Genomic DNA, 72,089 nt, shown 5'->3' with positions numbered 1-72,089 from the left:
TGTGTATTTATGGATTTGTTGATTGCATATCTATGCATGTTGTTCTAAATTGTGGATTTCCTTCCGCAGATCAGTAAAGTACAATTGTGTCTCTTGATTTTAGATCAAATTCCTTGAGCATTTGCAATTTTACCAAAATTCTACAACAAGAATAGTATTGTTGTCACAAGAATAACAGTGGTGTAATAAGAACTTTCTCAACACTATGCCTTAATCATTTCTTAAGCCATTTACAATCATATCATGATAAGAGAAATGTAAAATGTCTTCAAACGGCAGTACATGTTACCCCAAAATAATTCTACCCACAAACAAAAACAAGCGTATATCGAGACATGTAACGTAATTTTGTCTGAGCCATTAATAGATCATTATGAAAACCATCCCTACATTCATGAAAGTTATACTCAATTCTGCATACAATCTATGAGCTCAACAACAAAGCACACATCAAGTTCACAAGAAACTTTATATAAAATCCTCTACCCTGGGTGAGAAATACTTTGTTGTATACCACGCACATTTACAAACATACATCTTTCTACCATATCTCCATCAGATCAAGCACATCGGCCTCAAAACAATATATAGGAACTATATGGGATGTGCATACAATTTATTCTCTCTGTGTGTGCAAACCTGATCGAAAAACAAAAACCCCAAGGCACTAATCTCTATGCATATTTCTACCTTTTACAATGACTATGTAATCAAGTCAATCTATTACTTTAGAAAATAAATCACGAGTGCGCATATTCATCAAAAGACTTACATCTAGTAGAAAAATAGACCATCGCACTTAGAGGAAACTGGCATTTAAAGAAAATCCAATCGTACATTTAGATCTGGGCTCTTGAATTTACTCTCCTCATAGCTACGCATATCAAATCTCATGTCTACGCTCTTGAAAATATCATTACACGCCTCATATTTTCTTCCTTAGAGATTTAGCGTGTCGAGACACTCCAAATGCTCGAGCTTCCTTTTCAACCTGTATCTAAACCCACAGAAAATAATAAAAGATAAGAGTGTTGATTACCCAAATTTACCAACATAAAATATGCACATTAATATGCGTAGTCTCCTCCTGCATAAACACTTTAAACGATTTCTGCAGAATACTTTGTCATATTACCCAAATTCCAATCAATAAATAGAATGTTGATTTTATATTACATGAGAAAAGCTCTGCGTACAAATCAGTGAGCAGCCAAAATATATTTCTTTATTATTAGATGTGCACAAAGAGAGGAACAGGAAGAACACACAAATGACTAAATATACATACATAATTAGATCACCCTCCAGTCCTTACGCATACCCATCAATTCTTAAAAGTATGTTATACACCAGCGTAGATTACCATTGTTGAAACTTGTTGGTGCCAAGTCAAAAACAATTGCATAGAACGATTATTCCAGTGCACTCTACTGCAAATCAGATCGCATCATATCTTCATCCTGTACTAGACCATAAAGAAAACAAAATACCAAAGAACAAGATGGTCCAGATCGATCTCACACGTGCATGAATAATGCCCCTTAATATTACGAATTTATATATATGGAGGGTTGTCTCAAGCTAAAAAAGCTACAGGCTCAAACTATTGATGTGATTGATAGTATTTGACCTTTGGACCAAAGTCCCAATGTTAAATATTTTATTTGGTCCAAAAAGAATTTTCCTCCAACTGCCAATGACCCATTCCTTTGGAACGTAACCAACTCCAAGGAATTTTTTTTTATTTTTGATATTATTATTTACGAATCATAGCTTCAATGTTCATGTAATTTTGTTTTTATTTTACTTCAAATGTCGATGGCCAAACTAACTCTACAACCGCAACCTCATAATAAAGTATTCTTTTATGAAAGAGAATTGGTCCAATAGTGAATAATTTTAACCTCCATGATCATAACCACCATAAATAAAATATTATTTATGTGAGTGGATTGAACCACTTCACATTGAATTGTAATCTCCATAATCAATGACCAATCAGAATTAACGAAATGTGTAATAGTGAGTAATTGTAGTGCCACAATCTATAGAGATCTACACCTATATTGTTCTTGTGAATTTTGTAGTGTTATTGTGAAATCATTAGTGTCAAGATAATTATGTAGGTTGAGATCAAGGACAACATATAGCCATAATGCCAACATCCCTAATTAAAAAGAATTAATATTAATTCTTTATCATTATCACCCCTAACCATAATACAACTAACATGTAGCCTTATCACCACTATGCCCTAAGTCCTAACCAACATAATCCTTATATTGAAACCCTTATAACCCATCACTCTTATAATATTTGGTTCATTTTAACCTAAATCCATTACCTTGTATCACACCTTGACCGCTATAACTCCCTAAACATATAATTCTTGACCCTTAATTATAGCACCAAATTCATGGTGTCATTATCCCAATAATTGAATCTTTGACCATTGCCTTACCAACTATAAACTCTAATTTATGTTACTATTAACCATTATAACCCCCCAACCCCTATAAACCAAACCACCATATCCCCTACAACTCCTAAATCCTAACACCTACTGACTAAATCCCCAAATCCCTAGTACTTATATCCCATACTCCTATTACCTAACCCATTAAACCTAAACAACCTAAACCCTAGTCAATAACACTAAACCCCTAACTATTGTAGATTTTATAGCCCCTAATCTAATATTTATAAATCATGATCCATATCAAACTTAGTCACTTAGCCTAAAATATTAACCCTTATTTCTTCTATAGATCCTCATCACAATAATCCATTAACCGCATATTCTTAAAACCTCTAACCAATGTAGAGCCTAACCTATATAACCCATGTAACTTTGATCACTAACCACTATATGGCATAATTAATATACTCAAACAGTCATAATGTATAGCCTTTTGTACCCTTAAGTCATGTAACTCATAAATAACTATAACCCACATAACCTATAACACATAACCCATAACTTGCTAAAACAAAAAATTAGTGAATCCTATAGCTTGTAACCCTTAGGATAATTGACCCTTATAACTCTTAATCCTTAACCATTATTGCTCCTAAACATTAGTCCATATACCCATACCACTATAACAACTATAGATTTTAGCATTTAGTGCATATGATTACAACGTTCTTATGTATTAACCTATTGCAGCGGTTACAACCACCCTCCAAAAATTTTCCTTCGCTTCATTTTGGAGCCTCCCACCTAAACTCTTAGCAACTTGTCTTACATTTCAGGTACTTGTGTTTTCATTTTCATTTATCTTTCGATTTGCAGCTTCTGTTCACTTACTTTCTTTTCTATCTAACCACAAGTTAACCTAGCGTGACTTGGTTGATCCGGTTCTTGCAATGCCTTGGCAAATTGCGTAGTCCTAGAGGATAGCTAGCCCTGCTCTTAGGAATTGCGCAGAGAAACGCAATAGTGATCTTCGGCTCTAGAACTACGTAGACCTAGTTGATAGCTTGTCTTCAACCGGGAAATTGTGCGGAGCATGAGAGGCAGCCAGAGCCACTTAGTCAAGGAATTGCGTAGAAGCATTCCCTCAGTGGCTGCCCGATGCATGTGTCGGCAGGCTACCCGGTTCCCCCAGAACTATGCAATTTCTCCATGCATGCATGGCAGCCTTTCTCAAAAAATAGAAAATAAAAAATAATCCCTAAGAAATAGGGATCTATTTTTAGTAGTAGGAGTTACACTTGAGCTAATTGTATAAATTTTCCACCACTTGTCGCTTTTTCTTAGATTATTGGCATGTGTGTCATAAACCCTAAATCAATCAAATCTATTTAATGGACGTCGACAGAACTCATTTGCACATTTTATCTTTGAGCTCTGGCATTCCTGAAGCATCTAGGAACCTTTGGCACGATTGACACAACTTTTCCGGGTAAGTTTTTATTTCAAGACTTTTGCTGCCTTTTCTATCACTTTTGTTTCTTTGGATTGTGTGAGTGTTGTTTTGCATGTTTTATTGAATGAACATTGATGTTTTAGTTTGTTTTAACTTGTAGAAGTGATATTTCAAGTTTTTCATTGTCTTTCTTGAGTGTCACATGCATGGCCTCATTTTTTCTCTAACAGTCGTCATTGCGTTGACTCTCCCCACCAGCTTCGTTGTTCATCCATTTGCCTAATTTCTACACTTTCTTTGATTGCATGCATGACCATTCACTCAGATCTGCATCATCCTTTACTCATGAATTCATATATACTCATTCTCGAGTTTCCCTTGGGCAGATATAGGTTTCCTTGGCTCAGGTCTAGCTTCTCCCAGCATGTACTGTGCATTTCTTGAACCCAAGGCTCTGCCTGGGCTCCAGGAATTGCGCAAAGGCTACCAATGACTGGCTCCAGCTATGCTCTGTGTAGTTCTAAGAGACGCTCCCTAGTCTTTCCCGCTAGGATTGGGTAATGCGCAGTTCTAGCCAGCATCAAGCCAGACTGAACTTTGCATTGTGCAGTTCTAGTCCACAGCAAGCCATACTGGACTACGCTCTGCACAGTTTGAGTCATCGATACCTCTCACTGGGAGCTAGGACTATGCAATGCATAGATCCAGCAGACAACCCTTGACCTCTGAGAGTCACAACTGTGCAACATTTCCCAACAGTTTCCCAATTTATTGCATGATCAATGCTTGAAGTTCTCTATGTTTTTAAGCTAACATTTGATTGTCATGAGTGTCTGCTCTGTCTCTAGGAACGTCAAAAGTAGCACCAGCTTCTCAGCAGTACAGGCATCATGCTTTCCAAGGGAGTTGGATCAAAGGATATTGTAGAGAGAAGCACTGAAGACGTGGTCAAATAGGTGCCAATGAACTTTTCTATCTATGGAGACACACAGTTGTTCATAGAGAAGGACATGAAGATCACATGGCAAGAAATAAAGGACATATTTGCAGGTAGTTTGAAGGAAGATCTGGAAGATCGATAGGTTTATGCCAACATTCACAAGTCAGGCTTGTATAGGGTTTCATATAGGTACCCCACCTTCTGTGCATGGATATCATTCACTGGATTGTCTCACATACCGATCTCGAAACAATGACACCGAGTAGTACTAGTGGAACATAGCTTGCTGCCTTAGGACAGAAACCTACCATCATATATATCACTTGTCGCAATTGGTGAACCACATGGATGCATTGTTCTTCACTCCCAACAACAATGTGAACACTAAATACATCATGAAGCATTGGGTAAAAGAGCCATCAATGTTCAGAGTGACACCTAACTAGGTCTATAAGACGAAGTCACTCAGGAAGACTTACCAACTCTTGGTCATCTTTTCATGTCGCTTGTATGGCTAAGAGAGCATGGATACCTTCCTGCAGAGTTGGGTGGTTACGTTGGAGTAGTTGGGAAATGAAGGAAGGTCATTCAACTGGTCTAACATGTTGTCTCTTAAGCTGAAAGTGCATGTTTCTAATGCCCAAAGTCCACCTAAGGATGGGAAAGCAAGATTCTTTATGTCCGCATACCTTCTTGATGCCATATGTGCCCAACAATAGTTCCCTAACATGGGTTGGACATGGATACCATCAGAGGATATTGCAAACATCTATTGCAGCTACCAAGGATTCATGGCGAGGTTTTTTGACCACTTCATCACCCCGCTATATAGGATGATATTCAAGCTGGATCCACCTTGTATGTCCCGCGAAGTGATGCAATCATTGCTTAACATTGCATATTGGTATGCCTCACCCGTTGGCACCTTCATCAAGATGTTTGGCACAAATAAGCCTCTGCATGAGCTACTGAGGTTTTCCACGGATAAGCTGGTCATGCAAAAGACTGTATACCACATCTCCACAACATTATCAGTAGGATTGCATAGGAGGAATGTTGGGATAGGGTCCCAGGGTCAGTATTGGGGTTAGTTAACCCAAATTTTGTAAAAGTTTTGTAAAAAGATGTAAAGTCTCTTTGAAATGTGGATGCGAAGCGCACAACTAGATAGGAGTCAAAGGGGTTTAGCCCCTTGTTTTGATAAGTAAATAGGTTGGTTTTGAGACTCACACATGGTCCACGGACCATGGTATTGTAATGAAGAATGCTATATATTTGAGTCATAGCGAGACTAGAAGGGTAACTAATGGAGAAAAGGGCAAGTAAGTCAAGATAGAGATTGTTTTGGGTGAGTGCTTAGGCAGGAAGGCTCTACTTCTTGTACTTAGGCGAAAGGGGAAGGCTCTTGCAACTGAGTGTGCAGGAGGCATTGGTAAATCCATAGCTAAGTGCGTGGACACTTGCAGCTGAGTGCGCAGGGTGAGAGTGCCTATAATATTGAAGATGAATAAAGACTGATTTTGAAGAATTATCTTGTAATCTAAGCATTATTGTTGATTCTGTTTATGTTATGATCTATTGCTTTATAATATGTTTTCTATGGAATAATGAATAAATGTTGCGTGAAACTACTGAATCTATCTTATTTATGCATGACTTAAGTAATTAACTATTTCTGCGAAGATAAGGGTTATTTCTGTTATGATTTCTGATGAATTAGGTAGATTTGCGTGAAGGAAGATCTAGGGTTATTTATTAATGCAAGAAAGTGGATGACTTACCTATTTAGGGTTCGCAAGCACTGATCATAGACCTTCAGAAGGTCTAGAAGCTATCCTCTTATAATTGCAGTAGTGAGCCATAGAAGACTACCGATCTGCGTGAAGGAAGATCTGAGCTATGAAAGATTTAGACCACTTATCACACTATCTCTAGGTGCAGAAACTTGGTTCTAGCATCCCCCAATACTGCTTCGGGTGAGACTGTAGCCTGCGCTATGCAGGTCGTTGCCAAAAGGGCCAGTAGTTATGGTTTCATTGGTTGGTGCGAACAACTCTTGATCCGGACTTAAACAGGAACACAAAAAATTATAGAGATAACCATAAACACATATATGCAATGGAAATAATACTTCATTTCATTACTGTAAAATACTGAAATATGGTTACAACCAGAAATGGAAATAAACTAGCTAGGGCGATGGTAGCTTATCTCTAAGAAGAGATGTGGCAGCTACATGCCTCTGAACTGTGTTACAATGAGGCTCGAAGGCCTATTTATTGTTGAGAAACAATGGAAAACCCTTCACATTCCAAAACCTAACCCTAGAAGATGAAACGCCAAACTATGGGCCCGGTTTGGGTAAATTGGTACACCAACTTCCTGGGGTCGTAACTTTGGCATACAATCTCCGTTTGACGCGTACAATAGCTCTTTAGAAAGATCTATCCGAGCACTACCACTTTGGGAGGAAACATCGGTCTATGGACCCATGTTGCCCCAGATTTCCCAAAAAATGTCGTTTAGGGCCTCAAAACGGCTCCGGAGGTTCAAGACCCGAAAAAACTGCTAAAAATAATAAGTTTTGCTACAATTAAGGAAACTGAAAATGCTGAGAGAAACAATGGTGGGCGTCCAGGTGGACTTGGAAGGTGGCCACCAATATCCACCTGGATTATCTACCTGGACTATTCCTCCCCACTTAGGAAGCAATGGTCCCCATTACGTTGAGTTCCTCCATGAGATGAGGAAACTTTTGCTGAACTTGTTCCCTAGTGAGCCACTTGCCCTGGTGAAGGAGTTGGCCTGCTTTGACAACTCAATACAGTTGGATATTCTGTTGGCAAGTGTTCTTGATCTATGTGTCCATGATCTGATCAGTTGCAGCTTGTTCCATGCAATCTGGATTTAATTCTGTGGGTGTGAGCTGTTCTGCAATGTCGGATGTGTCTAGCAATGGTGGAAAGTATGGCCGAAGGCGGTCCACATGGAACACTAGGTGTAGGCCAAGGAATGGGGGAATGCTGAGCTCAAATGCATTGTCTCCCATAGCCTTAGTAATGGTGTAAGGACCATATCGGAGTGGTCTCGGTTTCCGATAGGCTCCAGTAAGGCGTTCCTTTTGAAAATGCAACTAGACTTTGTCGCCCACCTGAAACTTGTGTTGCACCTGATGTTGATCATGTCGTTGCTTGTACTTGGCATTTGATTTCTCCAGAATTTCATGGACCTGCTGGCGAATATGTTGGATGCGCTCAATGAAGCTGGTGGCCTTATCTGTTTCGGACTGGACATGAGCTGAATTTATGTGAGTAGTTGCAAGTGGCATGGCCACATCAATGGGGCATAGTGGCTGGAATCCCAAACCCACCTGAAAAGGGCTATGGCTAGTGGAGCTGTGAAGAGCTCAGTTGTAGCTATGCTGAACATAGGGGAGGCTCTCGTCCCATGTGCGTGGATGCTTTGAGTTATACATGTGCAGAATGTGCACAATCATCCTATTGACAACCTCTGTCTGGCCATCAGTTTGAGGATGGAAGGCTGTGGAATTCTTGAGTTTGGTGTCCAGCATTGACCAGAGACTGGACCAAAATGTGCTGAGGAACCGACTGTCCCGATCTAAGATGATAGACTGTGGGATCCCAAAGTGCACCCACACTCGTTCAAAGAAGATTTTAGCAGTGGCTTCTACTGTGATATTCCTCTTGCAGGCCGCCATAATGGCCATCTTCGAGAACCTGTCGACGACCACAAAAACACAGTCATTTGCATGCTTAGTGGAAGGAAGGCCTGACATGTAATCCATGGAGATGGATTCCCAAGGTCGACTAGGGGTAGGCAACGGGGTATAGAGGCCGTGCTTCTTGATGGTCGGTTTGGCAATGGCACAGGCAGTACATGATCTAATGTACTTCCCAACATCTTGTCGAAGATTCGGCCAATAGAAATAATTTTGCAGTACTGCCACTGTTTTCTCGACCTCGAAATGTCCAGCAGCCCGAATATAGTGTGCTTCCCAAATCATCTTGGCACGCTCGCTTGAAGGAACACAAAGGTGACCCAGGTGGCATAACAGGGCATCCTAGAGGTGAAAATCTGGAACATGCCGACCCTCCAAGAGTGTATGGTATGTTATGGCTGAATTCTAGGTCACTTTTGTAGAGAAGTGGCCAATCAGAAGTCTCGTGCCCACAAGAGTTGAGAATGGTGGTTAACACCATGATCGGTGGTCGACTGAGGCAATATGCAACATTATTGGCGCTGCCCTTCTTATACTTGATATTCAAGTGGAACTGTTGCAGGTATGTAGACCACTTCTGATGGCGATCATTTTGCAATTTCCCTTGGGTCTGTATGAACTACAGGGGTCGGTGGTTTGTGTGGATGACCATTTCCTTCCCCAAAATGTAATGCTTCCATTGTCGGCATGCCTGTACAATGGAATACATCTCTTTATCATAAGTGGGGTACTTCCAGACTGTGTCTGAAAGTGTTTCACTATGATATGCCACTGGATGTCCATGTTGAGTAAGGACTGCCCCAATAGCATAGTCAGAGGCATCTGTCTCGACCTCAAATGGTTGTTGTAAATCTGATAACGTGAGCACTGGTGCCATGCAGAGTTGATCGTTCAACTCTATGAATGCCTTCTGTTGAGATTCAGACCAAAAGAATTTTGCTTTCGCCCCTCCCTTGGTGACTTGACTCAAGGGCCAAGTAATATGAGAAAACCCCAACACGAACCTGCAGTAGAAGTTGGCAAGACCTAGAAAGCTGTGGAGCTCTGTTAGAGTGGTTGGAGATGGCCAATCCCGAATGACTTGGATCTTGGCTGGATCCACATGCACCCCCTATTCATCAATGATGTATCCTAGATACTGAACCTGGGTCATGCCAAAAGTGCATTTCTCTAAATTGGCACATAGCTTCTGTTGCCGCAGTGTTTGGAGAACCTGTCGGATGTGGTGGAGGTGCTCTTCCCAACTCTGGCTGAAGATCAGAATGTCATCCAAGTATACTACTACAAATGAGTTGGTGAATGGCTGCAAGATATCATCCATTAGCCTCATGAAGGTTGCAGGAGCATTCGTCAATCCAAAAGGCATAACCAACCATTCAAAAAGGCCCTCCTTGGATTTGAAGGCAGTCTTCCACACATCGGAGGGTTCGATTGGTACCTGGTGATATCCTGACTTTAGATCGATCTTGCTGAAATATTTCGCCCCCTTTAGTTGGTCCAGGAGGTCATCAATCCACGGGATCGGGTACCTATTATGGAAAGTGATCTTGTTTAGCGCCCGATAGTCAATACAGAGTCTCCACGTCCCATCCTTCTTCTGTACCAACACGATCGAGCTCCCACAAGGCGATGAACTCGAACGGATGTGACCTTTCTGCAGGAGCTCCTGAATCTGCCTCTTGATTTCATCGTTCTCCAGAACGGAGCGCCGATAAATTGGTCCATTGGGTAGCGGTGCACCTAGGGTCAGATCGATGGAGTGCTTGACCTGACAGTCCAGACGAACCCCTGCGGGGGAGGTGAAGATGTCCTCGTACTCCTCCACGACCTTGTCCATCTGTAGTTGTCGTGCAAAGGGGCCCTGTCTGGAGGCCGCGACCACCGTCTTCTTCTTTCCTTGAGGGTGTATCATCAGGAAAACAAATTTCCTAGTTTTGGAAATGAGCTTACTGCATTATTTTGCAGTAATCAAAGAGATGGCGGTAGGTGGTGCTACCTCTGGTATCCTGTACAACTTATTTCCCAATGTAATAATAACAGCACGGCCGTGATTCATACATAGCATGTCGCTTCCACAAGTATGGCTGTCCTAATAATACATCACAAACTTCAAGGGGAGCAATGTCAGACAATACCTCACCCGTGAAGGGCTTGATGTTGTATGGAAGGCGACACTGTTGGCTGACGCGAAGATCTCGTCCTTGTTGAAGCCACCCAATGGTGTACGGTTGTGGATGTGTTGTGGTCGGTAAGCCCAACTGCTTCACGACCTCTGCTGAAATGAGGTTCTTTTGACTCCCGCTATCAACAATGAACTATATCGGGGAACCCTTTACCCACATCTGGGAGTGGAAGAGACGCTCCTCCTCCTCTGGATCTTCGGGTTCATTTTTTTGGATCTTGGTGGTAGTAATAGTGGCGTTGGGATCCGCATCAATGATCTGCATCCCTTTGTCATTCCCCTTATCAGGTTTAGACTCAGAGTCGGAACATGCACCTGATTCTTAAACCTTTAGCTCAGCCACCAGTGACTGCTTGGCCCGACAATCACTTGTATTGTGAGTGGAGCTCTTATGGAACTCACACCATTTTCCCGTGTCCTTTTTTGGCTTCGCGGCGCTGTTCTTTGCTTGCAACTTCGGCGGGTTGCCTTGGGCTGCCTCGCCTTGGCTTTGTCCTTTGTTCTGTGGTTTAGGGGCACCTTTCCCCTGCTTTGGATTTGTAGATCCAAAGTCTCGCTTCTTTTGTTTATACTTCTGTTCGACCTTGATGGCATATTGGTATGCTGTGTTGAGTGAGGAGATGTTCAGGAATTGTATTTCTTCCTGGATGTACTTGTGTAGGCAGCCACAGTGTTTGAGTATCAAATGCTGCTCTGTATTGCTAGGATCCACGGGAGGTCAATGGGGCAAATCCCACCATAAAGAAATGATCCAGGTGGATATTGGTGGCCACCTACCAAGTCCACTTGGACCCCCACCATTGTTTCTCTCAGCATTTTCAGTTTCCTTAATTGTAGCACAACTTACTATTTTTAGCAGTTTTTCGGGTCCTGAACTTCCAGAGCCGTTTTGAGGCCCTAAACGACATTTTTTGGGAAATCTAGGGCAACATGGGTCCATGGACCATGTATCCTCCCAAAGTGGTAGTGCTCGGATAGATCTCTCTAACGAGCTATTGTACGTGTCAAACGGAGATCGTATGCCAAAGTTACGACCCCGGGAAGTTGGTGTACCAATTTACCCAAACGGGGCCCATAGTTTGGCGTTTCATCTTCTAGGGTTAGGTTTTGGAATGTGAAGGGTTTTCCATTGCTTCTCAACAATAAATAGGCCTTCGAGCCTCATTGTAACATAGTTCAGAGGCATGTAGCTGCCACATCTCTTCTCAGAGATAAGCTCCCTAGATAGTTTATTTCCATTTCTGGTTGTAAGCATATTTCAGTATTTTACAGTAATGAAATGAAGTATTATTTCTGCTGCTATGAATCCTTGATACCCAACTTTGTGCGAAGGGTATGGAAAATATTGGTGAACTTCGGCACGTCTTGGTCCCTTCCCTGCCGCAGCGTGGTCCACTTTATGTATTCATCCTCATAGCTTCCGACAAGGTAGTACTGCTCCTTGATGGCATCCCGAAATGAATTCCAGGTGGGTGCGGCTGAAAATAGTGAGCCAGTACTTTCATCCTTCTACTCGCAGTAGGTTTCCAACCAGTCCTTGACGTGGGGGGCTGCTTTGAGAAGAGGGAAAACAATCTTTTCTCGACTCGAAAATTCATGAACAGAAAAATAACCCTCTAGCAGATTTAACCATTTATCTACGGCATCTGCGTCTATCTGACCCTCGAATATAGGGATTTCAAAATTAACTTGTACCTTAAAGGGCATGGCGTTTCCAGGGTAGCTGCTGGAAGCCGATGCATCGCTTTTGGGTAGCCGCTGAAGGATCTGGGCAAAGCTGTCCATCATCGCGTTTTGTTGTCGCTCGAGGGCTTCTTCGAGCAAGAATTTGATGGGATCTCCTACCCCCTCGTCTTTCTTCTCATCCGCCATGGGAGGCCGTCGGGATTTGCGAGGCTGGTCTTGCAAAGGTTCGACCAGTTTAAGCCCTAACTCCTTATATCCCAACCTTGTTGGGGACATGCAAAGAAAAATAGAGAAAAAGCAGACCACTCTGATACCACTGATCCAGACTTAAACAGGAACGCAACAAATTACAGAGATAACCATAAACACATATATGTAGCGGAAATAATACTTCATTTCATTACTGTAAAATACTGAAATATGCTTACAACCAGAAATGGAAATAAACTAGCTAGGGCAATGGTAGCTTATCTCTGAGAAGAGATGTGGTAGCTACATGCCTCTGAACTATGTTACAATGAGGCTCGAAGACCTATTTATTGTTGAGAAACAATGGAAAACCCTTCACATTCCAAAACCTAACCCTAGAAGATGAGACACCAAACTATGGGCCCTGTTTGGGTAAATTGGTACACCAACTTCCCGAGGTCGTAACTTTGGCATACGATCTTCGTTTGACGCGTACAATAGCTCCTCAGAAATATTGATCCGAGCACTACCACTTTGGGAGGCAACATGGGTCCATGGACCCATGTTGCCCCAGATTTCCCAAAAAACGTCGTTTAGGGCCTCAAAACGGCCCCGGAAGTTCAGGACCTGAAAAACTGCTAAAAATAGTGAGTTGTGCTACAATTAAGGAAACTGAAAATGCTGAGAGAAACAATGGTGGGGGTCCAGGTGGACTTGGCAGGTGGACTTGGTAGGTGGCCACCAATATCCACCTGGATTATCCACCTGGATCAACTTTAAACCTGGGTCAGGCCCCCTTAAGCCAACAAATAGTTCTGTTGTCGGGACTGGGATCTATCTAAGAGATGTATTATAAATGGTTCCCTACGAAGAAAGAGATTGACAAGTGGATTGATCGAAAAGTGCACGCATTCGTAGGTCAAGAGAATAGGAGCCCTAAATTGTCCAAAGAATAGTGGTTGCAGATATTTTTGTATACATATGAGACCGACGCGTTCTTCTATTTCTTCCTCAAAGAACTACACAAGTGGTTGTCTAAATTGGCTGACAGTCAAGGAAGTGGAGACTTGACGGTCCTATAGTATGGACTCCTAAGTTGGTGTGACATCTGGAAGCATCAGAAAGAAATATCGCACAGATTGTGGATCACTAGATTGATCGCATATTGGGAAGCTTTGTGACTTATTTCACGATCAATAGGAATATCAACTATAGTGAAGCGGAAGGAAGAGTTTTTAAAGGACACAAGGTAAGTATCTAAAATCATTAAAGACTGTGATTAAAATGCTATTATGTGAAAAGAGGGGTATGAAGTTACCTTGATGTTTGGGGCTACATGAAGCAAGAGATTCTTTATAAGAAACGGAGGATCCAACCCAGAATATAGTCTGCTCATTGAACCCCCTTTAAGTGACAACGAAGGGATGGTGCTGACTATGTCGTGAAGTGAAATTCAGTTGATTACATAGGGTATTCTGAGGATACCACACCCATCCACTCCACCTATGCTTTCACCCCCCCCCCCCCCAACCTCCATTTCCACCACTCAACATGGCGAACGCGATGAAGATGTTGATTTTTAAAGGAAGAGGGAGTGAAGATCCATAACTGTTTTGGTTTGTCGCAGGGGCTGTGTGGATGGTACATCAGATTACAGATGATAATATTAAGAAAGTGCAGTTGGTTATAGCCTTGCAGGATCGCACATTAACATGGTATATCAAGTATTGCACTGATAACCCCAACACAACGTTGGTGGATACCCAACTAGCTTTGAACAAGGAGTTCAATAAGCCTAAGTAAGAGGCATAGTTGGTATTTGAATTTAAGGAGATTCGATAGAAGATAGATGAGACACCTTGGGATTTTGATCAGAGATTGAAGTTCCTGATCAAGCAGGCCAATATGATAATCTTAGATTCACAACATCACAACTAGTTTATAGCATCACTCTTGCCACATTTAAGAATACCTCTGTCACAGCAGAAGATAGCAAGGTGGAACCCTTGGAGATTGTGATGAGGCTAGATGCCTTGTCTATATAGGATACAATCTTAGGGTGCAGCAGATTCAGTCACAACTGGAAAGCCTGCACTTGCAGTTGCAAAGCCTGAAGAAGGAGAAGGAAGCTCGGCTGGAGATGAGCGTTGAGGTCTAGTGTCTTAAGTGTAAGATCCATGGACATGATAAGGATCATTGCGCAGTCTATAAGAATTATATTATAGGGGGAGGGCTTGTTCCCCTGAAACTATAAAATAATGTTGGGATGAGAGCAAGAGTTGCACTATGGTGCGCTATCTATCAAGCTACATGAAAACATGTTATTGATAACTGCCACTTATTGAAGAAGTTTGTATAGACCCCTCAGTAGTTATTTTGCAATTTCTATAAGTCTGTAGGACATGATGAGCATCATTGTAGAAGTTATGAGCTGATGATGGATATGACCACTACCTATAGGATGAAGGTAGAAAATCAGCCTCAGGATCAAGGCGCAAGAGCTACGTGCGAAGGATTCTGAGGTCGAGGAACAGGAAGAGGATCTGGACCAGGACGAGGGCATGGGAAGGTAATCTACTATAATTATGGCGAAGCAGGGCACTTCATGCAAGATTATACAAATCCCATGCATCCATCATGTTAGTATTTCCAATAGTTTGACCATGTCATAGAGGAATGTTCAGTCCTTATGGAAAATATGCAAGAAAAGAAGGTGCAACCCCAGCAGCCTACGCAGAACATTCAGATGATGAGGGTTGAGCCCCATGAAGAGGATCAAAGCATAAATATTGTGCTGAGAAGTGGTATGAAGACTGATCCAGATAAAGGTAAGCAACCTGAGGAACCTAGAGAGACCTTCATGGAAGCAAAGAAGAACTCATTGAGGCCTCCACCTCAGGAAGTCATGAAAAAATCCCAGAAACTAGTGCGATGCAAGAAGTAGATCCTTCAATCCTAGCTACATTCCTAAAGACTTGTATGAAGCTTCTGTACGATCAGAAATCCGTAGAAGGATTGCAAGAGTTAATAGAAAAGTGGGCTAATAAAGAAAAGACTATGTTGAACAATGCATAGTAAGAAAGAATGGTAAGAATAAAATGTGAACAAGGCACGAGATGAGGCTAACTGCACAAATAGGTGAATATGAAATGGACCAAGTAATCTTGGCTTAGGGGTATGATGTGAATGTCCTTCCTAAGAAGATGTGGGAAAGGATGGGGGGAATTTCATTGCAGTGGTATCCTATTCAGTTACCCATGGTGAATCAACAGAAGATTATTCCAATGCGGCCCTTATATGGTGTAACGGTGGAAATTGAAGGTGCAACTGTGTTGGTTGACTTTGAGATCATTGAAATAGTGGATGATAGCAACCCATACCATGCACTACTAGGAATTGACTGGGCTATTGATATGAATTGGGTAATCAACTTGAAGAAGCGAAATATGTCATTTGAGAAGAAGTCGATCAGGGTGGTAGCACCACTAGACCCTACAAAAGGAACACGGTATACTGAACCCATTCCGACTATGTGGAAAGTGATGATGATCTAGATCAAATATACAAGATAATAGCATGAGATGAGGATTGGATCAATCCTACAGATGATGGATGAATTGCATGGGACTTGGATAGCTCCTACACCTTAGATTAAGATGAAGAGTTTGAACACTGGTAGAATCGGTTTCATGAAGTCTCTACGCTCCACTACAATATGATGACCAAATCACTGAGGTGTGTTTCTATTGAGGTAAGAAATATTATGCATTATGATGGTTTGGCTAATGTGGAACTATTTTTAGATTAATTTGAAAGAGAAGTACCGGAAGAGCATTGATTCTAGGTAGTGGAGCTGGTGCTGCATGCTACGCCTACTCGGCGGTGGGGTACGCACAAGGAGAGATTTCCTAGATGGAGAGAATACAAGAAAATGATGAAGTTGAGGATTGGGTATGCTAATACTAGAATGATAGAAAAATACAGTGGGAAGGATGATCTGTGCGATCATTTGGCACGATGGACTAAGGCCTGGGAAACATAACCACAATCAATTTTATAATGGGTGCATATTTTCTATCATACCTTAGATACAATCCCAATGAACTAGTATTTGGAGACGGAGCTTCACCATGGGACTACTGAATGGGACATTTTAAGGGAGATTTTTCTATTAACCTTTAGCTTTGAGGATGGTTTTGAGAGAATTGATGAGGCACTACAAGAAATAAAAGCAACTATATTCAGAACGCCAAAGGAACTGGTAGAATGGACACAGCCATGCACTGGAATGTTATAATGTGACTGCTAAAGAAGAAGAGGATGATCCACGGAATATTACTATTCCATAAACAGAAGGAAAATGTGAAGTCGAAGGACCGAAGGTGGTGAACCCGAATATATCAAAGCCTCTGAAAACTCGACAAGTAAACATCGGATATAAAGAAGAACCTATGTTCGTGAAGATATGAGACTATTGGGATGAAGATACAGTTGATAAGGTACCTGAGCTTCTGCGCGACTACCTGGACTTATTCCCAATGCATTTTTCAGATTTGAAAGGGATTATTGGAGATTTAGGTGTTATGAAGATCACATTGAAAAAAGATGCGAAGCCTATTAAGTAGCGACCTTATTGGCTGAATCCAAAATATAAAGAGAAGGTGTGCCAAGAACTGGATAAGATGCTAGATGCCAGTATTATTGAGCTAGTAAAAGAATCTTATTGAGTAATCCCAATGGTGGTCCAAGAAAAGAAAGAGAAAGGTGAAATCTGCATATGCGTAGATCTGCGGAAGTTGAATGATGCATGTGTGCATGATCCATTTCCAAAACCGTTTACTGATGAAGTGTTAGAAAATTTTGGTGGGCAGGAGGCGTATTCATTTACTGATGGATTTTTGGGATATCATCAAATAAAGATGTTGCCAGAATATCAAAGCAGAACAACCTTCGCGACTGAGTGGGGTTGCTTTAAATATACAATTATGCCATTCAGATTGAAGAAAGTGCCTGCAGTATTCTCCCAAGTAGTGATTGTGGTATTCAAAGAGTTTATTCATAAGTTCCTAGAGGTATATTTTGATGATTGGACCGTGTTTGGGTTGGTGAAGTGCCATGTTGCGAGTCTGTGCCTCATGCTAGATACATGTCGAAGGTATCAGATTGTGCTAAACTTGAAGAAGTGTATATTCTATGTGCCCTTTGGGATTTTGCTCGACCATGTTGTATGTAAGCAGGGATTGATGGTGGACCCTGTGAAGATTGTCCTAATTGTGAATTTGGAAGCACCTAGGAACGTGAAACAACTGTGCGCAACATTGGGACACACTGGCTATTACAAGAAGTTTATCAAGGTGTATGCCCAGATAACTACGGCGATGGAAAACTTGTTAAAGAAAGATGTGATGTTTTGTTAAGATGAAGACTATCAGTGCATCTTGGATGTCTTAAAGGAGAAAATGGTGATAACACCTATTTTAGTGTTTTCGGACTGGAAGAAGGAATTCCATGTGCATGTAGATGCCTCTTGCATTGTGCTAGGAGTAGTATTAACACAAACAGGTGAGGGAGAGATTGATCATCTGATAGCTTTCATGAGCAGGAAGTTATTCAAAACTGAGAAGAATTATTCCACTACAGAGTGCGAAGGGTTGGCAATGGTCTATGCTCTACAAAATTTTAGGCACTATTTGTTAGGTGGACACTTTAAAATGTATACAGATCACTTTGCGCTGAAGTACCTAGTCAATAAGCCTATGTTGGGGGGGAATATATGTTGATGGTTACTATTATTCTAGGAATATGACTTTGAAGTGATTGTGAAGCTTGGAAGGTTGAATGTAGGACCAGACCATCTATCCAGGATTGAAACAGGTGAGGAACCAAGTAGTTTGGAGGAAGGACTATCAGATGCACAACTCTTTGTGGTGCGTGTCGCAAATGATCATTTTGCTGATATCATTCACTTTTTAACAATGGGAATAACTCTAGAAGATTATTCCACTCAACAGAAGAAGGATTTAGTAGTTCGCGCTGTGGATTTTTCAGTAATTGTGGGTCATTTGTATAAGATGGGAACATATGAGATATTGCGAAGGTATAGTCCGGAGTTTGAACACACTAGTATCCTAGCTGAAGCCCATGGAGGAGTAGAAGGAGGTCACTATGCAGGGAAAGTGACTACGCAAAAGTTCTTACACGCTGGGCTATGGTGACCAACATTACACAAGGATTCTAAGGCATACTGCAAGGCATGCGATGCTTGCCAAAGGATGGGGAAGCCTTCGCGAAGGGATGAATTACCTTTAAATCCTCAAGTTTCATTGTAGGTATTTGATAAGTGGGACATTGACTTTATAGGTCCAATACAACCACCAGGTAAGAAGACGGGTGCGCGATACATCATTACTACAACAGAATACTTAACCAAATGGGCAGAAGTGCAACTAGTGAAGGATTGTATAGTGGCCATTGCTGTGAAGTTTTTGTTTGAATATGTCCTAACGAGGTTTGGATTCCTTAAGATTTTGATGAGTGATAGGGGTATGAATTTTTGGAATGAAACGATAAGCGCAATGCTCAAAAAAATTCAGGTGTATCATCAGAAGAGCACACCCTTTCACCCACAGACGAATGGAATGGTGGAAGCTTTTAACAAGTTTTTGGATCATGCATTGACAAAGGTTTGCAATGCACAGAGGAATGACTAGGACATGTGCGTACTTGTTGTGTTATGAGCTTATAGGATGACCTGCAAGAAGTTGATAGGGCAAACGTTGTTTAGGTTGGTCTATGGAATTGAAGCAGTAATTCCTATGGAATATATTGTGCCAAGCTTACATATTGCAACATTGATAGGGATGGCGGATCGCGAGACCTTGGAGGAATGGATCGCACAGATCATGGAGTTAGAAGAAGACTGATTCCTTGCAGTATTTCACCAACAAGTGCAAAAGGAACGTGAGAAGGCATGGCATGATCGACATATTAAGTTGCACATGTTCAAGATAAATGATTTAGTGTTGTTATATGAAAGCAAGTTCACGAAATTTCCAGGAAAGTTTCAAATGCACTGGTTGGGGCCATACATTATCAAGGATATCATGGATGGTGGCATAGTTCATCTTGCGAAGCTGAATGGGGAACCATTCCCTGGAAAAGTGAACAGAGTTAGGCTAAAGCTATACACAGGTGATCCTTCCCTCGTGCAATGACTATATGGAAGTAGGATAGTCTTAGTAATATAGGAACTTGCAAGGGATTGCGGGACTATAAGCTATGTTGCCTGACTAAGTGAAGAACGTGGTAGGAAGGTTGCACGATGGATGACAAGAGTGCGACAGGTGAAGTTCCGTTGGATGAGTTGCACCATGGAGGATGGTGTCACATAGATGGGTCCAGAAATAGTCATTGGAGTTACTATTCATGAATTGATGGCCAAAAAGCAGTTAAGAGGAGCAGTTAGGCACTATTTATGGTGAATATCTTTGGATATCTGCCACCAAAGATGCATTTATGATCAGAATTTGGGGGGAACGATTAGTTTTGAATTCTATAAATTGAGCATGTTGGTTCGCCGAAGAACACTTTGCAATCTGAGAGTTTTCTGGGTGATTTTATTCTTGAAGCTTATGAGTCGTCAATTCTAGGAGGAATTCATGATGCACCCCTCATTAGCCCGAGAATTGTTCATAGAACGAATGACTGCTACAAACCCCACCGAAGCCGTAAGTTCTGACACTGTTGTTTCTAATGCGACAAGCCCTGAAATTTCAAGTATGGAAGCTACAACCCATCTTCCTACCATGCCAAGGTTGCCTAGGCTGAAGCAATTAGCTACAAAGGGCAGGCAGAAGAAGCCGATTTCATTCATACAATCACCAAGGAAGAATCTAGAGGTGCGGCAAAAGGAGAAAACAGATAAATAGTCGGAGAAAGTGGTTGATTTGGAGGAGGAGGAATACCAAGGTGTGGATGCGTTGGATGGGGAGGAAACCGAGCCCATCACATGGCTCCCGGCATATATCCAACCACGGAAGGGAAAAACCAAAGTCACCAAGGACCTAGATTCTGATAAATTCATAGTTTCGACACCATTGTTGCTTGAGCAGGTGGAGTTTGAAGGAACCACACTAGCATGCATTCCTATGCTAGAAAAGGAGGACTGGGACCTTTGGGACCATGAGAGGTTCCCATATTTTGAAACTAGAAAGTACATGACGAAGATATACTATGCAGAGACTAGGGTTACATGGTTAGAGCCCATGAAGTGGGTCAGAGGTGTTGAGCAAGCGGGGTTGTTGCACATGCTCTACGTACTGCATTTTCATAGGTCAACTATCAACACGGTGTGTGTGTGTGCCATCTCCTCGTGCAGGTGCACAATGGGTGCTTATGGCTTGGGGAGCCCATCCCGATTACAAACATGTTAATTCATTGGATCACAAAGCTGCCCTACAAAGGGGTGGACCCTGCCAAGGAGTTTGGAGGGAAAAGTGGAGAGAAAGAGTTAGCAGACAAGATGAAGGTCGAATATGGGCTCATTAAGAAGTCGTGCAAATATTCTATCCACTCTATTCATGACTAGGTAGTGCAGTTCATCGCCCACACTCTTGCAGAAAAACTATGAGGAAATGTCACGTGGATGAAGTTCCAGTGCCGGTAGTATCACTAGCAGCCTAGTGCATGAATGGAGTTCAATACAATTGGGAAAAGTATCTATGCAAGGAGTTCCTCGGGGACTGCTGGGAAGCTTAGGAAGAGAGCAAGACCTTCCATTATGCATGGTTTTTATTGTCTATTGTTTTAGTAACTTGGAGATTACCAGAGGATAGTTAGTTTCCCCCGCAGCTGGAAGATTTGCTCGAGGCAGCGAGGTTTGCTTCGCTATGGGAAACAAAGGATCTGGAAAGGATCAAGCAGTCGAAAATTTTTGGATCTTGATGGAGATGGACCTTCGAACTTTTATCAATTAGAGGCCGAGGTTGTCCCCAACCTTGTTTGCACAATTAATGACCTTCGCGGAGTTCAAGGCCAAATTCCAAAATGTTTCCATCAGAGCGCAAAAGGACCTAAAGCACATATGGCACAAGATGTCGTATTTGGTATATAAGACAGATGTGCAGGAGATCATGGGGACTTGGCTAGCAGAGTGGTGCAAACCCACGGAGCTTGGTGTGGGTACAAGTGAAGGTGCAAATATCTTTGTTGGGCAGTCAACCGCTACGCAGAAGCATAAGGAAGTAGCTCAAAAGGTAGTGTGAGCTCTTGCTAAGCAGAAGAAGCAGGAAGCTACTACTAAGGCAACTTTTGAGAAAGAACGTTCTGCCAAAGAATAGGTGAGAAAGAACACCTGGATACAGAAGAAGTTGAAAAGTCAGCTTCACAGCACATGGATGATCAGGATCTTTTAAATAAGGAAGGAGGTGGTGGGGAGGAGAAGAGAACTCCTTTCACCTTGAAAAAATGTGGAAAAGAGTAGATTGGTGGACAACGAAAAAACATAAGTCTAAGAAGCAGACGCACATTGACTTGATGGTGCTTACAGAAGGCGATCTCGATGAGATCAGTGATAGGTTCCGCGATACCACAAAAAAGTTGTGGCAGCAGTTTGAGCAACAGTATATGCAGACACTAAGGAGTGTCCAAAAGGATTTGCATGAGATGTAGATCCAGACCAATAGGATTCAGGAAAGCATCGGGCAAGCGAGTGGGGTGCAAGCGAGCCTGACACAAGAAACTAGAACAGTTGCAGATCTCGAATAGACTCTGGACCTTAGAGTCATACAATTACCGGAAGGGTCTGTTTGCACAGAGTCAGATGAGGATCACATTGTGCTAGTTATAGTGAAGGACATGGGAATTAACTTGGCTATGCTATCACTTCAAACCCTCCATGTGCTACATTAGGGGGTTTCAGATGAACTAAGGATCAGAGAGCAGCGCATCCTCAAAGTCGTAAGTGAGTTCAAAGTGAACAATGAATAGATGTTCGCGGAGAAAGAACAGGTGTTGAAGGAAAAGGAGGAGATGTAGACACGGAGTCAGAGCCTGGAGACAACCATAGAGCAGGCCTGCAAGTCAATTTCAGAATTGAACATCCCAGAGGATGTCGTAGCTTCAGCAAAAGTAAGGAAATTGGCTGTTGCGGTACATGCATCAAAGGACGAGATTGGTAGGGTCACTTTTCATTTCCAAATGAATATATTAGCAATGCAGTTGAAGTTGTAGCCAATGACTCCACCAGAGCTTTGGGAGCAATGCGGAGCAACAATCAAGGAGAATATGAACACATTGGATACCGCAGTCACAGACTATGCAATGATGTTCGACCAAGTAATGGAATTATGGAAAAATCTACAGGAGGACCCGAATTTGTAGAGGTTGAACACTGATGTCAGAGAGACACATCAGAAGTATGATGAGGTCTAAGCGACTACGTACACTTTGGTGCCAACGCAATGCCTCGCGAAGTTACAGGAAGGAAAGCAGTTGTAAGCATAGATGGAAGAATTGCAAAGGAAAGAGTCCCTTTTAGAGGCCATATTATAGTCGTCGCTAAAGGAAGCCTACCAGCTTACTTTTTCACTCCAAGAAAAGCTAAAGGTGTTGTATCAGACACGTAGGAAAATTCACCTAGTAGTGGAAGGCCCAACAAAAAAGAAGTTAATAGAAGAAGTACAGTAGGCTGCGACAAAGAGCGTTGCTAAAGTTGAAGTATTATAGGTTGAGCTAGGTGGTCTTTGTAGCAAGGTCGAGGCACCAGCTGAGTGACTCAAGGGAAAGTCACCATATTTGTGTTTGGATCCTGTTGGGATAGGGTCCCCAGGGTTATTTTTGGGGTTAAGTTAACCCAAATTTTGTAAAAGTTCTGTAAAAATATGTAAAGTCTCTACGAAATGTGGATGCGGAGTGCACAACTAGATATGAGTCAAAGGGGTTTAACCCATTGTTTTGGATAATTAAATAGGTTAGTTTTGAGACTAACCCATGGTCCATAGACCATGGTATTGTAATGAAGAATGCTATATATTTGAGTCATAGCGAGACTAGAAGGGTAACTAATGGTAGAAAAGGACAAGTCAAGATAGAGATTGTTTTGGGCGAGGGCCAAGGTAGGAAGGCTTTGCTTCCTGTACTTAGGTGAAAGGGGAAGGCTTCTGCAGCTGAGTGCGTAGGAGGACTTGGTAAATCCATAGCTGAGTGTGTGGACCCCTGCAGCTGAGTGCGCAGGGTGAGAGATCCTGTAATCTGAACATTGAAGATGAATAAAGACTGATTTTGAAGAATTATCTTCCAATATGAGCATTATTTTTTATTTTGTCTATGTTATGATCTGTCACTTTATAACATGTTTTCTATGGAATAATGAATAAATGTTTTGTGAAACTAATGAATCTACCTTATTTATGCATGACTTAAATAATTAACTATTTCCCCAAAGTTAAGTGTTATTTTTCTTATGATTTATGATGAATTGGGTAGATCTACACGAAGGAAGATCTAGGGTTATTTATTAATGTGTGAAAGTGGATTACTTGCCTATTTAGGGTCCACAAGGACTGATCGTAGACCTTCATGAAGGTCTAGAAGCTATCCTCTTAGGATTGCAGTAGTGAGCCATAGAAGACTATCGATTTGAATGAACGCAGATCTATGCTATAAAAGCTTAAGACTGTTTATCACACTGTCTCTCGATGCAAAAACCTGGTTCTACCATCCCTCAATACTACTTTGAGTGATACTGAAGCCTGCATTATGCAGGTTGTTGCCGAAAGGGCCAACAGTTAGGTTTTTTTTGCTTGGGGTGAACAACTCTGAACCTAGGTCAGGCCCCCTTAAGCCAACAAGGAATAAGGCACCATGGCCTACACTTCCTTTGCGGATTTAGTTATACAAGATCCATACCTTGAAGGACGTGGATGTCGAGGCTGAGGACTTGAAGAATTTTGGGTTCAGCACCAAGAGTTTCAATCCGTATGACCCCCACTGCATATGCAAGAACTACTGTGTGAAGGTGTATTACCCATGGATCCACAAAGCATGTCATCTCCCAGAGGAAGATCCTTGGAGGTATTGTTATAACTCCTCTAGGCTCAATGAACCAGTCAACATGGTTGTAGAATGAAAAGTAGCACTGCAGGCAGTAGCACCATAAGAGGAAACAACAATAGCAGTGGTGAGAAGAAAATTGACACAAGAAAAAGGTAAGAGGAAGATTGTCGAGGGTGCAGAGGCTCAACAATGATACAAGTTTAGAGAATAACCTCTTGTTGAGAGAGTAGCATTGAAGATAGAGGCAAAGAGGCGACAGTGTGAAAGGAGAGTATAACGGAAGAAGAGAGATAAGAAAAGGATAAAATATGTAAAGAGGAAGTTGCAGGAAACAAAAAATAAGTTGAAAGAAAGGCAAGAGCTCAGGAGGAGAGAAAGGGAAGAAATTCAGAAACTGGAATAAGAGAAAAGGCAAGGTGTACTAACAAAGAAAACTACACCCCATAAAGGTTAAGATAGAATACTAGCCAATAGATGAAGAAGAGGGTGAGAAGGTGGAGGTTCAGTAATCTACTCATCAATTTGAGAAGATAATTGAGGCAATGGAAATGGAGATGGAACAGAAGTGATAGGACCAATACACCGATCTCATGCCAAGAGCATATGGCATCGCACCATTGTCTCTGCAACCTCCAGAATCACAACCAGTACTGAGTGAGCAAGGAGAGGTTGTTCTTCTTAATGATGATCCAGAGACAAATGTTTATAATCTGTCATTCGACCAGTCATAGCACAATATTGTACATGCACATAGAAATCAGCTCCCAGATGATCAAAAATCACATGCGCATATAGAAGAAAGGGTGATTGTATTAGATGTTAGAAGACATCCAACTTCCATGACCAAGGTTTCTCAGGCTTATGCAGAAGACACGAGTTCGATGGTCAAGTTCTTGATAGCAAAGAATGATCAGATGACGAAGGAATTGCAAGAGGTCAGGCAGAGAATAGAGAAGTTTGCAGGATCTGTTATGGCAGATATGAGGAAAGAAATACTTGCGGAGATATCAAATTTGCAGACAACCATGCAGACGATGTATATAATATTTGTCACCCTGCACAAAGTGGTTGTCCATCTTATGGGTTTTAGTATCAGCGCACAAAGATAACCCAAACACTCAAAGACATCCACGCTACCATTGTGAATGTACAGGAATGGAAAATGAGGTACAAGGGGGCCCTGCTTTACTTGTACAAGATGATGAAGCCACAGGAAGAGCTAAACAAAGCATGGATTCAAATGTTAATCTGGAATTATGAGCAACTACCTCCACCCATCACCAGCATTGATGCTTCCTATGCACGGTTGTATAGGAGTCTGGATTTCATAGTGAGGACACACAAGATCCCTTCCATCAAAACCCTCATTCAAGCCATGAGGAAGAACCAAGTCATGCTAGAGGTTGATGGGTACATAGAGAATTTGATGTGTGAAGTCCCCAGTGATGACTTGCAGCTAAGCATAGAGAATATGTAGAAGTACATCGTTGGTATAGCCACACTCGGGACAGTGTTGTGCATGCTTCAAGATGAGATGGAAAGAGGTTTTAGAACCATATACCCAAAGGCCATGGAGGTGAGAATCTGTTTTGATAAAGACATCACCAAACAATATGGGGACACGATAGCATAGTACCAAGCTTGGTATCAGTTTGTCACCAAAGATCACTATGAGGAGGTTACCAAGTTGATATTTCCCTAAGACCTCGAGTTATTGTTTGTCTTATTAGGTTGACTCAAGCCTATTTTGTCCCACATGGGTATATGTGGAAATTGTATTATTGTAAATATGTTGTAAGTGAAATTCCAAGTGTCACTACTAGAATGTGAACTATCACTATGTAATGTGAAGAGTCATGAGGATAGCCCAAGAGTCATAGGGAAATGTTAAGGGTCACCCCACCCTTTGCTATATATAGAACCTCATAACTCATAGTATAGGCTTGTGGGAGCCAATATTTTGGCTAGGCATTGCTTAGAGAAGGCTTGGAGAGTATTGTGACGAGCCTTGGCTTCTCCATGACATAGAGTGAGTACATCTCTTTGGAGGAGCACACGGTGTTGACTGTAGTGTTCCACTATTGGGCCTAGTGGTTTTCAATGGTGTATGTATGGATGGAACTTTCACTTAATATATATATATATATAACTGAGCCAACAAGTTTTCATGCATATGTTGCTATTGCAGTTCGACTATTCTGGTTAGTTTCGCAAGGTATGTTATTTAACTTACGCATTTGTGTGTGAACTATTTTGTATGTGATTATATGAATCTTTTTGGAGATGTGTTGTTGTGTTAACCAATCACTTCGGATTGTGGAATATTCTGCTTCCAGCCTGTGATGTCATTCAACTCGTGTGTTCCTTTTAGGTTGTGTACTATTACAAGCTTCTAAGGGACACCCTTCCTTTTCCCCTCTGTGTGTTAGAACCCCCCATGCATCTCACTTGACTCACTAAAAGGTCACAGACTTACTTCCGAAAAAGTTATCATACTTACCTCTGTGTGCTACTGTAGTCAAGTCACTATTGTACTACCCACTACTAGGACTCTTACTCCAAATGGTCTGAGGTCTAGTTGGGAATTCTTACTGTGGATATCCCTTGACATGTTGGTGGGTCTAGTACCATCAAAATTTCTGGTGCTAGAAGGAGGGCTAGATGACAATCTGAGCCTTCAAAATATGTTCTAAATCTCTACACATCATTCATGACTTACATTACAATCATACCTCTGACATGTTTTTCTCATGCAGATTATTTCGAAGTGTTAGAGGACGTTCTTGATGACTTGTCACATTTTAAATATGACGGTGAAGGCGAAGAAGCCCTACTAAGGCACAAAGTTCCCTTCACATGCTTTTGTCATAGGAATGAAGTCCCCTTGGACAACATTTCCTGTAGGATTTTCTCTTACACATTCAAAAGGCACGTACAACAATGGTGTCACACATTGCCCGTAGCCTCCATTCACTCTTTCGATCACATGATCAGAGAGTTAGGTCATTATTTATATCATTATGACTATAAAGCACTCGATAAAAATATTATAGAATTAAGGAAAGCACCTGATGAATCCATTGCACTATTCTGGGATCGCCTCTGTAATATTGCTTTTCAAATCCCCAAAGATGAAGTTGATTGAAAATTTCTCAAGGAAAGGTTTTAGTATCTTCTTCACATATCTGAAAATCCTCTTTGCACTCCTCCCAACATACCTTGGTGTTAGAGCTACCAAATATAAGACAGACAAGGTTGTTGTCACAGGTAACCCACCGTCTGCTCCTCATCAAAGAGCTCTAGCTCCACAGGACGAGGTGCGATAAGTTGTGAATCCATCTATTGAACCATCACCTCCTTACACCCCACTTGGTATAGATTTTTACATAGCTTTGGACTGCGAGCCTATTGGTTGTCACATGGACTTGTTTTATCAATCTCATTCCTCGTGTTTTGTTGATCCTTTGAGTTTTGGTGTCTTGTGTTCATCCATTCCATACTGTTCATGTGATGTTCATGAGGATCATGTTATTGACGGAGTTGGTGTTGGGCAACCAAGTTGCGCTGTCATTTTTTATGAGTATGTGTGGGAATCTGAAGAATAACTTGCAGTGAAGGATGACCTCCTTCTATCCACACCTCGTCCACTCTATCCTGACATATTTCATGATCTCTCCATTTCTTATTTGTCTTGTGAAAATTCATTCCCAGATGTTTCCACTTCTGATCATTCACGGGATGCACAGGATGTCAGTCCATCATTTGATTGCGGTCAATCCATCATCTTTTCTTTCTATAAATTTGGATGTTGAAAAATTTTGTTTCTCATCAACCCATCTGTACGATTCATCAGATCATGAGGATGCCAATGTACATCTCAAATTTTCTGATCATGGCTATCGTGATCTCTTTACTCCTTCATTTGATCATGATGTTGATTCACTTGATGTTGATCTTTCCAAGCCATCGGTCTTTGATGATCTACCCACTAATGAAGTGGAAACCCCTCAAGCTATCGAGGCACTTCAGCCTGAGTTGATGGTTATGTCAGGTTCTCACAACCTTGAGGTCAGTTCCACTCCCAATCAAAAATATATTGAAACACCCTAGGCTCCTCATCACTCTCTTGTTTACATTGAAAATCAATCTGATCCATAGATTTCACTTCCTCCACTAGAATCACACGATCATATCGCTGATTCATTGGAGGAGTCATACGTAGAAATTCATGTTGCAAAGCAAAATTTGTCTTCTTTCTGCATGTTTTCTCATATGTCAAGGTCAAAAGAGTGTGTATGTTTTGTTTTATGCATATAGTGTGTTACCACACCATGGTACATCCACAGAGCATTTGTCTTGTGCTTTTACTTTTTTCTTTTCTGTGGACGCATTCAAACTTCGAGTGTGTTGGTTTTCATTGGTCTATCTTTCTTGTGTCTTGGTTTTCTTGAACATATTTCTTGATGACCATGCCTTCACTTACATAGGCCCCCCAATGCACTGATGGCTGCATTGGAAATATCACTTCACACGAGTAGGCCCATGCACTGTTTAGCTTAGGAGTAGGAGACGTGTTTGCTTTCTTGTTTACTTTTCTTTCTTCTTTTATTTCCTTTCATCTTTGCTTTTGTTACTTGTTTTGGGTTCATTTTACTTTTGTCCTTCACTTGTACATTTTCTCGTTATGCACCTGTAGGTTTAGTTTCACATGAAACCATATTTGGCTCTTGAGACAAGCAGGGTGAGGTACAAGAGGACTTATATAGCTATCAACATTTGGATATTGTTGGTCAATAATTGTCACTGATGAAATATAACTTTCTTAATGGAAATTTATTTGATGACATATGATGTCATGGTTGGAAGTCACCAAGGATGATGCATGGTGGATGACATGAATTCCACCATGATCACATGGAAAACTTAGATGGAACACCATGATGAGGAACATTATGATGAGGAACTTGGAGTCATGCTGATGACACACTATGATGATGTTGTGTTCACAAAAAAATTATGCACAGTCAACAAAACAATTAAAACTGGAAACCTTGAAGGAATCCTATATAATTGAACCCTAGACCTTTTGAAAGAGGATCATTTCCCCTTTCCAATGAGCCCTCACACACCTCCAAACTCCTGGTGGTTAGAGAAAAATCAAATTTTTAAGATAAAATGTAATTATTCAGTTGTGGAGTCAACATATACTTAATCGCTCAGGTCAGCCTGCCTATAGGAGTGATGTCTTTTCACATTAGCACTGAAATCATTATGTATATGAGTACTCAGACATCATTTTTCACGATCAAGCATTCGGTTGAAATACATAGTAGGATTATTTATGTTCACAACTTGTGAACATCCAAGAAAGAAGCCTAAAGGAACCTCACAATTTTTCACCTCGGATATTATACACAGTGATAACCAAACTAATGAATGAATACTTGGTTTAACTCTCTCATTACATAGGTTCTTAGTTTAACCATATCATTTTGACTATCTCATTACATAAATTTTTGTTTGGACTGCCTCATTATAGGGTTTCTTGAACTACTTGTCTTGCTGCCTCTTGTTATCACCCAGGTTGTTCCCTATGACTCCCAAGGGAATACGGCCGAGGTAACCACTAACCAATCTTTTGATTACAGTTTCTAGCCAAACTGAAATCAGAGAGGGCTCTCTCTTTATGATTTGTCTCTGTTATGAGGGTATTTTAGGCTAGCTATTATGCTCAAGTTTTTGGTTTATGTTTTGGTTGAAGGACTTCTTTCAGTGCTTTAAGATGTAGTGTTCAGAGAGTAGTATATCATTGGGCAATGGAGTCTAGAGCTGTGAACTGTTTTGAAATGCTGGAGTGATGATGTTCAGACTGCAGGGCCTATTGGGTATCTCAAACAAACAAAATTTAAACTTAAGTGGTGATGTATGGTCAGCCAACAGAAAGCAATTAAGAATTCTCCATTAAGCTGGTGATGTGAAAGTGAAACATGTTGCTCAGGAGCAAACTTGAATTCCTGAAACAAAGGTCACTGTGAAAGATATATTCTGAAAGTGCAGCAATTAAGAATTACACTTATCAAGATTATAGCTGAAGAAAACATTCATTAACAACATAGATTGAACTCAGGGTATTGTATGAATAAATCCTGAAGGTTATTCTTTTTCTTTGTTGCTAAACACTTAGAAATTAGAAATATATATGGATTGTAATAGATTGAAACACATAACAAAGAGAGTTACAGAAAACTTATTGTATTGTGAGGTACACAGGAATCCTGCAGTTTTCAACAAACACCAGAACGCATTCAACACTCCAGAACTTTGACAAATTCCATCACTTTGTTTATTAAACTCTGAAAAGATTACATCATAAGAACTTCTTCGAGAGAAATCAACAACAACCCCTGCAAGCTTGTGCGAGGGGCAAATATATACAATCGGTTGTACAAAATATCTGAGTGCTAAGTTATCTCAGAAATGAATATGTTCACCAACTTTTCAAGATATTTAGATAAGAAAGTTATTACATCATTGAATACAAAGTAAATGCATCTTTATGTCTGTCAGAAGATATTTTGGCCTTTGGAGGCCACTGAGTCGGTTGGAGTGATCTGCATTAATGCTGAGAAATGCACTTTTGGAGCTGCTCTGCTGTAGCTTCTCAGCCTGGACACCTGTAGCTTCTCACCTTGCTTTGTTGGCCGTAAGTTCTGCTGACTTGGCTCATCTTTCATCTTTAACGCATGCTGATTCTTTTAAACTGTCCTGTGTATGACAATTTGTATTTTCCATGAACAAAATTTATTGAATGGCTTCCTGTTTATAAAATCATCTGTATTGCCTTAGTCCACCATTCTTGGGTAGGTAGTTGATGCCTGAGAATTGCATCCATAGTCTCCTCTGCTTTTGTATATTTATAAAAATTGGGAGGCACTTCAAAAAGGTGTGTAATTTCATTCATTATAAAAAATAAACTTTCTACTCTGTTGTAGAGAGTCTGTCCTGTGGCTGGCCCTGTTTCCTCTGAGGTGCTGGGCTTCTCGTTGATCTGACTTGTGGCAAATGTATTGACCCTCTTGGCATACTGCTCGTGTGTGAATAGTCTCCCTGCGCTATTCAGTAAGCTAGGGAGCCCTCTGTTTTGTAATACCTGAAATTTCTCCATAAACCTGTTTACCTCAGTCTGCATGTCCTGGGTTCTTCTCTCTAATGTCTACACCAAGCTTCTCAGTGTAAGAACCCTCTTGATTAACTGAATGGTCTCAGTTCTGTTTGGAATTCCCATGGCAGCCAACTGAGTACTTGTTCTATTGTTAAGCACATTAATCATCCTGGTGGCCACTTCAGGCATGTTGCTTAGAGCAGCCCTTGATCTCTGAATTTCAGTCTGTGCTTTTGGAATGAGCTCTAACTGCTCATGGATTGTTTCAATATACTACCATTGGTCATTAATAGATTGGCCAATATTAGCCCACAACACTATTTTAAGCTCAGCCACAACCTTATCTAATTTGAGCTCATTCTCTAGCTCTTTGATCCTGTCTTTGAGGGCTTTTATCTCCCTGCCCTTTTCTGCCACAGACTGCTTGGATTTGTCATATCTATCATTTACTTTGGCCAATTTCTCCCTAGTCTCATTCAGCTCTGTCATTTGAGCTTCCAGGGCCTGAATTCATTTCTTAGCTTCTGCATATCCAAGCTAGGGGCCTGCTCTGTTGTTGGTGGTGCTGAAGTAGATGGTGCTGCGTGTTCAGTTTGTTGAGGAGGAGGAATAGTAGTTGGAGCAGCTTCCTCAAGGTTAATGATTTGAGGAGGAGGCTGGGAGGTCCGATCTTCTTCTCTTTGTTTCAGGGTTGCTTGTAATGTTGCCTGTGCAGCCTCTGATTCTCCCAGCTTTTCTTGTGTCTGGATAAGCTGCTTATAGAGAGACACCAGCAAAGCTGTGGCATCTTGATCATGCCTTTGTTGAGCTACTTCATCTGTTTGAGGGTGAATTGTGGCTGGGAGTTTGATCTTTCTCCTTAAAGCTGCCATATCTGCATCCCTCAATTTTAATATTTCTTGTATGCCCTTGATATCTTTGGGATGATGCCCAATCCCAATAATTATATCTTCTAAGGACCTTATTCTGTTGTCCTTTGCTTGAGAGGATGCCCTTTCCAACTCAAGTTGGGCAGCTGTATTATTAAGGCTATTTTCTAGCCTGTAGTTATCCAATGTCTTGTCTGCCAAGGAAGCATAGACCATCTCACCTGTTTGTTTGTGTAACTCAATTTTATCCATTGGGTGGATGTCCTTGGCCAGGACCTCAAGATTGGTCCTCAAGTAATCTGAAGGGGACTGTGGCTGCAATGTAGTTGGTATGAGGTGACTCATGATCATCTTGCCCTCCTGGACATCATATGCAGACATTAGTCGCTGTTGGTTGGTGGGAGCCATTTTCAACAAATGGTTATACAGCTGTATTTTTATGGGCTCATTCCTTTTCTTTATTTCAATGAACTGCTGTTTAATGCTCAGTTCACCCTCTCTCTGCTAGCTAGAGGAGCTGACTTCTCCTCCCACTGTCCTCTCTTGTTCCTGTTGGAAGGAACTTGCAGATGCCTCCAAACTGGGCGGGCCCATACCCAAAGATTGCCCTATAGGCATCTCTTCCTCTAAAAGGGGGTTCATCCTGTGCCTCTTCTCACCATGACTTATTGATGTAGTCAAGGGAGTGTCTCTATCCCTTTTCCTGCTTACATCCTCCTTTTGTGGAGTTTGGAGGACTGAGGTTTCATTAACTGCTTCTTGCCTAGGAGGTACTATGTTTTGAGCCTGCTGCTCAGTGAGAATTGGGGCCTCAACTGCCCCTTCTTGATGTGTGGGCTGCTCTATGTCATGCTGCCCTACTCTTTGCTGTCATTCCTGTTGTTTCTGTTGCTCTTCCTATTGCTGCACTTCTTCTTGTTGTTCCATCTCTTTATCTGTTTGGTCTTCAGTCATGGGAGGTGGTTGCTCTTGTTCCACCTGCTTTCCTTTGCCTTTGCTGCCTGTCTGTTGAGTGTCCATGGCAGCTTGCTGATGTGTTGTTGAAGAAGAGGCAGCTGCTCCAAGTTGCCTTTGATATGATAAGGAAACCTGTCCACAAGTTTCCAAGTCAGCCTCTTTTTGCATATTCCTAGCCTCTCTCTCTAGTATCTGCTCTCTAGAGATTGCCTCTTCTAGAGTGCCCTCTTTCCAGCTTAAAGAATTTGCATACTTTTCAATATGAGGCAGCCTAACATGTGAATAGTTACCCAATTTGTGTTTTATCCTCCTGAGGGAAATAAAATGATTACGGTCATAAGGTGACCATTTGAAACTGGTTTGCAATTTGAGGCCTGCTAGGATCATATCTGCCTCCTTCCATCCCTCCTCTCTTTTGTTGTACAAAAGAGGGCCCAGCTGGCTCCTTACCTTCAGTTGTACCTTCTTGTTTTTGCTTTGGAAATGGATGTAGTCAGCATTTCCAAACTGCCTGAAGTATTCTAGGGCAAATAGTCTCATAGGGACATATCTTGGCAGCCTGTAAGGGTCCAATTCACAGCGATATACTCTGATCACTGTGTGGTGTTGGTAAAAATACCAATCACCAATGCTGTAGGATTTGGAGAGATGGATAACTCTCTGCATGTCATCGGTTAACCTTGGAGGAGGGACACCATACAACAATGTCATAGCTGGGTGAATGAACAGGTCTATAAATTCACAGTATGTGTATGGCGATTGAGAAACATCATGGAAAACTGAAGTCCAAAACACAACTGACCTTGGATTTCCCTGGGCATTAAGTTTCTTGAGGGGAATGGAGAAACTGTCTGGCTGATAAAACAAGAACAGGTGGTAGATGTATGAGGTGTATCTGAACACCCTTTCCCTTGGTAGATTCATTAGCTGTTCATGGATCATTTCTGCAATATAGGTGGCATAGTCATAGTGTATAGCTGGAGACTTTCCAGGAGAAAACATGGACAGCATTGCCATTATAGTGTCATCAACATCCTCAATTCCCTTGTATCCCAGGACATAGCTGATCAAATCCACTAGCATTCTGCCCAGGTCATTCAGGTAGTGATATCCAATAGGAGGAGTCCTTATAGTTTTAGAGCTTGGCTGTACAAATAGCTGGTTAATTTTGGTAATCTGGGCACTTGACAGATTCCTCCCCTTCTTTATTAAATCCAACATGGAAAGAGGGGTTAATGGCCTTGCAGTATGGAAATGCAGCATCTCATTTATGGTTTCTGGGGTGATGAAGAACAAAACTGAGCCTGTAGGACTGAGAACAGCTCTCTGGCAAGGATCATAGCATTCCTGGCACTTGTGGATCAAGTCTGGGAGGGCATTGACTTGAGGGAGGTTGTAAATGGGCAAATTTGAGTCCCAAATCCCTAAAATATCAGCTCCACCAAGGTGTTGGGCTTTCAATTCATTTAGCATGTGAATATTGAACTTGGAACCCATTGGAAACCAATCTAACATCTGATAATCTACATCTCCCCGGGCTTTCCATGTTATCTCCCTTTGAGGGGCATTCAGAGGCTGGATATTCAGGGCTATTGGTGTCTCCATAGCTAATAAGGCTTCAGATTTGTATGTATACTGGTTCTGAATGATCAGAGCAACCCGGAGGAGTTTCTTTACAATGGAAGTGAATTTCAAGGAATAGAGGGTAAATGAACAGCTGCAGCAATTGAAATATTGCTTTGAAGTGTAAATAAGACCAATTTCTGGTATCAATTTGTCTCTTTTAGCAGGTATGTACAGTTTGAGTGACTGGTTCGTGATTGCGCGAACAGAGTACAGTTTATTATGAAAATGTGGGCAAACAAGGCTCAGCTGGTGCTTTTCGACTTCGCAGTTGCGAATGGGGGCTAGACACAGGAATTTCACCGGCAATTTATAAGTTTCGGTGTCTTTTAAGCTTTTTGAGGGAATTCACAGACAAATTAGGCGTATGAAGGATTTACAAGGGTAAATACCTGGTAAACAACGAGCAACGATCACGAATCTATGTAGAAATGGCGCGCCGGAGGTCTCCAAATCAATTTCAGCAAGGTGGTGCAAGTTTGGACGTGGAAAAACCATGCAGAGAAAGCAACAGCTAATTGGCAAACGTATGAAAAAACGCGAAAATTGGCCAAAATACGGATTTTTGGCATATTGGCGCGTTTTTCTGGATGACGTCAGCATGATGTCATCAGGTGGGGTCAAGGTCGGATGACGTCAGCATGACGTCATCGGGTGATGTGGCGAGCTATGATTGGTCCACGGGGATAGTGAGGTGGCGGACATATCAGCGTGGGGGCGGATGAAGGAGTTGATGCGGCGGCGGGGTGGCAGTGACGTGGTGATGACGCGGTGATGACGAGGGCATGGCAAAACTGGTGGTAAACGAAAAAGCGGTAATGGTTTTCTCGGACCGCCTACCATACGGCGATGGTTTTGTCAGAGGGCAACCCGAGAAATTGTGAGGGCGACGCGTGGCAGAGGCCTGACGTCACCCTCTGACAGTTTCTCAGGTACTAAATGTCGGACGTCGGGACCACCCTGATATGTATAATGGTCGTCCGATCTAAAGCGCTCGATCGGACGGTTGACGGGTCAGTGAAGTGATCGGTCAATACGGAAGGGGGGCGGGGATTAAAATAATACTTCTTTCGGGATTTGTGCTCGGCGGACACCTCTTGGATGCGGTGGTTTGTAATGTTTTTTCAATGTATTTTGAAAATAAAATAATATGCGCCGATACGTTGGATAAGTGCAAAAAGTGGGTTTTGGGTGTGTTATTTGCAAATGAAGCGGGTCATAGGTAAAAAGGGTTTTTTCCAAGGTTTTCTTAGCAAATGAAGGTTTTAATGGGCCAAATGGATTCAGAAGATGGGAGGGGGTTTGGCTTAGGTTTATCAAAGTGACCAGATGTCATTTTGATCCCTGACAGAGAACATATGGCTATAATGCCAAGGGGAGGGATATTTATACAATGTTTGGGGTTTATACACCATGGTGTTATAATACTAGGGAAAGGGTAACATAGGGGAATTATATAATAGAGTTAGGGTTAATATGGATGAAAAAGGGTGGATGAAGGGAAATATCACTAAGTTTATTTGAAAATAACTTAGCTTAGGGAGTAGATCAAAATGAAAAGAGTTTTAGACAAGAAATGTGGCTTCTAATAGGACTAAGAACCACCATAAAACCATCAATTCTTCCATGAATCTCAACTGATGATGGGATGTTAGTTATGAATGAAAAAAGGGGAAAATTTGGGAAGTTAGACATGCTTCTTTGCTTGCTGCAACCTGATGGAGAAAAAGAACTTCTCAATCCATTGATTTTTCTTTGTGAAATAGGTTAGCACACCTTCAACTGTAAGGAATGACACTTCTGCAACCCCATCTGCCTACCCATCTACTTGCCTAGCATTTTTTGTTTTCTTCTTGGAGGGTGCACTTAGGCTTGCAGACCCTTATTTGCCTTTTCTTTTCTTTGGCTTTTTTCTTTTGTTTTTCTATCTAATTCTACCCTTATTTCTTTCAAGGTCCCAGATTAAGCAGTTGGGAGCCTTACTTTCTCTACCTGAGCTACTTGTCTGCCAAGATTAAACAGTTTGGACAGACTTCCTTCTCTATTCTACAACTGGAAATTTAAAACATGGCATGATCCAGGTTAGGCTGTTGGACCATCCATCAAAATTGAGTCCACATCAAGCTATAAGCACAGATTGTATTCTCTTGGAAATATGTGATCTTTGCATCATCAAAGCAGAGCATATTTGGACCTTTCCTTGCCAATCATGAAATATGAAACCTATTGGTATAGGTAGCTAACAGTGGCTCCACATGGGGATGGTTTTTCATTTGAAAGACCAAGAACAACAGGTCAGAATGCCTTGGCCCTTGACTGCTCTTATCAAGATTTTGAAGTTTGCTGCTTTGAAATGCCAAAATTGTGTACTTCCCTTCTTGGTAGACCTCTGATCCTATTTACCTTTTGCTGGTAGTTAAGAAAACTTGAGAAATTGCATTTTTACATCTTAACAGAAAGTAATATATACATCTGGATATGTACAAGGGAGAACTCAGGCTGCACTTATGGGTAGTAGTCAAAATAGTGCTTGAGCATCCTGCCATTCACAGGACCTTCATCCAAATCAGTTTCATTAAGACTTTTAAGGAAATAAGTGTTGTTTCCTTGTACTGCTTGGACAACAAATGGTCCTCTCCAAAGGGAATCAAATTTTCCATGTTTTCCCTTATCCTCTCTTCTTGAATCCCACTTGAGGACTTTGTCACCAATGTTGAAATCTTCTGCCTTAGTTCTCCTATCAAAGGCCTTCTTTAATTTTTCTTGTAGAACTTGAACTCTGCTGAAAACTTGATCTCTAGTTTGCTGTAAACATATTATTTGATTGATCCTTCTTTGCATATCATTTTGTTCAGCTTGGCTTTCTTGAAGAAGTTTCATAACAGGCACCCCTAGTGATGAAGGGAATTTGGCTTCTAATCCATAAACCAACTCATATGGGCTGGTCCCAATTGATCTCTTGGTTGTTAGTCTATCTGCCCATAGAGCATTCACAAGCTTCTTATGCCAATTCTTTTTGTTGTCTTCTAGCACTTTCTTTATAATGTTTACCAGGCTTTTATTTGATGACTCAGCCAGGCCATTTCCTTGGGGATAGTATGCAGTAGAATGGCCTAAGTTAATGTGAAATTTGTGGCAGAAATTCACCATTTTCTTGTATCTGAAAGCAGCAACATTGTCTGTTATTATTTTGTCAGGACAACCAAATCTAGCCAATATGTTATTCTCCAAAAACTGAATGATTGTTGAATCATTTGCTTGTCTACATGGAGCAGCTTCAATCCACTTGGTGAAGTAGTCTGTGGCTGTTAAGATCCATCTATGTTGGCCTGAAGATGAGGGATGAATTTCCCCAATGAAATCCAAGCCCCATTGTTGAAAAGGTCTCTCTGTTGCAATAGGCTTTAAGGGAAGTGGCAGTAACTGTCTCTTTCCCTCAAACACTTGACATTTATGACATGAGATGGTGAATTTCTTGACATCAGAGAACATGGTGGGCTAGTAGTAACCAACCCTTAGTATTTTATCCACAGTGGACTTCCAGTACAAGTGTCCACCACAGTCACCTGCATGAAATTCTTTTATGATATTGTCAGTTTCATTCTCAATTAGGCAGTTTAGCAATATCCCTTCATGGTTTTTCCAAAATAAATTTCCATCCATAACACAGAATTTAGAAGCTTTCATTTTTAAGAACCTACATTTAGTTCTGGACAATCCTGGGGGAGCACACAGGTTTTGCAATACATAACATATATCAGAGTACCAAGGGGATTGTTCAAAGGCTACATTGATCTTTGGAGTCGCCAGCTCCGGTTCACTGTCCAGCTGGTTGATGTCTAAGGCTTGGAAGTTTGCTTCTGTCATTAGTTTGGCCAAACCTTGCCCTTTTACTAGTTTTGTAGGTTTTATCTCAATATCAAATTCCAAGATGTTGGCAATCCATTTTCCTCTTCTGTCCTCTAGGTTTTCTTGAGTGAGTATGTCTTTTACAATAGGACTTGGCACATATGCTACAACATGGGAATAAAGGATGTAAATCCTAAAGTCTTTAATGGCTTTGACCAAAGCATAAGCTTGCTTTTCCATGATTTGATATTTTAAAGGTGCATCTCTAAGAGCTCTGCTAAAGAAAGCAATTGGCTTCTCATTTCCTTGGTCATCTTTCTGTAACAAAACAACAGCAATAGTATGCTGGGAGGCAAAAGAGAAAATGATAAATTCTCTGTCAAATTGAGGGTTGTTCAAGACCGGGGTTTGGGTAAGGGCCAGCTTTATACCTTCAAAGGCTTGATTTGCTTCAACTGTCCATTTCACTTTTGAATCTTTCTTTAGCATGTTATTTAGTAATCTGATTAGTTCTGCTAAGTTTGGGATAAACCTTCTCAAGAAATTGATTTTTCCCAAAAATCCCTGCAATTCTTTGATATTTCTTGGGTGGGGCATTTGTAGGATAGCTTGTATCCTATCTGGATCAATTCTTATGCCATCCTTTGAAATGATATGTCCTAACAACTTACCTTCTTCCAAACCAAATAGAGACTTCTTGGGATTCAAGGAAATTCCATATTTCCTACATGTTAAGAAAATCTGCCTCAAGTGTTTTAAATGTTCTTGGTCAGATTTTGAAAAAGGTGTGAGGTCATCTAAGTAAATGACTAAAAATTCATGAATCTCCTTTGCAAAAGCAATATCCATTGCTCTTTGAAAAGTTGCCCCTGCATTTTTCAATCCAAAAGGCATTTTTACATATTTGAAAGTTCCCCATGGGGTTGTAAATGCTGTTTTGTCTTGATCATCAGGGTGCACCAGGATTTGATTGAACCCTGAGAATCCATCAAGTAATGAGATCCTTGAGGCCCCTACCACTCTTTGGAGAATGTGATCGATCTTGGATAAGGGATAGTTGTCTTTGAGGGATACTTGGTTAAGATTTCTTAGATCCACACACAACCTTATTTCACCAGTTTTCTTTCTTGTAGGGACTAAGTTTGAAATCCACTCAGAGAATCTGATAGGTGCTATGATGCCTGCCTTAAACATTTTCTGTACCTCTTGTTCCATTGCTGGGAGAAGCATAGGATTGATTCTCCTCAATTTTTGTTTAAAGGGTTTTTGATCAAGCTTGAGAGGGATAGTATGCTGGATAACAGAGGTATCATAGGATTTTAGATCCTCATAACTCCATGCAAAAACATCCTGGAACACTTTAAAGAGGTCAATGTATTTAGGCTTTTGATCAGGAGGTAGAGATGCGGACAATTTTATTATTTTGGGTTTGTCAATGGTACCAATGTTGCATTCTTCAATGGCTGCATTTAAGGGCTGCATTTTTGGTTTTCTGGGAATATCATTTGAATCAAAGATGTCCTCTAGTGGAGTTAGGCCTGTTGGCAGAAAATTGTCTTTTAGCTCTATGATTTTAGTTTCAGCATTGGCCACTTCTTCACAACTGATTGGTTGAATTTGCTGAATGTTTTCCTTGTTGAAAATAGTTGGGTTTAGCATTTGTTTTGCTGTTTTGGGTGACATTGGGTGGTTAGTCTGTTCAAACTGTATTTGTGATTGACTTGCTCCTTCAAGTATTTGTGATTGACTTGTTTTGTCAAGTATTTGTGATTGACTTGCTCTGTCAGTGTCAATATTTAATCCTGCAAATTCTTGTTGCAGCGTTAAAAAATTGTTTATTTGCATATCATCCTCAAATACTTGCCAATCTTTAACATTGTTTGGAATGGAGGGTCTATGTTTTATCTCAACTGTGAAACAATTGTTAGGTTCCAACGGTAATTTGCAAGTACTAGCAAATGTGGCCAAACTATGAGCATGCAGATTGTGGGTTCTAGGAATTTTAGTGATTTGGAATTCAGAGAAAAAGTTTAGTACCTCAGCAACAACAGACCTATAAGACCTTAGTCTTTTGTCATTGGTGACAAAATTTCCCTTCACTTGTTGGATAACTAAATATGAATCTCCCATGATTGAAACCCTGGCAGCTTGCAAGAACTTTACTAACTTGAGGCCTAGTAAAAGAGCTTCATATTCTGCCATGTTATTAGTACATCTGAAGTTTAATCTATAGGCTCTGCCTTCTGCATGACTGTTTTCTTTATTGTGTACCCAAACTCCAGCTCCTGCCCCTAATTTGTTGACTGAGCCATCAAATTCAAGGAACCATAGAATATCTAGTTGTGAAGGAGATTTAATGATCTGTTCATGGACTGGCAATGTAAGTTGAGGTTCTGGTTTTTCATCTGGCTTGTCTTCTAGGACAATCTCATCATTTGATTGAATATGCTTGACAACTAGAGCAGCAGCAGTGTCTAGTGATTGATTGACTGTTGTTCATGGGTGGTAGTTCCTTCATTAGTATCTTCCTCTTGTATGAGTATCTTGGTTTTAACATCATTGTTTGAGGGAGTTGTGCTGTCATTGAAGAGAATGTATGAGTCTATGTCTGAATGGACAGCATATATGGGAAAGTTTTGAGGCTTTTCTTCACTGCTGACCATGTATTTCATGAGTGTTTCTCTGTATAGTCTTTTTGGTTGCCCAAAAACAGAGATGGTGGCATATGACATGTCTAATTGTAGGGAACCTTGGAGCTTAGCTCCCCATGATCTTGATAACAACATCCCATACTTCGGTGGGATATCAGCAACTACAACATCCATTAGAATTTTTTTGTTTGGGTATTGTACCAGCGACACACATAAATCTTTTATGAGACCTAAACACTTGACTTGGCTGGAGTCAAAGGAAAACAGGTCCTTGTATGGTCTTGTTATATCTAGATTCAATCTCTCCATGACTGCTTTTGGCATGAGATTGTGAGAGGCACCTGAGTCAAACATTGCATTATGTAATATTTTATCATGAATATGTAAGCTGACATAAAAAGGTAATACCCCTGTGACTACTGTTTTTCCATCCACTTCTGGGCCAAACAGTAATTCTGGGGTATCATCCAACACATTAACATCATCTTTGTTGCTAGTGAGTTGAAGGGACTTCTTGATCTATTGTTTATAGATGTCATGCTTGGCTAGTTCTGAGAGAGGAATTGCTATCTTTAGTTTGCCAATTTCAGTTTCTAGGTCAAAGGGTTTTTCAGATTGGGTCTTAGGGTTATGGATAACAGTCCTTTCCTTGTTCACTAGCTCTTCTTCTTGATTCTTATCTTGATTTTGGGACTTGTCCTTTTTACTCATCTCTTGAGGAGTAACATTTAAATTAAGGTGGGAGGATGAAGTAGCCACAGGCTGCTGTTTTAAGGACAATGGTTCAGTGATCTCTTCAATAATTACTTCTTCTGCAGGTGAATTTGTTTTGTCATTAGGCTCTGTGACTATGGCTCTTTTAGGCAGTTGATTATCCTTTATCTTTTCAGGCTGATTTACATTCACAGTTCTGCTCCTTAGCTTGTATTGTTTATGGACTTCATAGACAGCAGTGTCATAGCCTTGTTTAAAGTCAAAGGATTCACCTGATTTAGTTTGGAACAGTTTGATTTCATCATCCTCATGATCTTCTTGTGTTAAGAAAACTTGACTTTCACCATCTAGACCCATTAAATTAATCTGAGAATCTTCATTGGGTTCAGTTGATGTGGAAGTTTCAGCATAGTTTTCCTGGAAAGGGGGTCTTATGTCTTGGTCAGCACTGGCCTTGCCAACGTTTGGGTTTTGAGTTCTCCTAAAATTTGGATTCCTAGGAGGGTTATTTTGTGGTGCTTCCCATGATGATTTTCTCTCAACCGATTCCACTCTATCACCCAATCTTTTCATTCCATTCAGTATTGCGTCCAGATTTTGATCAAAAGCAGAGGGTTCCTCTTTGAAGGCTGTTCTCTTTTCCAACCTTGCTCTGTTTCTTTTGGCAATCAGGTTAGCTTCCACTGTGACAGCAACCTTTTGGGCCTCTGCAAGGGTTTGAGGGTCTCTTTCCTTTAACTGATAGGCCATGTCAGGGTCAAAACCATCAGGGAATTTGTACAAAGCTAAATCAGGAGGGGGTCTTAAATTTTGTGGGATTGCATTATATACATTGTTGAATCTTGCACAATACTCCAAAATAGTCTCTTGGGGGCCTCTTTTGATAGTGTCATATTCACCAAGTATGTGCAGAGGATCCTTCTTCTTCTCCCATCTGCTAGTAAAGGCTTGATACAGCTCATCAGGAGTTGTGATGGAATTTGCATTCAGAGATCTGAACCAAGTTCTTACATCCCCAGTTAGGCTTTGAACAAACATCCTCATTCTCACACTGTCATCATCTATTTCATAGGTCTCAAAATGGTCTTGCATCCTTTTGGCATGCTGAACAGCTGTCAAAGGGCCAGTGGAGTCAAAATATGAGATTTTGGTTTGGTAGTCTTGGGGTAGAGCTGCAGCATTGGCTGGTATTTGCAAGGGTGCATATCTGTTAGCCATATTCACAAGGTTTGGGGGATTTACAGGAGCAACTGGGATAAAAGGAAAGGTGTGTACCACAGGTGTAACAGGTGTGGCAGCACCTAGAGTGCTGTTCAAGGGGATATATGTAGTGGGTGAAGATGTGCCAGGAGGGCTTTGAGATGTAGATGGTGAACTGGGGGAGACAGGGGTAGAGCGAAATAGAACCTTAATAGGGGTTGGAACTGGTTCAGGATGGGCTGTCTCAGGACTCAATTCACTAGGATTTTCCTGCCTTTGCTGCTTTCTAATTATTCTAGGGATTTTCCTACCTTTGCTGGTGGGTTTGGGTCAGGGTTTGACCTAGTATGTCTGGTTTCCTTTTTAGGAGCAAGTTTCTAAACTTCTTTTTGGTATTTTGCAGGATATTTTTGTGTCTACAAAGGCCAGACAAGATTTTGAACTTTACTGTATATTTTCCAAAGCTAGCAGCAAAGGGAATGAGCAGCTTTCAAGAGATAAACAGAAATTAGAAAATCTTGAGGAACTCCCCAGCGGAGTCGCCAATTATGTTATCACCCAGGTTGTTCCCTATGAATCCCAAGGGAATACGGTCGGGGTAACCACTAACCAATCTTTTGATTATAGTTTCTAGCCAAACTGAAATCAGAGAGGGCTCTCTCTTTATGATTTGTCTCTGTTATGAGGGTATTTTAGGCTAGCTATTATGCTCAGGTTTTTGGTTTATGTTTTGGTTGAAGGACTTCTTTCAGTGCTTTAAGATGTAGTGTTCAGAGAGTAGTATATCATTGGGCAATGGAGTCTAGAGCTGTGAACTGTTTTGAAATGCTGGAGTGATGATGTTCAGACTGCAGGGCCTATTGGGTATCTCAAACAAACAAAATTTAAACTTAAGTGGTGATGTATGGTCAGCCAACAGAAAGCAATTAAGAATTCTCCATTAAGCTGGTGATGTGAAAGTGAAACATGTTGCTCAGGAGCAAACTTGAATTCCTGAAACAAAGGTCACTGTGAAAGATATATTCTGAAAGTGCAGCAATTAAGAATTACACTTATCAAGATTATAGCTGAAGAAAACATTCATTAACAACATAGATTGAACTCAGGGTATTGCATGAATAAATCCTGAAGGTTATTCTTTTTCTTTGTTGCTAAACACTTAGAAATTAGAAACATATATGGATTGTAACAGATTGAAACACATAACAAAGAGAGTTACAGAAAACTTATTGTATTGTGAGGTACACAGGAATCCTGCAGTTTTCAACAAACACCAGAACGCATTCAACACTCCAGAACTTTGAGAAATTCCATCACTTTGTTTATTAAACTCTGAAAAGATTACAGCATAAGAACTTCTTCAAGAGAAATCAACAACAACCCCTGCAAGCTTGTGCGAGGGGCAAATATATACAATCGGTTGTACAAAATATCTGAGTGCTAAGTTATCTCAGAAATGAATATGTTCACCAACTTTTCAAGATATTTAGATAAGAAAGTTATTACATCATTGAATACAAAGTAAATGCATCTTTATGCCTGTCAGAAGATATTTTGGCCTTTGGAGGCCACTGAGTCGGTTGGAGTGATCTGCATTAATGCTGAGAAATGCGCTTTTGGAGCTGCTTTGCTGTAGCTTCTCGGCCTGGACACCTGTAGCTTCTCACCTTGCTTTGTTGGCCGTAAGTTCTGCTGAGTTGGCTCAGCTTTCATCTTTAACGCATGCTGATTCTTTTAAACTGTCCTGTGTATGACAATTTGCATTTTCCATGAACAAAATTTATTGAATGGCTTCCTGTTTATAAAATCATCTGTATTGCCTTAGTCCACCATTCTTGGGTAGGTAGTTGATGCCTGAGAATTGCATCCATAGTCTCCTCTGCTTCTGTATATTTATAAAAATTGGGAGGCACTTCAAAAAGGTGTGTAATTTCATTCATTATAAAAAATAAACTTTCTACTCTGTTGTAGAGAGTCTGTCCTGTGGTTGATCCTGTTTCCTCTGAGGTGCTGGGCTTCTCGTTGATCTGACTTGTGGCAAATGTATTGACCCTCTTGGCATACTGCTCGTGTGTGAACAGTCTCCCTACGCTGTTCAGTAAGCTAGGGAGCCCTCTGTTTTGTAATACCTGAAATTTCTCCATAAACCTATTTACCTCAGTCTGCATGTCCTGGGTTCTTCTCTCTAATGTCTGCACCAAGTTTCTCAGTTTAAGAACCCTCTTGATTAACTGAATGGTCTCAGTTCTGTTTGGAATTCCCATGGCAGCCAACTGAGTACTTGTTCTATTGTTAAGCACATTAATCATCCTGGTGGCCACTTCAGGCATGTTGCTTAGAGCAGCCCTTGATCTCTAAATTTCAGTCTGTGCTTTTGGAATGAGCTCTAACTTCTCATGGATTGTTTCAATATACTGCCATTGGTCATTAATAGATTGGCCAATATTAGCCCACAGCACTATTTTAAGCTCAGCCACAACCTTATCTAATTTGAGCTCATTCTCTAGCTCTTTGATCCTGTCTTTGAGGGCTTTTATCTCCCTGCCCTTTTCTGCCACAGACTGCTTGGATTTGTCATATCTATCATTTACTTTGGCCAATTTCTCCCTGGTCTCATTCAGCTCTGTCATTTGAGCTTCTAGGGCCTGAATCTCATTTCTTAGCTTCTGCATATCCAAGCTAGGGGCCTGCTCTGTTGTTGGTGGTGCTGAAGTAGATGGTGTTGCTTGTTCAGTTTGTTGAGGAGGAGGAATAGTAGTTGGAGCAGCTTCCTCAAGTTTAATGATTTGAGGAGGAGGCTGGGAGGTCCGATCTTCTTCTCTTTGTTTCAGGGTTGCTTGTAATGCTGCCTGTGCAGCCTCTGATTCTCCCAGCTTTTCTTGTGTCTGGATAAGCTGCTTATAGAGAGACACCAGCAAAGCTGTGGCATCTTGATCATGCCTTTGTTGAGCTACTTCATCTGTTTGAGGGTGAATTGTGGCTGGGAGTTTGATCTTTCTCCTTAAAGCTGCCATATCTGCATCCCTCAATTTTAATATTTCTTGTATGCCCTTGATATCTTTGGGATCATGCCCAATCTCAATAATTATATCTTCTAAGGACCTTATTCTGTTGTCCTTTGCTTGAGAGGATGCCCTTTCCAACTCAAGTTGGGCAGCTGTATTATTAAGGCTATTTTCTAGCCTGTAGTTATCCAATGTCTTGTCTGCCAAGGAAGCATAGACCATCTCACCTGTTTGTTTGTGTAACTCAATTTTATCCATTGGGTGGATGTCCTTGGCCAGGACCTCAAGATTGGTCCTCAAGTAATCTGAAGGGGACTGTGGCTGCAATGTAGTTTGTATGAGGTGACTCATGATCATCTTGCCCTCCTGGACATCATATGCAGACATTAGTCGCTGTTGGTTGGTGGGAGCCATTTTCAACAAATGGTTATACAGCTGTATTTTTATGGGCTCATTCCTTTTCTTTATTTCAATGAACTGCTGTTTAATGCTCAGTTCACCCTCTCTCTGCTGGCTAGAGGAGCTGACTTCTCCTCCCACTGTCCTCTCTTGTTCCTGTTGGAAGGAACTTGCAGATGCCTCCAAACTGGGCGGGCCCATACCCAAAGATTTCCCTATAGGCATCTCTTCCTCTGAAAGGGGGTTCATCCTGTGCCTCTTCTCACCATGACTTATTGATGTAGTCAAGGGAGTGTCTCTATCCCTTTTCCTGCTTACATCCTCCTTTTGTGGAGTTTGGAGGACTGAGGTTTCATTAACTGCTTCTTGCCTAGGAGGTACTATGTTTTGAGCCTGCTGCTCAGTGAGAATTGGGGCCTCAACTGCCCCTTCTTGATGTGTGGGCTGCTCTATGTCATGCTGCCCTACTCTTTGTTGTGATTCCTGTTGTTGTTGCTCTTCCTGCTGCTGCACTTCTTCTTGCTGTTCCATCTCTTTATCTGTTTGGTCTTCAGTCATGGGAGGTGGTTGCTCTTGTTCCACCTGCTTTCCTTTGCCTTTGCTGCCTGTCTGTTGAGTGTCCATGGCAGCTTGCTGATGTGTTGTTGAAGAAGAGGCAGCTGCTCCAAGTTGCCTTTGATGTGATAAGGAAACCTGTCAACAAGTTTCCAAGTCAGCCTCTTTTTGCATATTCTTAGCCTCTCTCTCTAGTATCTGCTCTCTAGAGATTGCCTCTTCTAGAGTGCCCTCTTTCCAGCTTAAAGAATTTGCATAATTTTCAATATGAGGCAGCCTAACATGTGAATAGTTACCCAATTTGTGTTTTATCCTCCTGAGGGAAATAAAATGATTACGGTCATAAGGTGACCATTTGAAACTGGTTTGCAATTTGAGGCCTGCTAGGATCATATCTGCCTCCTTCCATCCCTCCTCTCTTTTGTTGTACAAAAAAGGGCCCAGCTGGCTCCTTACCTTCAGTTGTACCTTCTTGTTTTTGCTTTGGAAATGGATGTAGTCAGCATTTCCAAACTGCCTGAAGTATTCTAGGGCAAATAGTCTCATAGGGACATATCTTGGCAGCCTGTAAGGGTCCAATTCACAGCCATATACTCTTATCACTGTGTGGTGTTGGTAAAAATACCAATCACCAATGCTGTAGGATTTGGAGAGATGGAGAACTCTCTGCATGTCATCGGTTAACCTTGGAGGAGGGACACCATACAGCAATGTCATAGCTGGGTGAATGAACAAGTCTATAAATTCACATTATGTGTATGGTGATTGAGAGACATCATGGAAAACTGAAGTCCAAAACACAACTGACCTTGGATTTCCCTGGGCATTAAGTTTCTTGAGGGGAATGGAGAAACTGTCTGGCTGATAAAACAAGAACAGGTGGTAGATGTATGAGGTGTATCTGAACACCCTTTCCCTTGGTAGATTCATTAGTTGTTCATGGATCTTTTCTGCAATATAGGTGGCATAGTCATAGTGTACAGCTGGAGACTTTCCAGGAGAAAACATGGACATCATTGCCATTATAGTGTCATCAACATCCTCAATTCCCTTGTATCCCAGGACATAGCTGATCAAATCCACTAGCATTCTGCCCAGGTCATTCAGGTAGTGATATCCAATAGGAGGAGTCCTTATAGTTTCAGAGCTTGGCTATACAAATAGCTGGTTAATTTTGGTAATCTAGGCACTTGACAGATTCCTCCCCTTCTTTATTAAATCCAACATGGAAAGAGGGGTTAATGGCCTTGCAGTATGGAAATGCAGCATCTCATTTATGGTTTCTGGGGTGATGAAGAACAAAACTGAGCCTGTAGGACTGAGAACAGCTCTCTGGCAAGGATCATAGCATTCCTGGCACTTGTGGATCAAGTCTGGGAGGGCATTGACTTGAGGGAGGTTGTAAATGGGCAAATTTGAGTCCCAAATCCCTAAAATATCAGCTCCACCAAGGTGTTGGGCTTTCAATTCATTTATCATGTGAATATTGAACTTGGAACCCATTGGAAACCAATCTAACATCTGATAATCTACATCTCCCAGGGCTTTCCATGTTATCTCCCTTTGAGGGGCATTCAGAGGCTGGATATTCAAGGCTATTGGTGTCTCCATAGCTAATAAGGCTTCAGATTTGTATGTATACTGGTTCTGAATGATCAGAGCAACCCGGAGGAGTTTCTTTACAATGGAAGTGAATTTAAAGGAATAGAGGGTAAATGAACAGCTGCAGCAATTGAAATATTGCTTTGAAGTGTAAATAAGACCAATGTCTGGTATCAATCTGTCTCTTTTAGCAGGTATGTACAGTTTGAGTGACTGGTTCGCGATTGCGCGAACAGAGTACAGTTTATTATGAAAATGTGGGCAAACAAGGCTCAGCTGGTGCTTTTCGACCTCGCAGTTGCGAATGGGGGCTAGACACAGGAATTTCACCGACAATTTATAAGTTTCGGTGTCTTTTAAGCTTTTTGAGGGAATTCACAGACAAATTAGGCGTATGAAGGATTTCCAAGGGTAAATACCTGGTAAACAGCGAGCAACGGTCACGAATCTATGTAGAAATGGCGCGCCGGAGGTCTCCAAATCAATTTCAGCAAGGTGGTGCAAGTTTGGACGTGGAAAAACCATGCAGAGAAAGCAACAGCTAATTGGCAAAAGTATGAAAAAACGCGAAAATTGGCCAAAATATGGATTTTTGGCATATTGGCGCGTTTTTCTGGATGACGTCAGCATGACGTCATCAGGTGGGGTCAAGGTCGGATGACGTCAGCATGACGTCATCGGGTGATGTGGCGAGCTATGATTGGTCCACGGGGATAGTGAGGTGGCGGACATATCAGCGCGGGGGCGGACGAAGGAGCTGATGCGGCGGCGGGGTGGCAGTGACGTGGTGATGACGCGGTGATGATGAGGGCATGACGAGGGCATGACAAAACTGGTGGTAAACGAAAAAGCGGTAATGGTTTTCTCGGACCGCCTACCATACGGCGATGGTTTTGTCAGAGGGCAACCCGAGAAATTGTGAGGGCGACGCGTGGCAGAGGCCTGACGTCACCCTCTGACAGTTTCTCGGGTACTAAATGTCGGACGTCGGGCCCAACCCGATATGTATAATGGCCATCCGATCTAAAGCACTCGATCGGACGGTTGACGGGTCAGTGAAGTGATCGGTCAATACGGAAGGGGGGCGGGGATTAAAATAATACTTCTTTCGGGATTTGTGCTCGGCGGACACCTCTGGGATGCGGTGGTTTGTAATGTTTTTTCAATGTATTTTGAAAATAAAATAATATGCGCCGATACTTTGGATAAGTGCAAAAAGTGGGTTTTTGGTGTGTTATTTGCAAATGAAGCGGGTCATAGGTAAAAAGGGTTTTTTCCAAGGTTTTCTTAGCAAATGAAGGTTTTAATGGGCCAAATGGATTCAGAAGATGGGAGGGGGTTTGGCTTAGGTTTATCAAAGTGACCAGATGTCATTTTGATCCCTGACAGAGAACATATGGCTATAATGCCAAGGGGAGGGATATTTATACAATGTTTGGGGTTTATACACCATGGTGTTATAATACTAGGGAAAGGGTAACATAGGGGAATTATATAATAGAGTTAGGGTTAATATGGATGAAAAAGGGTGGATGAAGGGAAATATCACTAAGTTTATTTGAAAATAACTTAACTTAGGGAGTAGATCAAAATGAAAAGAGTTTTAGACAAGAAATGTGGCTTCTAATAGGACTAAGAACCACCATAAAACCATCAATTCTTCCATGAATCTCAACTGATGAGGGGATGTTAGTTATGAATGAAAAAAGGGGAAAATTTGGGAAGTTAGACATGCTTCTTTGCTTGCTGCAACCTGATGGAGAAAAAGAACTTCTCAATCCATTGATTTTGCTTTGTGAAATAGGTTAGCACACCTTCAACTGTAAGGAATGACACTTCTGCAACCCCATCTGCCTACCCATCTACTTGCCTAGCATTTTTTGTTTTCTTCTTGGAGGGTGCACTTAGGCTTGCAGACCCTTATTTGCCTTTTCTTTTCTTTGGCTTTTTTCTTTTGTTTTTCTATCTAATTCTACCCTTATTTCTTTCAAGGTCCCAGATTAAGCAGTTGGGAGCCTTACTTTCTCTACCTGAGCTACTTGTCTGCCAAGATTAAACAGTTTGGACAGACTTCCTTCTCTATTCTACAACTGGAAATTTAAAACATGGCATGATCTAGATTAGGCTGTTGGACCATCCATCAAAATTGAGTCCACATCAAGCTATAAGCACAGATTGTATTCTCTTGGAAATATGTGATCTTTGCATCATCAAAGCAGAGCATATTTGGACCTTTCCTTGTCAATCATGAAATATGAAACCTATTGGTATAGGTAGCTAACACCTCTCAGACTACCTGTCTTGTTGCCTCATTACATGGGTTTTCTCAAACTATATATCTTGGATTTCATGGATTGGTTGTCTCATTAAAAAATATGCAGATTGACTACAGTGCTTCTCGGATTGGTGGAAGTGTCTTACCTAAAAATTGTAGCCTTACACCTCTGATCTTAGCGGCATTCTTCAGTACTCATTTTGCTTATGCATCAACAACTATTTTGGTTAGTTTCATTACCAAATTTTGACTTGGACTCAGGAAAAGATACCTCAGATAGCATGGAATAGTTTGATAAAATCATTGTGACAAGGACCGAGCCTAAAAATAAAAAATACCAGACAATGGCAGTGATTGAGAATGAGACACCGCCTTGGATAGAATCAGACAATGAATTGGATAGTAGCGTGCAGTGGGTTGATTTATGTGACATAAATGGACTATAAACTAATACTACAGCAATTTCAAGGGTGAATTCTATCGTGGAGTTGTTTGAAGTTAACCTCAAAGTATAGTGAATTGAACAGTGAAGGTGAAAACCAAGGACTACACAATGAAGCAGAGTAATTGAACAATGAAGAATTTTTCAAGGAAATTCAAGTAAGTACTATTCTTGTTCTCTATCAAAGAATATAAAAGGATTGTTTTCCTTGGATTTGGTGCCCCTAAACATAAGGTTGGTGCCTTGGAAAAGACAGGGTCAAAGCCTTAGAGGTCGGAGCCTCCTTAAAGTCCAAGTTGGTGCTTCGCAACAGTTTGGTGCCTAGACAATTGTAGGGTTGGTGCCCTCAAATTATTATTGTACTCAATTATTTGAAAAAAGGATTTAAGTCCTCCCTTGTTCTAAATAAAGCTATTATTATTCATTTCTTTCTGATTATATTTGTGAAGAATCTAACTGGTAAAAATAACAATTGGAAAGGAATACTGGTTCACCCTCCCTCAGTATTTCCAACAATTGGTATCAAATCCAAGTTCTTCATTATCATCCTAACAGCTAGAAGAAGGATTCATAGGTCGCAATGAAGAATCAAGAAATGACAGGAAAGATTCCCTCGTTTGATAGTACAAACTTTGGTTTTTGTAAGAAGAGGATGTCCTACTATTTAATGTCTCTTGGACCTGAAGTATGGAAATTTGTTTAGATGATTACAAAGCTCTGCACACTCTTTCGACTGATCAAGATGGAAGGAAAAATTACATTGCAAATGCAAAATAATTAAATTCCATAACTAGTGGAATTACTAACTCTGAATTCACAAAATTCATGGGATGTTATTCTGCAAAACAAATGTGGGACAAGCTCATTGCTTTATATGATGGGGACTCCAAATTTAAGAAGGAAAATATCCAAACTCATAGAAGGAAATTTGAGAGTCTTAAAATGGATGATGAAGAAGACATTGCATCATTCTTTCTCTAAGTAGTTGAAGTCATCAACTCACTTAAAAGCTTAGAAGCAAATATTGAAGAAAACACAATTTTTCAAAATGTCTTGAGATCTCTTCCAGATAGTTTGACTCCAAGGTAAGTGCCATAGAAGAAATAAAGGATTTGGATACTTTAAAAATGGATTAACTTCATGGAGTTCTCATTGCTTATGAAATGAGAAAAGGGATCCCAAATTCCAAGGAAGCAACATTCAAAGCTTCAAAATAAAAAAATAAGGGGAAGAATTGGAATACCAGCAATGATGACTTTGATATTGAATCTAGACTTGCACAGTTTATATGAAAGCTAAGAAAAGGATCCAATCTAAAAGGTAAGTATCCTCTCATTTGTTTTAAAGGTGGAAGGATAGGTCACTATACTACAAAATGTCCTCATAAATATGATAGTGATGATAAAGAGGAATATAAAAAGGGGATGTTCAAAAATAAAGGTTTTAAAAAGAAGAAATTGTTCTCCAAAAAATGATTCTGATGAAGTTGAATTCATGATCACCAAGAAGAAATCAACTGAAAATATCACTTTTCACAAAAGAAATGATGATGAGTTAGATGAGGAAAATGACTATGCTAGAAGAAGAGAAGTATTATTCATGGAATTTACAAATGATGATGACTCTGAACAAGAAGGTGAAGGAAATGTGGATGAGTTACTAATGAGTGCCATTGAAGAAAATGAGAAATTACGAAAGAAGATTATTTCTCTCAAAGTAGAAAAGGAGGAAGCAAAAACGAGGGAATATTTCTTGAACAATAAACTAAAAGAGAAAGAAGATATCTGCAAAACACATGAAACTAAAAAAATTTCGCTAAGAAAAGAATTGGATCAAGTTCAAACGAGTTGCAAAATCTCTCAAACACTTGATAACATACTTAATTCTCAAATACCTCAATATGAAAAATCTCGGATTGGATTCAAAGTAGAATCATCAAGTACAAAGGATAATGTGAATAAGGAAAGCCAAAGAAGCTATGTTGACATTCTTTCTAGTCATCCAAAAGAAGAGATTTCATCTCACCAAGAACCAAATTTCACCTTTATCAATCCAAGCAATGAAGGACAACTCCAAGGAAGAATACTACCTCAAGTCAAGGCTATTCTAACAGGTACCAAACAATCTTTCTTGGTTATTGTTTTTATTGTAAAAACTTTGGTCATCAAGCCAAGCATTGCAAGGCTCATAAGGACAATGCTTCAAGAAATAAGAATCAACAAAGCAAGCCACTTGGCCTCAAAGAACAAGGACAAATCAAGACTTACAACTCTTTTGATCCTTTGGCTAAGTATGATCCAAGTTTCTCATTATGTAATGATTATGGTCATGATGAACAAAATTGTCCATTCAAAAAGGAAGATCTACAAAAGGATGAACCTGCTATTGATAAATGTCGCTAGCCCTATGTGCTCATAGTGATGAAAATCAATGGTTCGTAGACAGTGGATGTTCAAGACACTTGTTAGGTGACCGAAAGAAATTTATCTTCTTAATCAATAAAGATGGAAATGTTTATTTTGGAAGTGGATCTTCCAAGATAGTTGGAAAAGGAACTGTTGCTCCCATCAATGGAAAAGGAAAAGCCCAAAATTCATTGTTGGTGGAAGGAATCAAACACAATCTTTTGAGTGTGATCTAACTTTGTGATCAAGGACACAAGCTTTTATTTAGTGCAAAATATTCTAAGATAAGGAGCTCCTCCTCGAGTGAACTTATATCTAAAGGAATAAGAACACCAGATAGTGTATACATTTCACACAAAATTCAAGAAGATAAATTTTATGTAAGTCGAGTAGATGAAAGTTGGCTATGGCACAAACGATTGGGACATATAAGCTTTGATAACTTGATCAATATCATCAAAACAAATGTAGTAAGGGACATTCCAAAAATCATCAAGACGGATTAAGTTGTCTGTGGACCATGTCAACATGGAAAAAAAAAAGAATTAGTTTCAAGACTAAGGAATTATCTACATCAAAATCTTTGGAGATCATACATGCATATTTATGTGGACAAACCATAACTCCATCTCTACAAGGCAAAAGGTATTTTTCTTTATTTTTTTATGACTATACTAGAATTATGTGGGTATACTTCATAAAATTCAAATCCAAATCTTTTGAATGTTTCAAAATTTTTGAATATCTAGTACAATATGAGAAAGAATCAAAGATTAAATGCCTTAAAACATATAGAGGAGTAGAATTTACTTCAAAATAATTTGATGAATTTTGTAAAGTAGATGGAATCAAGAGAGAGATATCTATTGCTATAACTCCCAAACAAAATGGAGTAGTATAAGAAGAAACCAAACTGTACAAGAAATGGCAAGAACAATTCTACTAGTAATTGATTTTCAGCCCAAGTTTTAGAGACAAACATTCGGGACAAATTTTTTACCTTGAATCAAACACAACTAAGACCAAATAATAACAAGACACCATATGAACTATGGAAAGGGAGACATTCTTTGGTAAAGTACTTTAGAATCTTTGGAAGAAAATGTTTTATGAAGATCAATGATGACTCACCAGGAAAATTTGATTCTCGAGTCGATGAAGGAATACTCCTTGGATATTCTACAAGAAGCAAAGCTTACAAATGCTACAATAATTGACTACGAAAAGTAGTAGAAAGAATTGATGTAAAAATTGACAAAGCTCTTCCAGAAAAAGAAATTGAAGTCCATGAAGAAGATCCTATCCTTGAAGAATTTGAAGAAGAAGAGTCAGCAAAAGAGGAAAAAGATCAAGAAAATAAAAAAGAACCATCTCAAACTCCTTCAAAAGTGAAATTCCTCCAAAAACATCATTCGGAAAAGCATATTATTGGCAATGTAGATGAGGGAATACAAACCCAAAGAAGGATGACAAGTACACCAAGGAAATATGATGTTGCACTCTTATCTATGATAGAACTGAGACTTTTACTCAAACAAATAAGGATCCTCATTGGGTGAAAGTCATGGAAGAAGAAATGTCTCAAATCGAGAAGAATGAGACATGGGAGTTGGTACCTCATCCAAAAGATAAAAATATAATTGGAACCAAGTGGGTAATCAAAAACAAAATGAATGAAGATGGACAAATCATTAGAAATAAGGTGAGGCTTGTTTGTAAAGGTTATTCACAAATTGAAGGAATTTATTTTGAAGTAACCTTTGCGCTAGTATCTCGTATGGAAGCTATAAGGATGTTTTTGGCATTTTCTTGCTCAAAAGGATTCAAATTCTATCAAATGGACGTAAAATTAGCATTTCTAAATGGGGAACTCAAGAAAGAAGTCTACATGGAGCAACCATAAGAGTTTGATCTAGCAAAAGGAAAAGAATTTGTAGGTAAGTTGAAAAAGGAATTATATGGGTTGAAACAAGCTCCTAGAGCTTGGTACGCAAGATTAGATCACTATCTACAACAACAAGGCTTCAAAAGGGGGTTGTTAGGAAGTAATCTCTACATGATTATGGACAAGGATAAAATACTAGTCACTCTTGTATATGTTGATGATCTAATTTTTACTAGCAATAATGATGAGAAGAGCCATGAGTTTGCTCAAAATATGTCAAAAGAGTTGGAAATATTGATGATTGGTGAGTTATCTAACTTCCTTGGACTACAAGTATCTCAAACCACAGCAAGCATGTTCATATATCAAGAAAATTATCTTAAAGACATGCTTAAAAGATATGGGATGGAAGAATGTGAACCTATGAGAACATTGATGGCCAGAGACTGCAAATTGAGAAAAGATGATAAATCCCCCTTAGTATATGCAACTATTTACAGGTCAATAATTCGAGCTCTCCTATACTTAATTGTTACAAGACCCGACATTATGAAAGTAGTAGGAATGGTGGGAAGATTTCAATCAGCTCCTAAGCAATCCCATTTTTTGGCCATGAAAAGAATTCTCAGATACTTGAAAGGAACTCCTGACTTTGGTCTTTGGTATCCCAAAAGAAAAACTCTTACAGTGACATCTTACACCGATGCTAATTGGGCTAGAAGCATGGACGATCAAAAAAGTACCAGCGGAAATGCATTCTTCATGGGAGATTGTCTAGTATCTTGGCTCAACAAAAACAATCATCTATATCTCTTTCCACAGCTGAAGTCGAATATATAGCTGTTGCAAATTGTTGTACATAGATACTATGGATGAAGGAATATTTTATGGATGTCAACGTAGAAATTAAACAACTAATCACCATCTATTGTGACAACACTAGTTCCATCAGTCTCTCAAAGAATCCGATGATGCACTCAAAGACTAAAAATATTCCAATCAAATATCACTTTCTCCATGAATAAGTTGTTGAACAAAACATCAATTTGGAGTACATCAATACAAAAGAAAAAATTGCAGATATCTTCACAAAGCCTCTTCCACAAGAAGCATTTGAACACCTTCGCCAAAAGATGGGGGTTATTGCTCTTGCATCACATTAAATAATCATCTTCACAAGAGTAGGGCAACATGTCAGGGGGAGCAGCATGACAAAGAAATCAATTTGATAGGGGGAGTACTTGGCCACCCCATTTGCCATTGATGTCAAAGGGGGAGAGGATGTTCAGATATTTCCATCAATGACAAAGGGGAGACTGTTGGTCAATAATTGTCATTGATGAAATATAACTCTCTTGATGGACATTGATTTGATGACATATGATGTCATGGTTGGAAGTCACCAAGGATGATGCATGGTTGATGACATGAATTCCACCATGATCACATGGAAAACTTAGATGGCACACCATGATGAGGAATATTATGATGAGGAACTTGGAGTCATGATGATGACACACTATGATGATAGTTGTTTGCGCAAAAAAATCATGCCCATTCAACAAAGAAATTAAACCTAGACACCATGAAGGCATCCTCTCGAATGGAACCATAGACCATCTGAAAGAGGATTGTTTCCCCTTTCCAACGAGCCCTCACACACCTCCAAACTCCTGGTGGTTAGAGAGAAATAATTTTTTTAAGATAAAATGTAATTATTCAGTTATGGAGCCGACCTGTACTTAGTCTCTCATGTCGGCCTACCTATAGGAGTCATGTCTTTTCTCATTAGCACTGAAATCATTATATATATGAGTGCTCGGACATCACTTTTCACCATCAAGCATTCGGTGGAAATACAGAGTAGGATTAATTTTGTTCACAATTAGCTAACATCCAAGAAAAAAGACTAAAGGAACCTTAGACTTCTGTGCCTCAGATCTTGTGCACAGTGATAACCAGATTGATGAAAGAACACCTCGATTAACTGTTTGATTACATAGGTTCTCAGTTTAACTATATCATTGCAGAAGCTTTTGTTTTGACTGCCTCATTATAGGGTTTCTCAGACTACTTGTCTTGTTGCCTCTCAGACTGCCTATCTTGCTGCCTCGTTATAGGGCTTTCTTGGACTACCTGTCTTGGATTTCATGGATTGACTGTCTCATTAAAAAATACGTGGATTGACTACAGTGCTTCTTGGATTAGTGGCATTGTCTTACCTCGAAACTGTTGCCTTACACCTCACATCTGAGCAATGTTATTCAATACTCCTTTTGCTTATGCATCAACAACTGTTTTGGGTAGTTTCATTACCACAGTTGGACTCATACTAATGACAATATACCTAGGACAAAATGGAACAGTTTGATAAAAGCACTGTGACAAGGACTAAGCCTAAAAATAGAAAATATCAGATAGTTGCAGTGGATTGAGAATGAGACAGCACCTTGGATAGAAGCAGATAGTGGCTTGGATAGTAGCATGCAGTGGGTTGATTTCTGTGACATAGTTGGACTATAAACTAAGACTGGAACAGTTTCAAGGGTGAAGTCTATGGTGGAGTTGTTTGAATTTAGCCTCAAAGTACAGCGAATTGAAAGATGATGGTGCAAGCCAAGGACAACACAATGAAGTAAATTAATTGAACAGTGAAGAAATTGTCAAGGACATTCAAGTAAGTACTATTATTTTTCTTTACCAAAGAAGATAGAAGGATTGGTGTCGTTGGGGTTGGTGCCCCTAAACACAAGGTTAGTGCCTTGGAAAATATAGGGTTGAAGACCTATAGGTTGGAGCCTCATCAGAGTCCAAGTTGGTGCTTGGAAACAGGTTGGTGCCTATAAAATTGCATGGTTGGTGCCCTCAAATTATTATTGTACTCAATTACTTGAAAAGAGGATTTGAGTCCTCCCTTGTTCTAAATAAAGCTATTATTATTCATTTCTTTCTAATTATATTTGTGAAGAATCTAATTGGTAAAAAGAATAATTGGAATGGAATACTGATTCACCCCCCCCAAGTATTTCCAACATTTATCTATTATCCCCTTTCCTTATGAAGAGATTTCATTCTTCAGTGAATGATACCCAGATGGAAAATACACTCTTCTTAGTGTGACTCTTGGTGAAAACAAAACGCTTGCATTTTTAACTAGTACCGCCTACTCGAATCGGTTCTTCTATGTTCAGTTAACCCTTGACAACTCAGTCAAGTAGAGTAAGGTGAGGGGGGAAACCTTAACAAGTATGTCATAGGTATATATAACATACTTCTTTGAAGGGATAAACTCTTCCGCTCCCAATAAGTCGGGATCCCTCTTCCACCTCACGAAAATAAATAAGTGCCTATGCATGGTTCTCTAAAAACTTAAAAATGAAAATGAAAACATAAAATAAGGCAAAAGAAGAGAAAGGATTCATGCACAAAGAGGTGAATCAAGAAAATCCATTGGGATATTTTCTAGGCTCGCTTGCAGCAAAGCGATGCTTGTGTTCCTAAAATGATTCCACCGGGGCACTGTCTAGGCCTACTGGCAACAGAGAAACACTAGAGATGAAACTAAAACTCTAACAGTTTATATTACTTGTGCATCAATATAACCCCCATCCCCAATAAGAAAAACTCAGTTGAATTAGCTCGGTACATGTGTTGTCCCATCAAGAGAATGGCAGGGACCATATCTTTAACTCAAGTTAGTGAGGAAGCCATGACGATCAAATAATCGAACAATACTTCCAGAGGAGTTATACACTGTTTACACGAGACAAGGTCCATATAGAAAGCTATAGTTCTACCAGTGCGTTGCAAATGTTGTAGTGGCTACAACCACCCTCCAAGATTTTTCCTTCGCTTCGTTTTGGAGCCTCCCTCCTAAAATATTAGTAACTTGTCTTACACTGGTTAGGTACTTGTGTTTTCATTTGATTTTATATTTCACTTTGTAGCTTGCGTTCTCCTACTTTATTTTCTCTCTAACCACAAGCTTACCCCCCATGACTTGGTTGATCTGGTTCTCACCCTGCCTTGGCAAATTGTGCAGTTCTAGGGGGCAGCCAACCCTACTCTCAGGAATTGCACAAAGCAACCCATGAGTGAGCTTCAACTCCAGAACTGCATAGACCCAGCTGACATATTGGCTTTAGTCAGAAAATTTCCCATATCATGATAGGTAGCTAGAGCCTCTCAGCGTAGGAATTATGCAGAAGCATTCTTTCAGTTGTTTCTTGATGCATGTGCTAGAAAGTTTCCTGGTTCCTGTTGGACACCTAATCCTAAGTGGGTTAGTGTGGAAGTCGAATGGAAAAAAGGAGTCCAAGAGACCTTGGGATCTGAAACCCAAGAGTCACATATTGTACTATAAATGTATATCTGATGTTAATAAAAAATGAACTCACTGATTTATCTTTTCTATTCTATGTTTTCCATGTGTGTTTAACATGGTATCAGAGCAGGTGAATTCTGGCCCTGCTCATATTTGAGCCATTTGTTTTGTGGCCTCTATGTGCATATCAGTTATGACATTTCTGTTCACTGTCCATAACACTCCATTAATTCACTGACAGTCAGAAATTTGATGCTTTCACTCTGTCGATTCCTTAGATTATCTCTCTGTTGTGCCTAATCGAAATTCATGCACATATATGTGTTTTTTTGCCAAGACTGTGCGTTTTGTCTAGACTGCGCACTCTGACATATGCGTTTTTAAGTAAATGTTGAACATTTGCCTGACACCTCTGCCTGAACGTTTCACTGGCGCCTCTGCCTGAACGTTTGCCATAATGCCTCTGTCCTACGTGTCATTGGGTCTCTGCGTATCAGTTAAGAGTCATTGATTGTTCTGCGGCCTGTTCTCGCTCTCCTCCCTCTCCGTCTGTCATCTACCACTTGCGGAGTAGCAGTAGGTGAAACCAATTCTATGGCTGCAAATGGATTAGGCGTTTCACTAAAAGAGGATTTGGTTCGATCAACCTTCACGATTTTCCTGATTGCCATGACCTTCGAGATCTTACGTTACTGCAACCATGCCTGAATTGTTCAGATATTCACCGCCGACGAGGTAATTTGCATGCAAAAACTCTATCATACCTGCAATTTAGGGTAACAGTCTTCACTGCTATGGTTAGTCATCAGCACTCATTTTATGTGCATTTTATTCTACCGTTGAATCGTTTCCTGCACGCGATATCATCTGGTTATGAAGATTAAATTTACCCCGGGGCCCTCTGTATTAAATGCCCTTTAAAGCTCAGTATTCTCTTGAATAAAATTGCGATGGGAAGCTATTCAACATTATTACAGTTAATTTTTTATAATCCCTACCAGTGTCTTGTCTGGATTACTTGTGTGGTGCACCCATCCGCTATTTAGGCTGCGGACACTGGTGTTGTGTGCCGTCAGAATAGCATTGCGGTACTATTTCTCATCTCTATGCTTTGCAGTTTTGTCAGTTTGGTGGAGGGAGTACATAACATTGCAGAGTCTCAGAAGAAATAAGCTCGCAATTGCTCAAGTTTTGGTCAAATCAAAGCCAATTGTAGAGGAAGTCTATGATATTGCAGAGCCTGCGAAAGAAAAAAAAAAACTTGTAACTGCTCAAGCGCCGATTGATCTAGTGATTCCGGTTCAGATGCAGCAAATTGGCTGGGTGTAGAAAGTCTTCTGGGCATATGTATATCAGATGGTATCGATATACGTGTGGAGTGGCAATCGCACGGTTTGATGCATATATCTGCGCAAAACCTGCATTCTTCAGTGTTTTCCGCGTGAAAACTCGGATTCTAGGTACATTTTCATTATATTAACCTGCATTCTTCAATTGATTTGGCGTGAAAACTTGGATTCTAGAGTCGAGAATTTCCTACAAATATCCTTGTGCTTGTGTTTAAGGTGATATCTCGTTCCCTTTCATTACCATCTCTCCGAACTGTAGGGGACAGAGTTGAGGCATATTTTTGGAGTACATGAGATAGAACAAATCTATCAGGCGTTTTAGTAGATTATCGTTCTCATTCTTACTTCCGCCATTTGCCCAAAGATGATAAGGATTCCAGAGACAGTGAGAGGTTCATTCACTTTTTGAATTAGCTCCTGCGCAGGCCGATTTCTTCTGCCTTAACGGCTTTAATGCTCTCTGAGTGATAACGCCTTGCATACCCATCGAATACCAATGCTTTAGCACTGTTCTGCTCTGCCTCTGTCGTTCTGTACACCGACTGGGTTAAGGCCACAACCTTTAAGCTCGGTGATATCCTCGTGTTCAAATTCGCTACAAATGTGCACAAGGTTTATCGAGTGAGCAAGGCGGATTACGACAAGTGCGTGACGACTAGTCCCCTGGAAAAATACGAGACAGGCCCGGCCTCCATTACTCTCAACACCACCGGCCACCATTACTACATCTGTGCAGTTTCCGGCCACTGTGCCGCCGGCCAGAAGGTGAGCATCAAGGTCTCCACTGCAGCTGCTCCCGGCAGTTCGCCATCGCCGGCTCCTGTGTCTTCTCCGGCTACATCCACTTCGTCTCCGGCTCCCGGATCGAGCACGTCTGCTGCCACACCATCCAGTTCAGGAAGTGCCCCAGGTACGAGCCCCAGCAAGTCCGGTGCTTCTCACAGTGTCTCATCAGATGCAGCCATCTTCATGGCTATCCTTTCTGGATTTGCCACGCTCTTTCTCTGAGCAATGGCTGTCATAATTATTATTAAAGTAGTGAGTTGTGGCTACTGAAACTCTTAAATTATTATGCGCGCTGTTTGGAGACATCTGTTATACGGTATTATTTTTGTACGTATTGCTATATTTTTATTTGGGTGTTCAGCCTTATTACAGAATCCTGGGTTATAAAGAATTCTTCAGAATATAAGCCGAGACAGGGGCTTCAATATACCATGGTTGAGTGTTGCAACAAGCCGTTGGCTCAGGACTTGCCTCTGGAGACGACTTGCCTCTGCGTTAAACATTTTTGCTGATAGTGTGATGCCTTTGTGTTAAATATTTTTTGAAGACTCTGTTTATAATTATGGTAGCGTTTTACAATAGGCCGAGAACCATTCATTCTTGATAGGGCAAGAGCCATTCATTCTTGCAGGCCGAAAGCATTTTCTTATTTGAATCCAAGGGCATATATTATGTAGGAGTTCCGGATGCCTGGAAGACCGAATTCTTCATCATTTTAGGAGGCTGAGATTCATTGGGGATCATTTGTACCACTGCTAAAAGTTCAAGGGCGCATTGAGTAAGGACAAGTCCAGGCCTTTCATTGATTAAAATAATGTTAAATTGAATACTAAAACATGGGCACATTGTTTCATTGAATTTTGGTCATATATGAATGATGTTGATGAGCATTTGAATGATTTGAGTCATTGGGTTTAAGAAGTTATGAATTTGCCTGTTGATGAGTAGATATTGGAATTGAGATAATTCCATATATGATGGCTTTTAATGAAAGTATGAAATCAATGGTGAATGATTTTGAATCACATGAAAGATAAGCTTCCGCATGCAATGGTACAGTTGTGAAATTGTCAGCTATTGAGGTTTTTGATTTGGGTAAAAAGCTGAGATGCATGTTACTAGTCCGTTTTAAAGAACCTGGATTCTCAGAACTTGTTGCTGACGCTGATTTGAAAGTGAAGGAGTACTTGAAGGATCCAAACAAGTTTGCAGTTGCTGCTGCCCCAGTGTGGCTTTGTATTTAGATTTCATTATAGTGCATTGATTCCTTGATTCCACTGCTGCATAAAGATTCTGGTGAACTGATTGTAATCTTTTATATTGCACACTGATCATTTGCTGACATTTATAAAGGATATTGCTGTGTACTGTGAGTAGTAGTTGTTGTGATCAGTTTTTTAAGGTGTAAATCAGACATTGAAGAAAAATGGCCAGAACCAGTGAAGTATTACAGTTCCTTAAAACTCTGATATTATCTACCGTTGATGACACATTACAAATCAGCAAAGGATCTCTCTCAGAAATTCAGACATGTCTACAAAATGCACAGGAAAAGATCGATTTTTTGCAGCTTGAATCACAGCTATAGCAAGAAGAGCTACATCAAAATAGACACCATTCTGAACCTGTTTTTGTTCAGAACATTGAGACAACCACCCATCAGCAGCATGTTAATAATGGTACAGTTCATTCAAATAAAGCAGCAGTTGTATATGTAGATGCAGAAACTCAGTCTGCACTTCCCAAGCCCATCATCAGACCTTGGGAACAACTTGTCCACAACAAGCACAGAACTGGTCTTGGATATGACAAGGACTTGTCCTTTCATATTCCAGACTACGCCAAGCCCATTCAATTTCAGAGTGCTGGATTTATTCATGACAGTTCACCTGCTTCTCATGAGAGTTCAGCTTCAGCTGTTCCAGATTCTGCCCCTCTTCTACAACAACAACAACAACAACAACAACAGATTGTGAAATGCCAACACTGTGATCGAGTTGGCCATCTGAAAGATCACTGTTTTGATCTTCATCCATGTAAGCACTGTCATAAAACGAGTCATTCTTCACACAGATGCTTCAGAAACAAAAATCCTACAAGAACAAAGATTCATCTTGGATGGATCGCTTCTTGGCAATGGGCATCAACAGCCAAGAAGATATTCCAAACACATGTCAGAACTTGTTCCAGAATATTGAACAGTCTTGCAGTTGAATTTTCTCCATCTTCTCACCTTGTATCTAACAGGGGGGGAAATGATGGTCATCTACAAGCTTCAAAGTCACATCAAGCGAGCCTGAGCCACAACCTACCACACCAGTTTCAGAGTTGTAGCCAGAGACAAAGATGCCTGAACATGCCTTCAGTTGGAAATCTGGGACACTTCCTCTAGCAGAAGACTCCAGCTTCTTGCCAGTTTTGGAAGAGTTCCAGGAATCGCAGAGTTGTTGGTCATCCTTAAACCATCACAGATTAAGAACACTTCCTCTAGCAGAAGACTCCAGCTTCTTACCAGTTTTGGAAGAGTTCCAGGAATTGCATTAAGCATTCCAGAGTTGTTGGTCATCCTTAAACCATCACAGATTAAGAACACTTCCTCTAGCAGAAGACTCCAGCTTCTTTCCAGTTTTGGAAGAGTTCCGAGAACTGCACTAAGCGTTCCAGTGTTGGTGGTCATCCTTAAACCACCGCCCTTTTTTTACCAACATTTCATAGAGCACATTCAGCCTAGTGCTGCCATGCATTTTTGCACATTTTGTATTACAGCTCTCTTCTTGGACTCATACATAACCCTTTGGATTAAGGGGGGGAATGTTGGACACCTAATCCTAAGTGGGTTAGTGTGGAAGTCGAATCGACAAAAGGAGTCCAAGAGACCTTGGGATCTGAAACCCAAGAGTCACATATTGTACTATAAATGTATATCTGATGTTAATAAAAAATGAACTCACTGATTTATCTTTTCTATTCTATGTTTTCCATGTGTGTTTAACAGTTCCCTCCAAAATTGCCTAATTTCTCCATGCATGCATGTAAGCCTTTCCCAAAAAATAAAAAAAGCAAAAATAAAACAGAATACCTAAAAAAAGGGATCTATTTTTAGCAGTAGGAGTTACACTTGAGCTAATCTTATAAATTGTAGCCACTTGTCATTTTTTCCTAGATTTTTGGCATGCATGTCATAAACCCTAAATCAATAAAATGTATTTAATAGATGCCACTAGAGCTCATTTTCACATTCGAGCTTGGAGCTCTAGCATTCCTAAACAATGTAGGAACCTTCAGCATGATCGACACAAATTTTGTAGGTAAGTTTTTTTTTCATATCTTTGGCTACTTTTTCTATCGCTTTTGTTTCCATGTTTTATTGAACAACCACTAGAGTTTTAGTTTCTTCTAACTTGTAGAAGTGTTATTTCAAGTTTGTCATTGGATTTATTGAGCATTACATGCATGACCCCGGTTTTGCACTAACAATGGCTATTACAGCGAATCTCCCCACCAACATCGTTGTTAATTCATTTGATTGATTTCTGCACTTGCATTGATTGCATGCATGACCATTCACTTAGATCTGCACTATCCTTTACTCATGAATTCATATATACTCATTTTCAAGTTTCTCTTGGACAAATTTGGGCTAACTTAGCTCAAGTCTAGCTTCTCCCGGCATGCACTGCAGATTTCTGGAACTCAAGGCTCTGCCTTGGCTCTAGGAATTGTGTAAAGGCTGTCAGTGACTGGTTCCAGTTGCGCTCTGTGTAGTTCTAAGAGACAGTCCCTAGTCTTGCCCACTGAGATTATGCAATACGCAGTCCCAATTAGCATCAATCCAAACGAAACTACGCATTACGCAATTCCAGTCTACAGAAAGCCATACTGGACTGCGCTTTATGGATTTCAAGTCATCAGTACCTCTCACTGGAAGTTAGGACTGCGCAATGCATAGATACGACCCTAGATATTGAGAGAAGCAATAGGGATTACCAGTGCACCAACAAGCACGAGGTGCGGGTCCAAGCCCGAGGCAAATTAGCAAGCTAACAGTCCCTCACCTTTGAGAGTCACAACTACGAAATATTTCCTAACATTTGCCCATTTTGTTACATGATCGATCCTTGAAGTGCTTTATGTTTTTAAGGTGAAATTTGGTTTCCATGAGTGTCTGCTTTGTCTCTAGGTACATCGGTAGTAGCACCACCTTTTCATCAATACAGACATCATGGTTTCCAAGAGAGATGGATCAAAAGATACTGTAGAGAGCAGCACTAGAGATGTGGTTAAACAGGTGCCAATGAACTTACCTATCAATGCAGACACATAGTTGTTCATAGAGAAGGACATGAAGATTACATGGTAGGAAATAAAGGACATATTTGCAAGTAGTTTCAAGGAATATCTAGAATATCAATAGGTCTATGTCAACATCTACAAGTTAGGCTTATATAGAGTTGCATGCAAGTACCCTGCCTTCCCGTGCATGAACATCATTCACTGGATTGTCTCACATACCAATCTCGAGACGATGAAACTGAGCAATACTAGTGGAACACAGCTTGCCACCTTTAGGACAAAAAACTACCATCAAATATATCACTTGCTGCAGCTGGTGAACTACATGGATGCACTGTTCTTCACTCCCAATAGAAATGTGAACACTAGAGACATCATGAAGTGTTGGGTAAAAGAGCCATCAAAGTTCAGAGAGACACCCAACCAAGTCTATAAGACAATGTCACTCAAGAAGGCTTACCAAATCTTGGTCATCTTTGCATGTTACTTTTATGGCCAAGAGAGCATGGAGACCTTCCCGCAGAGTTGGGTGGTTATGTTGGAGTAGTTGGAAAATGAAGGAAGGCCATTCAATCAGTCTGACGTGTTGGCTCTTTAGTTGAAAGTGAATTTTTATAATGCCTAGAGTCCACCTAAGAATGAGAAAGCAATATTATTTATGTTAGTGTACCTGGTTGATGCAATCTGTGATAAGCAAAAATTCCCTGGCATGGGTTGGACATGGACACCATCAGAGGATGTTTTGAACATCTATTGCAAGTTTCTCTCTAAGTGTAGCTACCAAGGAGACATCGGGAGGTTGTCTGACCACTTCATCACCCCGCTCTACAGGAATATATTCAAACTAGATCCACCTTGCATGTCCCGAGAAGTGATGCAAGCATTGCTTAACATTGCATAGTGGTATGCCTCACCTAGTGGAACCTTCATCGGGATGTTTGGCATAGAGAAGCCTTTGCATGAGCTACCGAGGTTTTCCACAGACAATCTGGTCATGCAAGAGGTTTCACACCACATCTCCACAGGGTTATCATCGAGACTACACAAGGGGAAGAAGGCACCATTGCCTACTCTTCCTTTGTGGATTGGGTTGTACGAGATCCATACCTTAAGGGATGTGGATGTTGAGGCCGAGGGCTTGAATAATTTTGGGTTTGACACCAAGAGTTTCAATACATATGACCCCCACTACATATGCAAGAACCGTTATGCGAAGGTGTATTACCCATGGATCCACGGGGCATGTCATTGGCTAGACGAAGATCCTTGGAGGTATTGCTACCACTCCTCTAGGCTTAATGAACTGGTAAATATGGTTGTTAAATGAAAATAAGCACTAGATGAAGTAGCACCATAGGAAGCAACAACAACAACAGCAATGAGCAACAAACCAACACAAGACAAAGGCAAGAGGAAGATTGTCGAGGGTATAGAGGCTGAGCAAAGATACAAGTTCATAGAAGATCCTCTCATTAAGAGAGTATTTTTGGATATAGAGGAAAAGAGGAGACAACATGAAAGGAGAGTAGAAAGGAGGAAGAGAGACAAGTAAAGGTTGAAAGATGCAGAGAGGAGTTTACAGGAAACAAAAAAGAAGATTAAACTAGAGAAAGAGCTCAAGAGGAGAGAGAGGGAAGAAAATAAGAAACTGGAATAGGAGGAAAAGAAAGGTGCAATAATAGAGAAAATTGCACCCATACAGGTTCATACAATAGATTAGCCAACAGATGAAGAAGAGGGTGAGCAGGTGCAAGTTCGTGAATTTTCTTAATAGGTTGAGTAGATCATTGAGGCAACGAACATGGAGATGGAAGAGGAGCCACAGGACCAAGACACCGATCTCATTCCAAGATAATCTGAGGTCGCACCATAGTATACGCCACCTCCAAAATGAGAACCAGTGCCGAGCGAGAAAGGAGAGGTTGTTCTCCTTAATGATGATCCGGAGATGGATGTGTACTATCTGTCATTCGACAAGTTACAACATAGGATTGTACAAGCATGTAGAAAGCAGCTCCCGGATGATCACACATCACATGTGCACATTGAAGAAAGGGTGATTATATCAGATTCTAGAAAACATCCAGCTGCCATGGCTGAGGCTTCTCAAGCTTACGTAGAAGCCATGAGTTCAATGGTCAAGTTCTTGATAGCAGAGAATGATCGGATGGCGAAGGACTTGCAAGAGGCTAGGAAGAGAATAGAGCAGTCTGCAGGATCCACTATGGAAGAAATGAAGAAAGCAATACTTTCAGAGATATCAACTTTGGAGACAACCATGAGGATGTTGTATAGAATATTTGTCACTGTGCACAAAGCAGTTTTCCATCTATACGATTTTTAGCAGTAGTGCACAAAGACAACCCAAAATCTCAAAGACATCCACGCTAACATTGCACATGTACAAGAATGGAAAATGAGGTACAAAGGGGCCTCGCTTTACTTGCATAAGATGACAAAGCTGTAGGTAGAGTTAGACAAAGCACGAATTGATATGTTGATCTGGAACTATGATCAATTCCCTCTGCTCATCACAAGCATTGAGGCTTCCTATGCATGGTTGTATAGGAGTCTAGATGTCATAGTGAGGAAACATAGGATCCCTTCCATCAGAACCCTCACTCAAGCCTTTAGGAAGAACCAAGTCATTCTTCGAGACAGTGTTGCGCATGTGTAAGGATGAGATGGATAGAGGTTTCAGAACCATATACCCAGAAGCCATGGAAGCGAGAGTCCATTTTGGTAAAGACATCACCAAATAGTATGGGGACATGATAGCACAATACCAAGCTTAGTATCAATTCGTCACCAAATATCACCATGAGGAGGTTACCAAGTTGGTATTTCCCCAATATCCCAAGTGATTTTGTTTGTCTTATTTGGCTGACTCAAGCCTATTTTATCCCACATTGGTATATGTGGAAATTTTATTATTGTAAATATTTAGTAAGTGAAATTCCAAGTGTCACTAGTGGAATGTGAACAATCACTATGTAATGTGAAGATTCATGAGGATAGTCCAAGAGTCAAAGGGGAATGTCAAGGGTCACCCCACCCTTCGCTATATATAGAACTTCAAAACTCACAGCACAAGCTTTTAGGAGCCAAGCTTATGGCTAGGCATTGCTTAAAGAAGGCTTGGGGAGTATTGTGACAAGCCTTGGCTTCTCCACAATGTAGAGTGAGTACATCTCTTTAGAGGAGCAGGCGGTGTTGAATGTAATGTTCCACTATTGGGGCTAGTGGTTGTCAATGGTGTATGTATGGATGGAACTTTCACTTAATATATACATAACTGAGCCAAAATGTTTTCATGCATATGTTATTATTGTAGTTTGAATATTTTGGTTACTTTAGCAACATATGTTATTTAACTTACACATTTTTGTATGAACTATTTTGTATGTGACTTTATGAATCTTGTTGGAGACATGTTGTTGTATTAACCTGTCACTTTGGATTGTGGACTATTCTTCTTCCAACATGTGATGTCATTGATCTCGTGTGTTTCTTTCAGGCTACGTACTATTACATGCTTCTAAGGTACACACTTTCTCTTCCCCTCTATGTGTTAGAACCCCCCATGCATCTCATTTCTCATTGCAAGGTCACACACTTGCTTCTAACAAAGTTATCATACTTACCTCTATGCGCTACCATAGTCAAGGTGCTATTGTACTACCCACTGTTAGGACTCATACTCCAAATGGTCTGAGGTCTAGTTGGGACTTCTTACTAAGGAGATCCCCTAACATGTTGGTGGTTCCAACATCATCAACATAACCATTATGACCCTTAACCCATAAAGTATCTAACTCTTAACTACTATAACCATCAAATAACCAATAACCCATATAACTCCTAACACTAATCCATATGATTGCAACACTTTTATATATTAACCATTATGGCCATTATCCTATAACCACATCACCTTTAACCTTTCATACATGTTCCCCCACCATTATCATGTAGTCCCTAATCTTGTAACCCTTAAATCATAGAATTCATATCCCTTAAACCCTAACTAGTAATATCTATAACCCTTAATCATTATTATTCCTCTTATCATTATCACTCCTAACCATAATACAACTAACATAGTCTTATCACCACTATAAAAATAAAGATTTCATTTCACATTATAATTATAAAAATAAAATAAAAATTATAATTTTTATTTAAATTTCAAATATTAATATTTCATATATAATAGGTATGCGGCCATTGTGTGGAACGTTCAAGCAGGCATTATATGGAGCATTTTAGAAGTAAATCGAAAAGGTATTCTATCAAAAACTAAGTGGAGCATGTGAAAAAGCACCAATGGAAAACTAAGTGGAACACGACAGAATTGAGTAGGCAGGTGTTCTGTAGGTGGTGGCACAAAGGCAAGGTGTTCATATCTTTGACAACAAAGAGATAGTAGCAAGCACTAATTCCCCTTCTTTCACCATAATCCATGTTATTTTCTTTCTTTTTCCATAGATCATGTTGTTTCCCCTTTATTTCGCCATAATTCCACATAACCTCTTGACCTCAACTACCATTGTGCCTTGGACTTCCTTGGGTACCTGTTAAACCCTTCCTATGGTTGGACACCCTCTTGAACTGATCTAGGTGGCTCTAGACACATGTATAAGTCCCAGAGGACTCAGAAAGGATCGAAATTCAAATTGGTCAGATTGCTCGCAAACTAGCACTAGATCGAAGTGCTTGTTTCCCTGATTCCAACGGTGTAAATGACACTCAAATCCAATCTCTTATGAGGGAGAAAGAGTCAGTCAAAGTTTTGGTCAAAGCTGGGCAATGGGCTAGGCTTAATTGTCCTACAAATTGACCAAGTCCCAAACATGGAATCTGGCTCCCAAGTAGCGAGCGAATTTATTGGATACTTCATTTGTCTAATATCCATTATACTAGACAAATTCAAAAATGGTTATTATATCTATATATATATATATATATATATATGTATGTATGTATGTATGTATGTATGTATGTATGTATGTATGTATGTATGTATGTATATGTATATATATATATATATATATATATATATATATATATATATATATATAT

General features: G+C 40.4%; 1 protein-coding gene across 1 annotated transcript; it reads left to right on the top strand.

Moving 5' to 3' along the window:
- The first annotated feature begins 25,501 nt into the window (after positions 1 to 25,501).
- Positions 25,502 to 63,019, top strand: LOC149251454 (uncharacterized). The gene is made up of 3 exons (XM_089453892.1): positions 25,502 to 25,698; positions 61,936 to 62,039; positions 62,434 to 63,019. Exons 1-3 carry the CDS (start codon positions 25,502 to 25,504, stop codon positions 62,934 to 62,936), a joined length of 804 nt encoding a protein of 267 aa, XP_089310018.1. The 3' UTR covers positions 62,937 to 63,019.
- Positions 63,020 to 72,089: the final 9,070 nt, after the last annotated feature.

Source organism: Pinus tabuliformis, chromosome 7 (assembly GCF_031772625.1).
Source record: "Pinus tabuliformis cultivar Carrire ecotype Pingquan chromosome 7, CPIR1, whole genome shotgun sequence".
NCBI classification, from domain to species: domain Eukaryota; kingdom Viridiplantae; phylum Streptophyta; class Pinopsida; order Pinales; family Pinaceae; genus Pinus; species Pinus tabuliformis.
Note: the sequence above shows the minus strand (reverse complement) of the source record. Positions and strands in the feature narration are given on the sequence as shown.

Bases quoted from the DNA above. Each gene is read 5' to 3' on its own strand.
- LOC149251454 (XM_089453892.1), top strand. From the start codon at position 25,502: ATGACCAAGGTTTCTCAGGCTTATGCAGAAGACACGAGTTCGATGGTC. The intron at 25,699-61,935 runs GTATATAATATT...TATGTATATCAG, and splicing joins CAGACAACCATGCAGACGAT to ATGGTATCGATATACGTGTG. The intron at 62,040-62,433 runs GTACATTTTCAT...CCAATGCTTTAG, and splicing joins CGTGAAAACTCGGATTCTAG to CACTGTTCTGCTCTGCCTCT.